We start from the raw sequence: 72,089 nt of genomic DNA, 5'->3' as shown, positions 1-72,089 counted from the left end.
CAGATAATATTTCATTCTCAGTCACTTCACTAAGAAACATTGACTGCATAACCCTATTTTCCCTTTTCCAGACATCCCCTGATTGATCATTAGCTCTAGGTATTTTGTTTGCTAAGCTAGGTCCTACATTTACAAAGAATTGATTCAATTCATTGACAATTTCATCTTTGTTTTCAATTAACATATTATCTTTTTTAAAACATCTAGGTAGTTCTGTTCGCCTTGTCCTATTCCCTATTGCTTTATTTAAAATATTCCATGTAGCCTTTATGTTATTTTTATTTTCATGCAACATTCTTTTGTAATATTCCCTTTTTGCTTGTCTCAATATATTGGTCAACTTGTTTTTGTAGTTTTTATATCGTTTTTCAGCATTCTCTGTTCTTGATTTGATAAACTCCTTATAAAGTCTATTTTTCTTTTTACATGCATTTTTCAAACTGTTTGTCATCCAAGGTGCATTATTTTGCCTTTGTTTAGATCTGCATGGAACCTCAGGACAATGCTTGTTATACAGAGTAATATAATGTTTAAGAAAAGAATCATAGGCAGTATTTATATCGTCTGTGTACACCTCTTTCCACTCTTGTTTTAATAGGTCATCCCTAAAGTTGTTAATATGGTTGACACTTCTTTTCCTCTTAAGTATTTGATAGTATGTTCTTTTAGGGAATTGATAGTCAAATATTGCAAATATAGGCAGATGATCACTTATGTCATTTATCACTAACCCAGTAGTGATGTGAATCCCTAAAACATTTGTAAAGATATTGTCTATTAAGGTTGCACTAGTTGTGGTTATTCTGCTAGGCTTTGTAATTAATGGGTACAGCCCTTTTTCATATAATATCTCAAAAAAATCTGATGTTTGTTTATGTGAATCCTCCTTTAGAAGATCAATATTATAATCTCCACAAATTACAATAGTTTTATTTTTATTTAAACCATTAATCATTTCCTCTAATTTATCCATGAAGGTTTCCACTTTTGATCCTGGTTTTCTATATACACATGCAACAACAATGTTTCTGTTTTGTTGTAATTCTATCTCAACAGCTACACACTCCAGTAAATCATTTATGGCCATTGTCATACATTTAACTGGTCTGCATTTAAGTTCATTATATATATAGAGGGCCACCCCTCCTCCAGTCCTATTGTCTCTGTTAGTGACATACAGATCATAGTCCTTTAATTTCAGATCAACCTCCTTGTCTTTCTTTATCCATGTTTCAGATAAAGCAATGACTTTAAATCTACCTTTAAGGGACTCTAAAACATCTTTGATTTTAGCAAAGTGTTTTGGTAGACTTCTACAATTAAAATGAATCAAAGAAAATGTATTTTCTATGCTTGCGTCATCAAGTTGTTCCTCAGTATAATACTGGCAAGAATCCTTAACATGCTTAAATAAATGAGTCTCTGGATCCACTTCATTCTGAAAATCAAATGTGCCACGTTCTGTGTAATCAACACTTGATAGGGCTTTAGTCTTGAAAGAAAGAGTCATGAGTTCCTTACAGGAGATCCAATTATCAAGCAAAAAAAGAAAAAAAAGAAAATGAAAAATGCACTCACTATGTTCATTTGTACTGATCCAGGTCTTTCATTGTTCTCATCACAATCACTTTGGCTTGTTCTGGTGGTCCGTTTGTCCGGATGAAAACTTTTCCATTCCTGGTCCAGGTCGATTGGATTTTATTTTGCTTTTTGAGGATCCGGCCTGTCCAAGCAATTTCCGCATTTTTCTTTGTCAGGTGCTCATTTAGATAAACTCCAGTGCCTTTAAGTTTTTTAGCTGCCTTCAAAATGTCCACTTTGTGCTTTCTATTTGCAAACGTGATGATGACTTTAGGCTTGTTTTTTTTGTCCTTACTTGGAATAATGTGACATGCTGATATGTGCTGACTCTCCAGAGGAATATGTTTACTCTTCATGTAGCGTACCACTTGTTGCTCCAAGGTGTCAAGCTCCTCAGATGGTGCATCCTCACCATGCTTGTCATCAGGTGGGCCAGCAACCCGGGCATAACTCCGATGCCTGGTCTCCAAGCCGGTGACCACAAGGTCATCAGCTCTGGAATACTGTTCCAAATCATCCACTCTTTGTTCTAAGAGCTCAATCCGTTCATTCTTGTGTTGGATGATAGCCTTTAGCTGCCTGATCTCCTCCATGAGGCCTGTCAGTTTCCTCTGTTGTTCCACCACTTCACTGAGTTCCCTTGACATAAAGTTTAGGGAATCTTTAATTCCCACCATTTCAGCTGCTAACTTTGCATTGGTAGTCATTGTTTTTCGAGCAGTCTGGACTTTTGTTGGATGTCAGTGCAGTTTGATGATTTTAGTGGATGGAACTGAGAATAGAAACAGGTCGGTAGTTACCAGGTTCGGTAGTTACCAGGTTCTAATTTGCTTCCTTTTTTTTTATAAAGGGGGGTTACTCTTGCTATCTTGAAATCCTTGGGTACTTGGCCTTGTTTGATTGAGAGGTGTTTTACATGTGTGATTATTGGGGCAATGGTGGTGGCAGAGTTCATTAGGAATCTGGAGGGGATATTGTCAAGGCCAGTGGCCTTGTTTGGATGGAGCGCGCTCAATTTATTAAGCAACTCGTCAACTGAAACCATTTCTAAGTTGAAATTGTTATTGATTACTCCTAGCTTTCTGTAGAAGGCTATAATGTGTTCTCACAAATGCGACTGCTCATCTCGGCGTCCGTGATCTAAAATGCCATAATTCAATGATCTTTAAAATTGGATGTTTTCTTATCTGCATTGGTATATGGCCAATACTGCCTTCGTCACCCAAAAGTAATGTAAAGTATCTAAAAAACACAGGAATAAGTGCTTAGTACCTTTTAAGAATAAGTGTATATATAACTGTTACAACAGAAAATAACCAGACCTGAACAGTAAATTAGCAAGTAGATTAATAATATATATTAAAAAAAATAACAACTTGAAATACGTTATCGCATAGGCCAGCAGTCAAATTAGGAGCCTTTTGGACATTGTTAATATCGCACATACTGACACATATAATGTAACAACTCCCATATATTACCCTCTTAATTGTTGGGATGTCGCATGGCTGCAGTTGTGTGTCCCCGAGTATGCAAGAATCCAGGAGAGTTGCGTGGAGGTAAGATGAATTTAATACACAAAAGAAAATAACAAAAGCAAACATAAAGCAGTCGTGCAGATAGACGTTCTCAACATAATATTATCATCGAGCACTGAGGAGTGCTCGAGTGAGACCTAAATAGACACTGGTGTGATTGACAGCAGGTGTGAACCGCTGCCAATCAACGAAAAGAGAAAAATAGTGCTCCGTGAATAAAAACAGGAAATACAACAAAATAAGAGCACTGAACCGGAAGTAAATACAAAAACACAAAAAACTAACAGAAATGAAGTGACACATCGTTACAGGACCTCCCCCTCAAGGAACAGATACCAGATGTTCCCTGGGAAAGAAAAAAAAATGGAAAAAAGTCCAAAATGTAAGGGAGGGTGGAGGGAGGATTTGGTGGAGGGTTGCCAAACCTCGTGTCCCCGCAGCCAGCGAGGGAAAGTCAGGTGGCGGCGCCGCGTAGAGCGCCGCTGGAACTGGCGAGGCGGGCGGCCAGGGAACGGCCAAATCACTGGCCGAAAAAGAGGAGAGTGCGCAGGGCACGGCCACATCCACGGCCGACGTAGAAGCGGGCGCGCTGAAGCAGGCCGGGAAGCAGAAGACGTAACCGGCGGCGTGGAAACCGCAGGCGTCATCAACGGCGTGGAAGTGGCAGATGTCATCGGCGGCGTGAAAGCGGCGGACGTCATCGGCGGCGTGAAAGCGGCGGACGTCATCGGCGGCGTGAAAGCGGCGGACGTCATCGGCGGCGTGAAAGCGGCGGACGTCATCGGCGGCGTGAAAGCGGCGGACGTCATCGGCGGCGTGAAAGCGGCAGACGTCATCGGCGGCGTGAAAGCGGCAGACGTCATCGGCGGCGTGAAAGCGGCAGACGTCATCGGCGGCGTGAAAGCGGCAGACGTCATCGGCGGCGTGAAAGCGGCAGACGTCATCGGCGGCGTGAAAGCGGCAGACGTCATCGGCGGCGTGAAAGCGGCAGACGTCATCGGCGGCGTTGAAGCGGCAGGCGTCATCGGAGGCGTGATTGTTGCAGATGTCATCGGCGGCGTGAAAGCGGCAGATGACGCCGGGCGAGGAGCAGCAAATGCTGGCCGAGGAATAGCGGATGCCGGCGGTGACGAAGCCCGGCGTGGTGCTGCTCTTGGCGGCGTTGGGGCTCGGCGTGGAGCCGGCGTTGGGGCTCGGCGTGGAGCCGGCGTTGGGGCTCGGCGTGGAGCCGGCGTTGGGGCTCGGCGTGGAGCCGGCGTTGGGGCTCGGCGTGGAGCCGGCGTTGGGGCTCGGCGTGGAGCCGGCGTTGGGGCTCGGCGTGGAGCCGGCGTTGGGGCTCGGCGTGGAGCCGGCGTTGGGGCTAGGCGAAAGCCCGCCAGGGACGTAGATGTCTCCGTGGAAGGAGACGCTGGCGGGGATGACAGCGGTGTGTGCCTGGCTGCACCGCAGTGTATAGTGGGCCCCCCTCCACTAGGTGGCTGCCAGACACCGTTCACACATGCGTGAAAACGTGCCTGCTCGTCGGAGTCCCCCGGTGCGAAAACCAGGGACGGGCGGGAGGGGACCAGGAGGAGGGACGAAGACACGTCCCGTGCCAAGTCCCAGCAGGAGGACAAAAGCGACCTCACTGTGGGCTCCACTGGAGCTCTCGGCGAACCAAAAAAGAGAGCGGGAGCTGGCAAAAAGAGCAGCCGGGGAGCAGCCGCTGGAAGCTGCGTAGGAGCAGGGAGAAGCAGCTCAGCAGACGACGGGAAGGATGGCGGCGGCGGACGTGCCGGTCGGAGAGCCGCAGTCAGCGACGGAGCCGCAGGAGCCGCGAGACGTGAAGGAGGAGGCGGGCGCGCCGGTCGGTGAGCCGTAGCCGGCAGCGTTGCCGAGAGGAAGGATGGCGGCGGAGGACGCGCCGGTCGGAGAGCCGTAGCCGGTAGCGTTGCCGCGGGAGCCGCGAGGCATGCAGGAAGTGGCGGACGTGCTGGTCGGAGAGCCGTAGCCAGCCGTTGAGCCGAGAGGAAAGATGGCGGCGGGGGACGCGCCGGTCGGAGAGCCGAAGCCGGTGGCGTTGCCGCGGGGAGAGGGTCCGCGTCTGTAGGCTGGGACCGCACAAACCTGGCCTTCAAGTCCTCCAGGAATTGTGCGGTCCAGAACGTCGGCTGAGGATTGCCGACAGGGATTCTCGCGAGGACACTTTCTTCTGGCTCGATGATACTGTTGGGATGTCGCATGGCTGCAGTTGTGTGTCCCCGAGTATGCAAGAATCCAGGAGAGTTGCGTGGAGGTAAGATGAATTTAATACACAAAAGAAAATAACAAAAGCAAACATAAAGCAGTCGTGCAGATAGACGTTCTCAACATAATATTATCATCGAGCACTGAGGAGTGCTCGAGTGAGACCTAAATAGACACTGGTGTGATTGACAGCAGGTGTGAACCGCTGCCAATCAACGAAAAGAGAAAAATAGTGCTCCGTGAATAAAAACAGGAAATACAACAAAATAAGAGCACTGAACCGGAAGTAAATACAAAAACACAAAAAACTAACAGAAATGAAGTGACACATCGTTACACTTAATGATGCTTTGGATCAGGGGTGCCCACACTTTTTCTGCAGGCAAGCTACTTTTCAATTGACCAAATCGAGAGGATCTACCTCATTCATATATATCATTTATATGTATTTATTTATGAAAGAGATGTTTTTGTTAACAAGTTAAATGTGTTTAATGATAATACAAGCATGTGTAACACATATAGATGTCTTTCTTTAATGAAGACAAGAATATAAGTTGGTGTATTATTACCTGATTCTGATGACTTGCATTGATTGGAATCAGACAAATATGATAACACCCACATTTTTTGAATGGAGCAGAAAAAAAGTCCACCTTTCTGTACAATACCACATGAAAGTGGTTGGTTTTTGGCATCTTATTTATCCAGCTTCCATACACTTTACAAGAAAAACATTGGCGGCAAATTCCGTAGCTTGCTTGATTGACATTCACGGCACCCGAGGGTCTTGTGAGATGACGCTGGCTGCTGCCAGTTCATTATTATGAAAAAATGACAGAGAGGAAGGCGAGAAACACTTTTTATTTCAACAGACTTTCGCGCCGTCCCTTCCGTCAAAACTCTAAAGGCCGACTGCACATTTCCTATCTTCACAATAAAAGCCCTGCTTCATGCTGCCTGCACTAACAAAATAAGAGTCTCGGAAAGCTGGCGTGCACAAGTGATGTGCACGCCAGCTTTCTGAGGGATCGCTTGTGCACGCCAGTTTTCCGAGACTCTGTATTTAGTTAGCGCAGGCAGCATGAAGCAGGGCTTTTATTGTGAAGATAGGAAATGTGCAGTCGGCCTTTAGAGTTTTGACGGAAGGTACGGCGCGAGAGTCTGTTGAAATAAAAAGTGTTTCTCGCCTTCCTCTCGGTCATATTTTCATAATAATGATTTTGCAGCAGCCAGCGTCATCTCACAAGACCCTCCGGTACCGTAAATGTCATTTAAGTGACGTCTTGGTGAAGATTGATGATCACTAATTTTTAGGTCTATTTTTTTTAAAAGCCTGGCTGGAGATCGACTGACACACACCCCGCGGTCGACTGGTAGCTCGCGGTCGACGTAATGGGCACCCCTGCTTTGGATGATACATTCATATCTAAATTGTATCTACATTGTCAATGGTCCTCAATGTAGTTCCAAACATCAGTCAAAGATGATTTGAAATAACCATCTATCAGGATCTCCTCAAAGATGAAAAATCTGATTTTGTGTATTGTACTGAAAGAGCACCCTGTAACCCTCCCACAAGTGGTCTGGCAGATGTGACGATAAGAAGGGCGTCATCAAATAACGTGAGGATTCAGGAGAGCAAAATGTGGGATGACAAGGCTCTCGCTAATCCTGTGGGAAGTCTTGTCCTGCCACCTTTCCAGGGGTGATAAAATACACACAGACACATAAAACCTGTTTACTTCTAAGAGCATAGCCCCTATCCGTGGGCCTGAGGACCAGGCTCGCCTCCATTTCTCATGCTTCTGTCTCAGTCCGCTGCTTACACAGATATACAGTCGAGATAACAGCATAGGTGTAAGCATGTTGAAGTAGCCCTCAAGGCGAGTTGTTCTAAAAACAAAAGGACTGAAGGCATAACTGACACGCTATCTGCCACACTTTTCTTAGTTAATCTCATGTTTATTTGCCATGTAAACTGTTTTGGAATGTTTGTGTGGAAAACTCAAGTTAGCTCAATTGCAACAAATCTGGAATGAAGTAGACTTTATTTTATTACTATAAATACATTCTGTTGCTGAGGAACTTTAGTTCTGACAGATCTATCGGGTGATCGGAGCTTGATTATGCTCCAGAGAAACTGCTCCAATTTCAAAGTCTATGCTGTGTGGGAAAACCCAAGTCTTGTGCTTTCCATTGGGCTCCCTCCACCAAAGCTCACAAACACCTAAGCTGCCGACAACGTACCCTCACAGTTTAACCGCACTAACGCCAACAACGATGACAATGATAATTCTTTGCCATCTCCTCCTTAAAATAAAAAGATCACATCTTCTAAGCGATCAATAAAACCTATTCCAAAAGGGCAGCATGATTGACACAGTCTAATAATGTGCAAGCTACCATTTTACGGAAAACAGAAGACAGCAAATATTCCATTTTACATTTAAGCAATAGATGTCATAATCAAGTGTCTTAAAATAATTATTGCCATTAGGTCATATTGGATGCTGAAAATGTTGCGTGGAAACAGGGTCCACACATGAGTCAAGGCTCTGTTCCTTCTAGGTTTTAAATATAGCCCACTCGCCATTACTGCTGTCACTTACACACTTGCACTGGCCTTTTGACCTCTCATGTACAAAACAGACTTGAAGTTGACACTCTTACAGCAAATGTTTTTCACCACTGCAGGCAAACTGGGGCAGGCGCACAAGCACATGTTGTTACCCCCACTCGTATGAATTATTAACTTTATATGTCGTTTTATTGGAAAAGAACTTACGACTTATTCCCACAACACCTTTTGGAAGGGTGTGTTAAGAGCCAAATAAATTTAAGTATTTTGACTAAGTAATAACTAAATAATCTTCTCTTCCTATAGTTTTTCTTTTGTCTGATTTGTTTAAGGTAAGGGTCACCAACCTTATTGAAACCAAGAGCTACTTCTTGGGTACTGATTAATGCGAAGGGCTACCAGTTTGATACAAACTTAAATAAATTGCCAGAAATAGCCAATTCGCTCAATTTACCTTTGATAAATATATATATATATATGTATATATATATATATATATATATATATATATAAAAGGGAATAAGCGGTAGAAAATGGATGGATGGATATATATACATGTATGGGTATTTCTGTCTGTCATTCCGTCGTACATTTTTTTTCCTTTTACGGAAGGTTTTTTTGTAGAGAATAAATGATGAAAAAAACTCTTAATTGAACGGTTTAAAAAAGGAGAAAACAGGAAAAAAATGAAAATTGCATTTTGAAACATAGTTTTTCTTCAATTTCGACTCTTTAAAATTAAAAATTCAACCGGAAAAAAGAAGAAGAAAACTAGGTAATTTGAATCTTTTTGAACATTTTTTAAAAATAATTTATGGAACATCGTTAGTATTTTTTCCTGATTAAGATTCATTTTTTTTTTTTTTTTTTTCTCCTCTCTGAGCTGCAACCTTATCGTGGTAGAGGAGTTTGCGTGTCCCAATGATCATAGGAGCTATGTTGTCCGGGGGCATAAAGCCCCCTGGTAGGGTCTCCCAAGGCAAACAGGTTCTAGGTGAGGGATCAGACAAAGAGCAGCTCAAAGACCTTTATGAAGAAGAAACATCATGGACCTAGATTTCCCTCGCCCGGACGCGGGTCACCGGGGCCCCCCTCTGGAGCCAGGCCCGGAGGTGGGGCACGATGGCGAGCGCCTGGTGGCCGGGCCTGTTCCCATGGGGCCCGGCCGGGCACAGCCCGAAGAGGCAACGTGGGTCACCCCTCCAATGGGCTCACCACCCATAGCAGGGGCCATAGAGGTCGGGTGCATTGTGAGCTGGGCGACAGCCGAAGACAGGGCACTTGGCGGTCCGATCCTCGGCTACAGAAGCTAGCTCTTGGGACGTGGAACGTCACGTCACTGGGGGGGAAAGAGCCTGAGCTAGTGCGCGAAGTCGAGAAATTCCGGCTGGATATAGTCGGACTCACTTCGACGCACAGCAAGGGCTCTGGAACCACTTCTCTCGAGAGGGATTGGACCCTCTTCCACTCTGGCGTTGCCGGCAGTGAGAGGCGACGGGCTGGGGTGGCAATTCTTGTTTCCCCCCGGCTCAAAGCCTGTACGTTGGAGTTCAACCCGGTGGACGAAAGGGTAGCCTCCCTCCGCCTTCGGGTGGGGGGACGTGTCCTGACTGTTGTTTGTGCTTATGCACCAAACAGCAGTTCAGAGTACCCACCCTTTTTGGGAATGCTCGAGGGAGTACTGGAAAGTGCTCCCCCGGGTGATTCCCTTGTCCTACTGGGAGACTTCAACGCTCACGTTGGCAACGACAGTGAAACCTGGAGAGGCGTGATTGGGAAAAATGGCCGCCCGGATCTGAACCCGAGTGGTGTTTTGTTATTGGACTTTTGTGCTCGTCACAGTTTGTCCATAACAAACACCATGTTCAAACATAAGGGTGTCCATATGTGCACTTGGCACCAGGACACCCTAGGCCGCAGTTCCATGATCGACTTTGTAGTTGTGTCATCGGATTTGCGGCCTCATGTTATGGACACTCGGGTGAAGAGAGGGGCGGAGCTTTCCACCGATCACCACCTGGTGGTGAGTTGGCTGCGATGGTGGGGGAGGATGCCGGACAGACCTGGGAGGCCCAAACGCATTGTGAGGGTCTGCTGGGAATGTCTGGCAGAGTCTCCTGTCAGACAAAGTTTCAATTCCCACCTCCGGAAGAACTTTGAACATGTCACGAGGGAGGTGCTGGACATTGAGTCCGAGTGGACCATGTTCCGCACCTCTATTGTCGAGGCGGAAGATCGGAGCTGTGGCCGCAAGGTAGTTGGTGCCTGTCGGGGCGGCAATCCTAAAACCCCTTGGTGGACACCAGCGGTGAGGGATGCCGTCAAGCTGAAGAAGGAGTCCTATCGGGTCCTTTTGGCTCATAGGACTCCGGAGGCAGTGGACAGGTACCGACAGGCCAAGCGGTGTGCAGCTTCAGCGGTCGCGGAGGCAAAAACTCGGACATGGGAAGAGTTCGGGGAAGCCATGGAAAACGACTTCCGGACGGCTTCGAAGCGATTCTGGACCACCGTCCGCCGCCTCAGGAAGGGGAAGCAGTGCACTATCAACACCGTGTATGGTGCGGATGGTGTTCTGCTGACCTCGACTGCGGATGTTGTGGATAGGTGGAAGGAATACTTCGAAGACCTCCTCAATCCCACCAACACGTCTTCCTATGAGGAAGCAGTGCCTGGGGAATCTGAGGTGGACTCTCCTATTTCTGGGGCTGAGGTCGCTGAGGTAGTTAAAAAGCTCCTCGGTGGCAAGGCCCCAGGGGTGGACGAGATCCGCCCGGAGTTCCTTAAGGCTCTGGATGCTGTGGGGCTGTCTTGGTTGACAAGACTTTGCAGCATCGCGTGGACATCGGGGGCGGTACCTCTGGATTGGCAGACCGGGGTGGTGGTTCCTCTCTTAAAGAAGGGGAACCGGAGGGTGTGTTCCAACTATCGTGGGATCACACTCCTCAGCCTTCCCGGTAAGGTTTATTCAGGTGTACTGGAGAGGAGGCTACGTCGGATAGTCGAACCTCGGATTCAGGAGGAACAGTGTGGTTTTCGTCCTGGTCGTGGAACTGTGGACCAGCTCTATACTCTCGGCAGGGTTCTTGAGGGTGCATGGGAGTTTGCCCAACCAGTCTACATGTGCTTTGTGGACTTGGAGAAGGCATTCGACCGTGTCCCTCGGGAAGTCCTGTGGGGAGTGCTCAGAGAGTATGGGGTATCGGACTGTCTTATTGTGGCGGTCCGTTCCCTGTACGATCAGTGCCAGAGCTTGGTCCGCATTGCCGACAGTAAGTCGAACACATTTCCAGTGAGGGTTGGACTCCGCCAAGGCTGTCCTTTGTCACCCATTCTGTTCATAACTTTTATGGACAGAATTTCTAGGCGCAGTCAAGGCGTTGAGGGGTTCCGGTTTGGTAACCGCAGGATTAGGTCTCTGCTTTTTGCAGATGATGTGGTCCTGATGGCTTCATCTGACCGGGATCTTCAGCTCTCGCTGGATCGGTTCGCAGCCGAGTGTGAAGCGACCGGAATGAGAATCAGCACCTCCAAGTCCGAGTCCATGGTTCTCGCCCGGAAAAGGGTGGAGTAAAAAAATAAATGAATTTATTTAAACAGGTGAAAACCAAGTCTTTAGAATATTTTCTTGGATTTTCAAATTCTGTTTGAGTTTTGTCTCTCTTAGAATTAAAAATGTTGAGCAAACCGAGACCAGCTTGCTAGTAAAAAAATAAAACAAAAAAAAAATAGAGGCAGCTCACTGGTAAGTGCTGCTATTTGAGCTATTTATCCGCTGCTATATCATAAGTATTTGCACTACTGATGAAACACTCATTGCTTACAGCCATATCCTATTTAAAAATAACAGGAACTGTATATTTTTGTCACTTTAGTAGGTAGACATACTGTATTTATGTTGCACTTTACTGTTTGTGTTTTCTTTGTGTCTATGCAAGGGAGAGTGCGAAACAAAATTTCGATTCCTTTGTATGTCTTTACATGTAAAGAAATTGACAAATAAAGCTGACTTGACTTGACTTGACTATTTTTAGAACAGGCCAGCGGGCGACTCATCTGGTCCTTACGGGCTATCTGGTGCCCGCGGGCACCGCGTTGGTGACCCTTGGTGTAAGGCGTCTTCTCAGAAAAGTAGTGCAAACACGAGAAGCAGTTATATAGGTTGCCAGATAGCAGATCAAGTGCAAGCAGGGGTTTTCAGTCCAAACTTACCAACTTATGTTATTGAGCACCCTGGACATGTTAGTGACCACGTGTGGGCAGTGTGTCTCTTTAGATACTTCACTGTGACTCCCAGCTGCTGCTGTATCTCTGCTAAGGCTGAGTCAATCATCTGGACTTTCGGGAAGAATATCCAAAGAATTTGAATGATTAACTAGTAATGTTGTTCAAGTATTCAAACTATGTATGTTACATCATGTCGTGTTACAGAATGATCAACATCCGTTGAGGCTGTAAATTAGGGGTTAGAAGATTGTCCTTTCTTTAGAATAGGTATTTTAGTTCAAATACTGTATAGAGTACGGATTCGGAACTGTTCACTTTGACTGACCTCTTGTTTTCCCCTCCAGGCCCAGATAAACTATAGTGCACTTGCAAGGGTAATTATCAGAATATTTTGGAATCCTCAGTACATACTGCATATGCTGTCTCGACCTAATTGTAAGACAGTATTTTTTTTACTTGAAAAGCATTTTCTTTTATACTATGTATTTAAAACTTCAGCATGTTCTTTGCTGTAATTGTAATGCTGGTCTGTGTCTTTGGTATGTGTAGTGTTCACGACTGAGTGATTCGCACACATGTGTACCGGTAGAGGGGCCTGAATGCAACAGTGCACTTGGAAAGTATCTTTTTGAAGCTTTTTCAGCAGAAAGCATTTTGTATTGAAAAAATTGAGTTCTGTCTCATATTAGGTTGTCCAGAAAAACCAGTGGGTGATCAATTCGGACCTGGCTTCCTGCATCCCAATCACTGCGGTTGTGTTCACCTTCCCCACAGTACATGGATTGTTTGGTGGTGGTTGAAACGTCAGTTGACATGATTCGGTAGCAATGTTTCTGCCAGTAGGCTATACTCCAGGGCAGGGGTCGGGAACTTTTTTGGGTGAGAGAGCCATGAAAGCCAAATATTTCAAAATGTATTTCCGTGAGAGCCATATAATATTTTTTAACACAGAATACAACTAAATGTGTGCATTTTTAAGACCAACATTTTCAGAGTACCGTATTTGTCGGAGTATAAGTCGCTCCGGAGTATAAATCGCACCAGCCGAAAATGCATAATAAAGAAGGAAAAAAACATATATAAGTTGCACTGGAGTATAAGTTGCATTTTTGGGGGCATTTATTTGATAAAACCTAACACCAAGAATAGACATTTGAAAGGCAATTTAAAATAAATAAAGAATAGTCAACAACAGGCTGAATAATTGTACGTTATATGACGCATAAATAACCAACTGAGAAGGTGCCTGGTATGTTAACGTAACATATTATGGTAAGAGTCATTAAAATATCTATAACATATAGAACGTGCTATAAGTTTACCAAAAAATCTGTCACTCCTAATCAATAAATCCCATGAAATCTTATACATCTAGTCTCTTACGTGAATGAGCTAAATAATATTATTAGATATTTTACGGTAATGTGTTAATAATTTCACACATAAGTCGCTCACGAGTATAAGTCGCACCCCTGGCCAATATATGAAAAAAACTGACTTATAGTCCGAAAAATACGGTATAATAAGTATCTTATTCTTTTTAATAACATTGTTATTAAAGCTAACCAATAATAAATATATGTCACTTACCAATAATGCGACTTCTTGAACAGGTGCGAAAGAAAATAGATGGTTGGATTAAAATGCATGAGAATGTTTTGTAATTTGAATGTTATTTTTAACACTGTGATTACCAGCGGAATTATTTATCACTTATCGTGTTAAGCAATGTCAGCTAAGATTAATCTGAGAGCCAGATGCAGTCATCAAAAGAGCCGGATCTGGCTCTAGAGCCATAGGTTCCCTACCCCTGCCCCAGGGCATCTGTGACTACAAATATAGATTACCACGACCAAAGTAAAGTGAATAATTGCTTCTCAGGCAATGTCCAAAGGAAAAAGTATATTTTAAAAACCCATATTTTTCTATGCATTTTGGCCTCTTGTCTACATGCAAACCTAGTTTTTTGTCCTAAAAAACTGAGCTTTTAGAAAACTTAAGATAGAGTGAAGTGTTTAAAAAAACTCCACTTTTAGTGTTTATGATCGGACAGTTTTGTATTAATTTCATAAACAAAATGCATCATTATTTCATGTTTTCAAACCTGTTTTAACAACAGAACATAGTTATTGACTTGTGAGTGTTGGTTTAATTTTGTTCAGCCACAGAAACGATTGCGTCTTTTAACACACATGCAAGATAAAAAAAAAAACATTCATCCTATCCCAGCTGACTTTTGGGCAAGATGCGGAGATAACCCCTAAATGGTGACTGGGCAATCACTGTGCACACAGAAAAAAAACATACACACAGTCACCTATGGACCATTTAGTCTCCAATTAACCCACAGTTCATATTTATAGACTGCAAGAGAAGTCAAAAACTAACTAAAAACTCAAAACAAATATTTTTGCATGTATATGACCCACACCCCAATTGTTGGGATTTGTTGCTGAGAGATTAATTGATAAAATGTGTTTCTGTTTCAAATGATCACAGTGAGCTTCCAATCTTTGGTCGATGATCGTTGCGGGCACATCAGACCGAATTACAAAAACAAAGAGACCAAACTACTTTGTGAGTCCAACTTTTTTAGTGCATGTAAACATACTGACTTAATTTAAGCTGAAAATGGAAAAATGAACCCATAAAGATGGGTCTGTAAAAGATAGAAATTTCCACCAAATGGTCTGGCTACACGGAATGGCCTAAAGTTTCACAGCCACCTTTGGATAACCATGAAGGACAAGTTATGACACCACAGAGATGTTAACATGACACATTAGTGGGAGAGTGACACACCCAGTTTCGAGCAGGCCTGTTACACTCCTCTAGAACATTTCTCACCACTGCTGGGGTCTCATGTCTGCATTGTTAAGGTCCTAAACATAGATCAATACATCAGGGTTAGAGTAAAACAGTCAAAAACCAAGAAACAACTAAATCTGGTTGTACTGTACGCTGCAGATGGCGTTGTATAGTCAAGATAGAGTGTTCACTGGGGGTTGGCCCTTCTGACATAGTTTGCACATGCTTGTGCAGAAGCTGACCCTTAAATCAGTGGAGCTCTGCTTAACGGCAATCAAGAGACACAATGATCAGCCCTGAAGATAGGTAGGCTATATACTAGGGTCGGGAACTGTAGGAAAGGGAAGAGGCTGTGGGGGGAGAGGGGTATGGGGGGATAAGGTGGCCGAGTTAACCTCTACAGCTCGTGTTTCTACTGTGCACTAATGGATGTCTGTCATTCTTATGGACAGAAACAGGAGGGCGCCTGCCAGCTGCATGACCCCCATAAAACAGAACAGGAAATCCTAACAGGGAAAGAAAGGGAAAGAGGTCGGCTCTCTTGGATAATTCCCCCTGTGTTGACTGGCTTTGTTTATCCTGTAAAGCTGCAGTGTCATACTAATGTAGTTGAAAAAAAGAAACATCCTTCAGTATATATGCAACGTCTTCTTTTTTAATGCTTCCCAGTGTTGTTTTCTCATGACGAGAGAAATGTGTGTAATTATTATATATGGTAGTTCACCCTTTGCTCTATGACCAAAGTCCAGGCTCTGTAATGAAACAAGACTTTGTCAAAGCTGTCTCTGTGGTGTCCAGTGAAACGTGACAAGCGCTTTATCAGCGCTTCATCCTATCAGATCCCAAGAAGTTCATGCACAAACACACTGAACACCAAGTCCCCAGGAAGTCTTATTACAGCCAATACGATAAGCTCACAACCTTTATTGTAGTTCAAGAGCTACATATTAATCCGCTCGGTTGTATTCTGCCATGCATGTCATGTGACAACATTAGTCACTAGTGGTAGTATATTCATAATTACTGAAGAATCTGTGAGGATGAGGGAGGTATAACCATAAAGGGAAACCTTTTTAAAGACATATACAGTACATTAAAAAATCTAGTTTGGATAAAGTTATCTTAACTTGTAGTGATTTTGCATTTGTGTTTGCAATATCCATGGAGACGCTTGAGTGTGCGTGTGTATTCAGTGCATGATTCACAGTGTCACAACTGCCCAGAAACAACTGGACATCCTGAACGGAAACCACAACCATCCAAGCTGTGTTTTCCTGCGACATACAAGCTTAACGCTCTCACAAAGAGTCACTTGACTGGGTCCTCATTTAGGAAGTGAAAGAGGAAGCTCAGTGTCCATCCTGTCCTCCATCTAAATCAGTGCTTCACGTTAAGCCGTGCTATCATACATTCATTAGTATGGGCTTTTGCAGTTGCAAAACAACCATGAAAAAATGCACTTGGAACTGGTGCTCATTTGGTTTTCGGGCTCAAATATCCAACTTGTTGCCAACTTAGAAGATTAGCTAAAATTATCATTGTGAGCAAATAATTATCTCCTTGATCAGCAGTGTTTGTTTGAAACAAACACGTTTACTCTGCTGATGAACTAAGTAAGGCTTGTTTGTATCTAATCTCTGACAGTCACTCAGGAACCCGTCTCCAACAAATTCTTAAACGTGTTCATGGAGCATTGGTATTGTATCACAGGTCCAAACGCTAAGTGAGGTTGGACGCTGTTGGCCCAGGCCTTCTCTTGAGGCTCTAGGCCTCTGGCTGTGTTCATTGGTGTCCGTGTGTGCCTGCATTCCTATGACTTTTGCCACACAATGGTAACTCTCTGCTGCATTCTTCTGTCTGTGTCCACTGTCTCTGACGCGGCTGGTCATTGGCAAAGCTCCACTGGAAAGCATCTATGAGCATAAAATGTTCTGTTTTAATAGTGTATCACATTGTTGTATTGGTCATGTCGATTAGTGAAGGCCACTGTGGTCTAGGGATTTTGAAACCATTCAAGACGCGATGATGCTTCCTCTTTAACCTGCTTCATCATCGTGTTCTTTTTTGCGCAATCCTTCCCTTTCTCCATTCTGATGCCACAGACGTGCAGACACCTTTCCCTCCTGCTGACTCAGTAGCCTGCCTCAGGCGTTGTGGGCTTGGGGTGTTTGTGGCGGGGTGTAGGGGGTGGGGAAAATGTGTGCCTCTCACATCAGCCGCTCTGGCCTATCACATTCGAGAGAAAAGAGCTGGCTAATCGTTTTTCTGTACATTGTCGTCACACAGCACCACAAAGCCCCTCTTCCCTGCCAACGCGGGCACTGAATTATCTGGCTGATGCTTATAAATCCACAGGCGATGATTGAAAGCAGTCAAAGTCAGTAACGCATGAGAAAGGCACTTCTTAAAAAGACTAAAACGTGTCAGAGCATGCTGAATAAATAAACAAAGACTGTATGCGCCAACGATAGCGCTAAAATCACCTATGATTATGTAATACATGCACATGTGAGATCATATCATGTAAGAAAGTTAATCATTAAGAATGATTTGCTGTAAATATTGATTAGCAAGTGCCTTCTCCCATAGTAGCCATTTACACAGGAATTACCATAATCCAGGGCTGCCAGGTTGCCCAGGGAACCGGAATGACACCATACCTCCCCCCAAGTTGAGTAAAAAATTTTGGAGATAAACATTTTTGCAGCAAATTTCTAAAAACCTTAGAGTGCTCCTGTTGTATAGGAACTTGGACCACTGTAAATACATTGGCAGCTCCCACAGAACTCTGCAGTTCAAACTTGTAATTTGAATAACTGAGGTGTTCCTCAAGGCACCCCTTTAAGTGCTCTCCTTTTTGGCAGTTACAATTTTTTTCCGGAATGTGATTTATTTAACTAAGGTATTACTGTTTTCTTAAGATGCAGCCATTTGTCATTTATTCAACTTATTTACAAACCCTGTTTCCATATGAGTTGGGACATTGTGTTGGATGTAAATAGAAACGGAATACAATGATTTGCAAATCATTGTATTCCGTTTCTATTTACATCCAACACAATGTCCCAACTCATATGGAAACGGGGTTTGTATATAGTACAGTATTCCTCAAGGTTCATTTTTATTTCCTGTCTTTTTCATCATTTTGGCTATTCATCTGGTGAGCCACGAGTTCCATTCAAAAAAATTGTGTGAGACTCACATTTTTGCAGCAGATTATTAAAAACACTGTGCTGAGCTATATAGATTATTTTCGACCAGCTTTTTTGCAGAAGGTCCCTAACAATAAGCAGAGCACTCATGTAACTCTAACAAAATAAATAGACCAAAATCAAATGTCTACTGTAGAGGATGGTGGTTCTCCGGACTATACCAAGTATTACTAATACTAAAAGGATAAGTTTGGCCATCCAGTCCTTAGCTTTTTGGAAATGTGGTCCTGAATATCCTTGACATAATGATTTGTATTTTGAATAAAAGAAGCTGTAACATATTAATCAATTAAAACCTCTTTGACAATGTCAGTGCCACTATATTTTCTGTTTTAAGAAGTCCAATATCAGGAGGAATTTTTCAGGGGGAAAAGTGCTTTTGCACCTGTTCTGTGAGGGTTGAGCAGAGAACTCTCAGGGGTCACACATGAAAAGAAAGGAGAAGAGATTGTGCAATTACTGCCGGTCAGCCACCTGTTTAGAACAACTAATGGGAAGGAACTGTCAGAAAGTCTCCTCTGACAGTGGAAGGCTCACTGTTGTATGCTAAAAACTCAATTCTCAAAAACGCCGCTTATATCACATTTGCCTCAAAAGCACGTCGGTCATCCAAACATTATTGCACTCGTGAACGGAGAAGTTTCTGTTTGCAGGAACTTATGAATTACAAAATAGCAAATAGGGCAGAAAAGGAGAATACAACAAAAGCTATCAGGCACAAAAATTCCCTTGGAAGTGTTCGAAGCAGCCTGGAGTCAGCTGCCGCGCTTTTCCCGCTCCTCTCTTCCTCTGTCGCTACATACAGATGTGATTTGTTTGACTGAGGAAGAGAGTAGAGGGGAAGCTTGGTTTCCACTCTGTTTTATCTGTCCCCCACAGCCTCTGCCAGCTTGCCTCCTGTGCTTTCACATGTCGTGATCCCACAGGAAGCCATGCTCCTTGAAGAGGAAAGGTCAGAGGAGAGAAAGTCACTTGTCCCTTCATTCACCACAAAAATGAAGACACAGCACTCTACAACTGTCTAACATGTTATATATTGTGAATATATTTATATACTCTATATAGTATATACTGTGAATATTCACACATTGCAGGCATTAAAATGTCCAATACATAAAAAGGCATGGATTTAATAAATCATCATAGAAATATGTTTACTATTATACTTTTTAGCTAAAAAATCGTTTTGCATATCTTCGATTTTTAGGACACTATTTACACATTATAAACTAAATTCCCTTTCCATGCGCCACACTTTTAATGTTAGATGCATCCTCTTTTTTTGCTTGTGTGAATGACTAAAATGTTGATGTGGCTAAGAGTGTGACAAAAGACGTGCAAGCGGCATGTCTGAAATACAAACCCCATGAAGAGATGAGACATTGTTTAAAAAGTCACATAGGGTTTATTGATCCACAATTGATGTAAAACACAAAAACAACAATTTGCATCATTGTTTGTTTTCTTAAAAAAGACAGACTAGTATAAGACATCTGTCCAGCAGACTCTCAGCTCAGCCCAATATTGATAATAAAATTGGCATCATCATTATAGTCAATGTTTTAAGAAAGCAGGAACACAAACCGCTAACAAAAAAAAATAAACGCAAAATCAGCAAAATGAATTCAAATGAAAAAAGAGAAGTAAGAATGATTTGCAGAGGGATGATTTTGAGTATGTGATTTAAGATAGAAGTGTCTCTAGAAGTCTCTCACACATGTCCTGCATGCATGCTTTATAGGCTTTTTCTTAATTCAGGGCCTGCAGAGTATTTCTTCTCTTAGTTTATTTAAGATATTTGAGTTTCACATGACTTAAATGTGGATAATCCATCCATGGGACTGATTGTTTAAGAGCGAAATTGACTGCTGGTTATTGATAAAAATCAGTTCTCTCAGAAAATTAGCATATCTCACATTAAATACTCTGGCGAGGAAGGGTTGTCACTGGTTGACCCAGTTTCATGGTAACAGTTTGCACCAGACAGTTTCTCACATTTAAGTTTGTATGCATCCCTTTCCCGGGCAAGTCTGTTCAGTTCATGTTTAAGCTGCTCGACCTGGGACACCAGGCTGGTCTTTTCGTGCTCAAGGATGTGCTTCTGCTGGACACGCTTGTAGCGGCACGACTGCGCGTAGCCTCGGTTTTTTAGGGTCCGACGCTTTTGCTTGAGACGCATCACTTCGTCTTTGCCAAGGCCCCTGAGGAGCCGATTGAGCTCCCTGACCGACATGGACACCAGCTGGTCATCTGAAAAGTTCATGTCGGCATTGGATCGCCTGTGCTGCCCTTGGAGGTGGTGGTGGTGATGATGGTGGTTTGCACCACTGCCCTCATGCTGCTCGTCCAGGGACTCAGGAGATGCACACCCCATGTCATTCTTGAGATAGGGGTCTTGGCAGTGGGTACTCGGGAGCATTTCTGGGGCAGCAGAGAGCTCTGAGTAGTGATGCGAAGTCTCGCTGAGCTGATTGTAGCCTTCATAATCAACTTGGAAAGGTGGCTGGTGGTGGCTATGAGGCGCCGGGGGATGACCCTGCTGCGCTGTCGCCCCGATGAGGGCCTCCACTGCATCCTCAGGTGTCAGCCCAAAAGCTTGGGGGTACATCGGGTGAGGGAAAGCCCCGTTATTGGGTATCCAAAACTGGTCACCCTCTGGGTTATTTCGTAGCTCGTTTGGTGGGAGGTTTGGTGACGAGGGCACAGAGTTGCTCGGTGTGCTGCCAGGGGTGGAGGACACAGAGTCCGGTCTGTGGAGCTGGCTGCATGGCCCGATTAGGGATCGTTCGATTGCCTGCATCGTCTCCTTTTTTACGCCAAACTTCATCAAGTCGAAGTCGCTGACAAAATTCATAGGTGGTTTCTGCAGTCCCAAATGTAATTGTGCCTCGGTGCTCATCCTAATGGCTTCCTTTTCTTGGCAAAAAGCTCCAAACTGTCCACAATTTCATTCAGTCAGTGAAACTGCACGCGCTCCAAAAACTCCAAAACATAGATGTCCGCCTAGAAGAGAAAATGACTCCTGCAGCATCAAACTATGCAACAGTCAGCCTTATTAGAAAATAAGAACCAAGTGAAACTCCACCAGTGAGGACTCAGACGCACACGTCTGACTGTGCAAGCGGGGCACCGTTTACTTCATAAAGCTGCACTGCTCGATTTCACCGCCCTCCTGACTACACCTCCACGCTCCTGTCCAATGGGAATGCCCCAGAGCATATTTGCATACGAGCTGCTTCTTTTCTCCTTCCCCAAGCTGCTCGTGACCATCACTTGACTAACACGCAAGCTAACGTCATTCACTTTAATGCATCAAGTTTGCAATTTGTTTTGCATCGCTTGTCACGTATCATATCCATTAAATGCGTACATATTGGTATTACAAATATGCAACACGATCCAAATGTTTCCAGCAAGACTGGAAACATTAGTGCAATCAATCATTTTTTTAAAACATTACCTGATGCACTTTTACACCAATAAAAAGGGACAAGCGGTTGTAAATGGATGGATGAATAACAATTAATGTAGCAGCCTCGATGAGTTTACAGAACAAAACATATTTTACACTGCACATGGCAGCTGTTATTTTCTGATTGGACTGACAAATACTGACATCTAGCGGCCGTTTGTCTATATTACACGTGCCCCAATTTTAATAATGTATTCTCTTGCGTGTGTGCTATAGTGCAGGAGTCTCTAACCTGACATTGAATAAATGTCGTCAAAAATCATGTTGTTTCAACGTTGTATTTGTATTGTAAAATATTGGTTGGGAAATGACCAAAATCCAAAACCCTTATGTCAGAACCCAACATTGATTAAGCATTGTCAAAAAGCATGTTGTCTCAACGTTAGGTTTGAGTTGCTCAACGTCAGGACCAATTTCAAAAAGTTCTCAACGTTCTTTTAATGTCTTGTGCATGCTGGGTGGCATTTTTTCCTTTGCAAAAAATCCCTCCAAAGACTTCTGTGAGTTTATTTTAGGCTAACATGGGATGCGATATACATGATTGCCAGACTTAAACAAGTTGAAAAAATTATTTGGGTGTTACCATTTGGTAGTCAATTGTACGGAATATGTACGGTACTGTGCAATCTACTAATAAAAGTTTCAATCAATCAATCAATCAATCAATCAGATGTGTCATTGTCGAAGATAAGAGCATAGCTGCCATTACAGTATATGGCTTTCTAAGGATTTATATTTTCTATAGATTTCTATTTTTATAGTTAAAGTTGTGCAATGGTTCATTCATAGATACACTTGTGAAGGCTTTTTTTGGTTGAATTGTCCATGTGAATACATCTGTTGATGCTAACTACTTGTGCAATAGGGCTAAGTGCAACAATACCAGCACTTTTACTTACTCGACCAGGGTAGATGTGCATTTTCTTCCTTCAGCACACTTACTACATTCAAAAATTTAGAACAGTTGCACTTTAGTACTATAGCACTTCTCCATTTGCCAACTATGGTGACTTTATTCTTGATCTGTCCTGAGCTGAGGTCATGCAGCAACCTACTGTTTTGTATGGGTCTCTATTGTATTTAATGTGTATTATTATATCTGAGTGTGTGTATTTTATTGTACTGTACTACTTATTGTGCTGTCTAACTTAACTTTTTCTGGACCTTGTTGTATACCATCAACCTGATGGTAACTGCGGATGGAAATTAGCCTTTGGCTACAATCTGGCACATTTACATTTTATATGTTAATGTGTATTGTCCCATGTATAAAAGATATCACAAACATAACAAATGGCAACTTCCTATCAGAAGTTTTTCAGACAACTATGAACAAGCTTATTGGTGTGTTAAAGTGAGACTGGCGAAAGTTACGTCAGAGAAAATGCAACGTGTCATGAACTATAATGCAGTGAGATTCAAACTAAATCATTGCTCAAGACATCATTTGAATTAAGATCACAAGTAGATTATTACCACAACTTTGAATGTCAGAGCACACACCTACAAACTGTAGATATACAAGTATATCTACAAAAAGTATTATATCAACTATTTTCTTCTGTGGCATCCTTTAATGCATTTGTTCCTCTGTGTGTATATACATAACATCTTTCCCGCATGGCATTTGTCTGCAGTGTATTTCAATGTGTATTTTGTAAACACATAAGGGCCACAAGTGAACGTTTGCTTTACTTACTCTCTGGTCAATAGACAAACATGGAGTGGGCAAGTAGCATTAGGAGAAAAGCCATGGCGAGGCAACACAAGGCTGAAGTTATGATTGCTGGAGAACAACTCAGGTATGAGGGAAAAGATGGTTATATTTCAAATCCTGTCAAAATGAGATAGCTGGTGTCAACTTTGCTTCAAGGCTGAAGCTTCATGATGGAAAACTGATCAAAGACAGACGGTACCATCTCAGGACGTATCCAAATTGCTTCGTAGCGCAGGAGCTCATAGATTGGCTTGTGAGCCATAAGGAGGCGCCGGATCGTGTGACAGCTGTTTGTCTGATGCAACACCTCATGGACCAGGATATTGTCCACCATGGTAGGAACAAAGCGCCTCAACAAAATGATAGGAATAAAAGAAAAATTGCATTCATTTTTTTGGAATATTTCTGTTTTTTTGTAGTTTGTGATAAGAGGTCGGAGTTCAAGGATGCCAAACTGCTTTACCGTTTCCGCAAAGATGATGGCACATTCCCCTTCAATACAGAAGTAAAAATATTCATGCGAGGACAACGACTGTATGAGCAGTAAGAATTTTGACGATAAGGAACATGCAAAACAAATTAACTACTGTATCAATGATTTATATCCAGTCGGCATTTCTTTACAAATGCCAATCTACTGATATTTAGTACAGATGCTGCACAAATCTGAGTACAGTGTGTTAAGTATTTTATACGTAAGTAGTAAAACGTTAAAGTCACATCTTAAGTGCACAGGAAGCCAGTGCAGGTGAGCCAGTACAGGCGTAATGTGATCAAACTTTCTTGTTCTTGTCAAAACTCTAGCAGCCGCATTTTGTACCAACTGTAATCTTTTAATGCTAGACATGGGGAGACCCGAAAATAATACTTTACAGTAGTCGAGGCGAGACGTAACAAACGCATGGATAATGATCTCAGCGTCTTTAGTGGACAGAATGGAGCGAATTTTAGCGATATTACGGAGATGAAAGAAGGCCGTTTTAGTAACGCTTTTAATGTGTGCCTCAAAGGAGAGAGTAGGGTCAAAGATGATACCCAGATTCTTTACTGAGTCGCCTTGTTTAATTGTTTGGTTGTCAAATGTTAGAGTTGTATTATTAAATAGAGGTCGGTGTCTAGCAGGACCGATAATCAGCATTTCCGTTTTTTTGGCGTTGAGTTGCAAAAAGTTAGCGGACATCCATTGTTTGATTTCATTAAGACACGCCTCCAGCTGACTACAGTCCCACTGGGTGTGAGTTTTCCTTGCCCTTATGTAGGCCTACCGAGGATGTCGTAGTGGTTTGTGCAGCCCTTTGAGACACTAGTGATTTAGGGCTATATAAGTAAACATTGATTGATTGATTGATTGTTTGGATTGACACGCTCAGAGAAGTAGTAATTCAACAATATGACTATTGATATTGACTTGGATGTTGATATTTCTCTGAAAGGTGGTTCTATTTTTTCCTTATAATCAAGGACATTAAAAGACACCCCTTCATCAAACCATGCCCCCAACAGTATCTGAAGATTCTTTAAAAATAAAATAAATTATTTCAAGTCTTTTTTAAGCAAATTTGGAGTATGATACCCCACAGATGGACATTTGTTCTATTTTGTCCTTATAATGAAGGACATTAAAAGACACCCCTTCATCAAATCATGCCCCCAACAGTAAATGAAGATTCCTTAAAAATAAAATAAATGATTTCAAGTATTTTTTAAGCAAATTTGGACTATGACACCCCACAGATTGACATTAAAACTTGTGTCAACCTCCTGTTCTGCTATACTATTTAGGGAAATTGTATGCTCTACTTGCAGTTGCTTTTTCACTGTACTGAGGTTCACTAGTACGGTTTTCATGACATCTGTTTGCAATCATGTTTCGAAATCCTAAAGGCTTGAAAAAAAAAAACCCTAAGCTTTATGATGTCTAAAAAGCAGCTATTGTATTGGATATTAACAGTCTAAAGGTGTCTATCACCTGGGGAATGAATGTTCCGCCATCCTAGTCACTGACGTTGTTTCCTTGTGCTAAAAATTTCACCCTCCTTGCTCCCAGTTCCCCCCAAAATGGTGTATGAATGTATAAGAATGTTTGATGGTGGTCAAAGAAGCCCGTGCTGCAAACTGGCAGCCACATTACCGTCTATACCTCAGGGCAGTTGTGGCTACAGGTGTATCTTACCACCACCACAATGAAAAAAGCACTGTATAAATCTAATCCATTATTGCTATTTTACATATGATTTATTTACTCCATACGTTTGCATAATTATATACTCTTAATGTAGTCTCATAGGGGACAAGCACTCAATTCTGCAGCTGAGAGAGGAACTAGGTGTTGCCTATCAACGCTCCTTTCCTGGCTGTCAGTTAATCGATTGGTTGCTTCAAAATGGAGAAGCAGAGAGCCGGCGCCGGGGACTTGAGTTGTGCCGTGCTTTACAAGAGCATGGAATCATCCAGCATGGTGAGGGAACACAATTTTCTCTATATATTAGATTTTGTGCTACCTGTTTGTCCTCAACACCTTATAATGGGACTGTCTGTGGATGTAGCTTGTTTGTACAACTGCTTACAAAAGCTGACGGTACTGTGCATCATAAAACCCATCATACTCACCTGGCCTATCAGAGAATAAGAAGACGTAGCAGGAGGGATCCGTTTTGCCAACTTAGGGACTTTAGCACTTTATTTAATGAGTATTCAGACCCTTCCATGTAGCAAAAAGCCGCTAGCAAAAAAATCTTGAGATCCATCCATCCATCCATTTTCTACCGCTTATTCCCTTTCGGGGTCGCGGGGGGCGCTGGCGCCTATCTCAGCTACAATCGGGCGGAAGGCAGGGTACACCCTGGACAAGTCGCCACCTCATCGCAGAAAATCTTGAGATGTTTTGTATTATTAGAAACTCTGGTATGAAAGCAAGTATTGCTCTTCTCCTGAATTTAAAAGCACTCAGCCCCATATTGTTTGTGACATGACAAAAAAGAAGCAATTTCTAAACACATTTACCTTTTGTGTTTCATACTCATTTTCTGTCTCCCCCTCAACTAGGGATGTAACGATAAACGGTATAATGATAAACCACAGTAATACGCCTGACGGTTAGTATTAGTGAAATGATCATAAAACCATGATTGAGAACCAAAATGTGATACACTCAAGGACTGCTGACACTGCTCATGTACTTGAGAAGCAAACTAACACTAGCTTGCTAGCAATCTTAAAAGCTAACATGTATACAGGAGAAATGTACATATTCCCCCATTAAGAAACTACATAACCCAAATTTAAACTTGTATAAACACATACATTTTTTGAGCAACTGAGCTACATGTGCACATTGAACTACAGGCTATTTTCTTCACCGATACATACAGTACTTGAAAGAATAATAACAACAGAAAGTGAACTCGCGTGACGTCACATAAACAGGAAGTGAAATGCTCCAACACCTGTTTTTTTCTTCATCCTTAAAAAAAACACTAAAACCTTTACGAATTAAAACAGAAGAAGTTAAATATTTAAAATCTCAAACAAAAATATTATGGCTCTTAAGAAGCCAGAACAATATTTAATGTTTATTCTGCCAAGAAAGTATATTACATCCATCCATCCATTTCTACCGCTTTTACCTTTCGGGGTTGCGGGAGTATATTACATGTGTCTATTTATTATTATTCATAGTATCTTAAATACAACTTTGTTCAAATAATTTCAGTTTGTGTATAAGTACTTTTTGAGCACATTCAGCAATACTGCAATAATAAAGATAACTGTAATCTTTTTGGTCACAATGACATCATTACCCACAACATTTTTCCTCTCTCCTACAACGTCTATTATACAAACCCCATTTCCATATGAGTAGGGAAATTGTGTTAGATGTAAATATGAACGGAATACAATGATTTGCAAATCATTTTCAACCCATATTCAGTTGAACATGCTACAAAGACAACATATTTGATGTTCAAACAGATAAACATTTTTTTTTTTGCAAATAATAATTAACTTTAGAATTTGATGCCAGCAACTCGTGACAAAGAAGTTGGGAAAGGTGGCAATAAATACTGATAAAGTTGAGGAGTGCTCATCAAACACTTATATGGAACATCCACAGGTGTGCAGGCTAATCGGGAACAGTTGGGTGCCATGATTGGGTATAAAAGCAGCTTCCATGAAATGCTAAGTAATTCACAAACAATGATGGGGTGAGGGTCACCACTTTGTAAGCAAATTGTCGAACAGTTTTAGAACAACATTTCTCAACGAGCTATTGCAAGGAATTTAGAAATTTTACCGTCTACGATCCGTAAAATCATCAAAAAGGTCAGAGAATCTGGAGAAATCACTGCACGTAAGCGATGATATTACGGACTTTTGAGCCCTCAGGCGGTACTGCATCAAAAACCGACATCAGTGTGTAAAGGATATCATCACATGGGCTCAGGAACGCTTCAGAAAACCACTGTCAGTAACTACAGTTGGTCGCTACATCTGTAAGTGCAAGTTAAAACTCTACTATGCAAAGCCAAAGCCATTTATCAACAATATCCTGAAACGCCGCCGGCTTGGCTGGGCCCAAGCTCACCTAAGATAGATTCAAAGTGGAAAGGTGTTTTTTGGTCTGACGAGTCCACATTTCAAATTATATTTGGAAACAGGACTCGGTGTCCTCCAGAACAAAGAGGAAAATAACCATTTGGATTGTTATAGGCGCAAAGTTCAAAAGCCAGCATCTGTGATGGTATGGGGGTATATTAGTGCCCAAGGCATGGGTAAGTTACACATCTGTGAAGGCAACATTAATGCTGAAAGGTCCATACAGGTTTTGGAGCAACATATGTTGTCATCCAAGCAACGTTATCATGGACGCCCCTGCTTATTTCAGTAAGACAAGTGTTACAACAGCGTGGCTTCATAAAAAAAGAGTGTGGGTGCTTTCCTGGCCCCCCTGCAGTCCAGACCTGTCTCCCATCAAAAATGTGTGGCGCATTATGAAGCATAAAATATGACAGCGGAGACCCCGGATTGTTAAACGACTGAAGCTCTACATAAAACAAAAATGGGAAAGAATTCCACTTTCAAAGCTTCAACAATTAGTTTCCTCAGTTCCCAAATGTTTATTGAGTGTTGTTAAAAGAAAAGGTGATGTAACACAGTGATGAACATGTCCTTTCCCAACTACTTTGGCACGTGTTGCAGCCATGAAATTCCAAGTTAATTATTTTTTGCAAAAAAAATAAAGTTTATGAGTTTGAACATCAAGTATCTCGTCTTTGAAGTGATTTCAATTGAATATGGGTTGAAAAGGATTTGCAAATCATTGTATTCCGTTTATATTTACATCTAACACAATTTCCCAACTCATATGGAAACAGGGTTTGTAATTTCATGCATGACGCATATATGCGTAATGACAAAGTATGACAATTAGACCCCTCTTCTCTCACCACCACAACCCCAAATAGATTGCTGTCATGTAAGAAACACTGGAACAGCACAAATATAATGTAGTCTCAAACTCATTAACTTATTGTTAAAGTATTTTGTTTTATTTTTGTTCTTTCTCTCTTCCACCAACAGTTGCCAAAAAACATGATTTCTTTGACAGTGGACTGCTTTACCAGTTTTGCATCAATTTTCGCCGCAGACGACGACTGTCTGAGCTGCTGAATGATAGCGAACAAGACAATGATGAGGGCACAGCGGCCTCAACACATGAAGACAACCACCCTGAAAGTCCTTTTCTTCTGCCCAAAAAACAACCACTGGAGGCTGACGGTGCTTTCCAGTTAGGTCAGAAAAATATGCATTATTTTCCCTCATGCTTGCATTTTCTCCTTCTCTACTTTTGAATGACAGTGGGGGCCAGAAAGGACCTGAAACAGGTGATCAGTGGCCGTCGAAGCAGCATGAGCTCCCTTCAGCTTCACTCTGCTGGATTTCCCCCTATGGTCCCACTTTCCTTAACCCCAATCATAAGATGCAACCCTAAATCTGGCAAGTGCCCAATTAAAATGAATGTCTTTTGGTTGAGCTACTGTATATGGAGAAATGACCCTCATGTTGTTGCAGTTCTCAAAATATATTATACTTGTGAAGAGTTACTGGCACCAGGAGCCCCCTTCACCAAGAGAGTTTTGACGGTGAGTTGCTGTATTGAAACTATCATCAGTCAATATTATTTCATTATCATCAATATACATATTTGTTCAGGGTTCTAATTAAGCTCTGACTTTTCCGCATAGTTTGCATGCTTAGGTTGTAAGACTCTAAATCAGGGGTGTCAAAGTCATTTTAACTCAGGGGCCGCGTGGAGGAAAATCTGTTCACTCGCTGGCCAGACCATTAAAACTAAAAAATAAAGACAACTTCAGATTGTTTTCTTTGTCTTACTTTGGCCAAAATTGAAAAAAAACACATTCTGAATATATATATATATATATATATATATATATATATATATATATATATATATATATATAAAATACTGGCAACGGTGAAGTTTGGATCCATAAAGGAAAGAAGAAAGTGAATGAATGTTTATAACTGAATACATTTACATCCATCCATCCATCATCTTCCGCTTATCCGAGGTCGGGTCGCGGGGGCAACAGCCTAAGCAGGGAAACCCAGACTTCCCTCTCCCCAGCCACTTCGTCTTGCTCTTCCCGGGGGATCCCGAGGCGTTCCCAGGCCAGCCGGGAGACATAGTCTTCCCAACGTGTCCTGGGTCTTCCCCGTGGCCTCCTACCGGTTGGACGTGCCCTAAACACCTCCCTAGGGAGGCGTTCGGGTGGCATCCTGACCAGATGCCCGAACCACCTCATCTGGCTCCTCTCGATGTGAAGGAGCAGCGGCTTTACTTTGAGTCCCTCCCGGATGGCAGAGCTTCTCACCCTATCTCTAAGGGAGAGCCCCGCCACACGGCGGAGGAAACTCATTTTGGCCGCTTGTACCCGTGATCTTATCCTTTCGGTCATGACCCAAAGCTCATGACCATAGGTGAGGATGGGAACGCAGATCGACCGGTAAATTGAGAGCTTTGCCTTCCGTCTCAGCTCCTTCTTCACCACAACGTCCGCATTACTGAAGACGCCGCACCGATCCACCTGTCGATCTCACGATCCACTCTTCCCTCACTCGTGAACAAGACTCCTAGGTATTTGAACTCCTCCACTTGGGGCAGGGTCTCCTCCCCAACCCGGAGATGGCATTTCACCCTTTTCCGGGCGAGAACCATGGACTCGGACTTGGAGGTGCTGATTCTCATTCCGGTCGCTTCACACTCGGCTGCGAACCGATCCAGCGAAAGCTGAAGATCCTCAGTCAGATGAAGCCAACAGGACCAAATCATCTGCAAAAAGCAGAGACCTAATCCCGTGGCCACCAAACCGGAACCCCTCAACGCCTTGACTGCGCCTAGAAATTCTGTCCATAAAAGTTATGAACAGAATCGGTGACAAAGGACAGCCTTGGCGGAGTCCAACCCTCACTGGAAATGTGTTCGACTTACTCCCGGCAATGCGGACCAAGCTCTGGCACTGATCGTACAGGGAACGGACCGCCACAATAAGACAGTCCGATACCCCATACTCTCTGAGCACTCCCCACAGGACTTCCCGAGGGACACGGTCGAATGCCTTCTCCAAGTCCACAAAGCACATGTAGACTGGTTGGGCAAACTCCCATGCACCCTCAAGAACCCTGCGGAGAGTATAGAGCTGGTCCACAGTTCCACGACCAGGACGAAAACCACACTGTTCCTCCTGAATCCGAGGTTCGACTATCCGACGTAGCCTCCTCTCCAGTACACCTGAATAAACCTTACCGGGAAGGTTACATATGCATAAAAATGTGTTTTCTTCTGTATTATTTTTTTTTAAAGAATTGAGTAACATTCATGACAACCTTTTTCCAAAACACAATATAGAATGTGAGACATATCAGGATAATGCATACATTTATTTGTTTTCAAAACGGTTACAAAAAAGTGGGTCCCCAAAAATATACTATGGGACCCAATTTTTATGACTTGATGGTCAATCGACAATTTTGAAAATTTGAAAATTACTGGCACCAACACTGATGGAGTATCGGTGCGTGCAAAACAGGAGCATGCGGCTGTGGCCTGCGGGCCGGATCTAATACTAATCAAATATCATCCCGGGGGGCCAGGGTACATAGATAATTCATTCCTTCAGGCCTTGACTTTGATACCCCTGCTCTAAATTGTCCATCGGTGTAAATGTGTGTCTAAATGGTGATTGGCTGGAATCAGTCAAGGTATATATATACCTTTTCTTCCACTGAAAGTCAGTTGAGTAAGGCTCCAGCTCACTTGTGACCCCCAAACAGGATAAGTGCAAGAATAAAATAAATATACCAACTCATTCAGCTAGCACAGCAGATAGAGGAAAGTGCTGCTTCCAATTGAAAGTGATGAAAACTTTTATCGTTGCCATAATGTTGCCAAAGTTCTGTCTAGGAATTTTGCTGTACAATCCTTTTTTTTAACAAGTAGAATTTGTATTTCCAACATAGAAACCAAACCCATTTTTATCATAGTTTCCTAGTACATTTATTGTAAAATGTCTACTCACCATTACCCCAGGTGACCGGCGATGCACTAGGCTGGGGCTTTGTTGTTCGGGGAGTAGCTCCTTGTTATGTGCAAGCTGTTGACCCTGGAAGCCCTGCAGCAGCTGCCGGAGTAAAGGTCATACACATTAAAATTGGAAAAAAAACATATACTAGTGACAAAAAAGTATAACAACCAAATATTTCCCTTTGTTCTAGGTGCAGCAATTCTTGTGTCAGGTGAATGGACAGTGTGTACTCTATCTGGACTACAGGACAGTGACCACACTGGTGATGACAGGACCTCGCATTGTTGTCCTTGAGGTGATGGAACCACAGGAATATTGACTAAAATAAGGACTGTTCAGTATTAAAATTATTTATCAACAGTCATTTTCCTGTGCTGATCAAAGGGCATACTGAAGGGATGTTTTTAGACACTTCACTGAATTGCATCATAACAGAAGGTATTTGTAATATTTTGCCCTTCTATTGGGGATAATTTTACTGCACTGACCTAAATAAAAAAAATTGCATTTCCCTGCCATAGGTCTCAAAAGATGATTCACCTTATTTTCGGGGCTGAGAGGTGTATATAAGGGAAAATGTGTGAAGCGCTGTCTCCATGCTCTTGTCTATTTTAAAAGATTTTTATGAAATCCGAGCAAGTAGAAAAATCTGAATTTAACAATAACTTATGTAGTCCACTCAGCCGACTGCATTTTGTTTTGGAATATTGTAATTATGTCATGAAATAAGTCAGGAAAGCTGATTGATAATTATGCTTATTTATGCCCTACTATGTTTTTACTGAAAAGTATTTGGTTCAATCACAAAACACCAATGTTTACATTGTTTACATTTACTTTTTTTCAAGAATTCATGCATCCTGTGCTTACCATTTTCAAAAAGAATAGGGAAGGTGCATCAATACATACACAGTATAAGCAGGAAAAAAGAACAGAAAAGTGTTAAAAAAAAAAAGTCAAAAAGTCGAAAAATTTCAAGTAAATTAAAATATAGATACTCGGAAGTGCCATCTTCAAGTTGGGGAGGAGATCTTGCCCGAAGTGGAGGAGTTCAAGTACATCTGAGTCTTGTACACGAGTGATGAAAGAGTGGATCGTGAGATCGACAGGGATCGGTGCGGCGTATTCAGTAATGCGGACGTTGTATCGATCCGTTGTGGTGAAGAAGGACCTGAGACGGAAGGCAAAGCTCTCAATTCACCAGTCGCTCTACGTTCACATCCTCACCTATGGTCATGAGCTTTGGATTATGACCGAAAGTACAAGATCACGGGTACAAGCAGCAGAAATTAGTTTCCTCTGCCGGGTGGCGGGATTCTCCTTTAGAGATAGAGCGAGAATCTCTGTCATTCGGGAGGAACACAAAGTAAAGCCGCTGCTCCTTCACATCGAGAGGAGCCAGATGAGGTGGTTCGGGCATCTGGTCATGATGCCACCCGAACGCCTCCCCAGGGAGATGTTTAGGGCACGCCCGACCGACAGGAGGCCACAGGGAAGACCCAGGAGATGTTGGGAAGACTATGTTTCCCGGCTGGCCTGGGAACACCTCGGGATTCCCGGGAAGAGCTGGACAAAGTGGCTAGGGAGGGAGAAGTCTGGGCTTCTCTGCTTAAGCTGCTGTCCCCGCGACCCGATCTCGAATAAGCGAAAGAAAATGGATGGATGTATACTTGAAAGGTGATAAAGAGATTATAATCAAATAAAATAGGAGATTTAATATAAGTGAAAAAATAAATAAATACAGCAGTAGTATATGATGCAAAATTAAGATTATGTAACTATAACAACAGGGTGATTAATTTTCATACACTCTATAACAAACAATAACATAATGTGTTTATGATAAAAAATAATGAAATATCATAGCCTGGACATTCTTTCATCTGTTTAATTTAACATGTTCAATATGTTTAATTGATTCGTTAGTGTCAGATTCAATGATATTGTTGTGTAATTTATTCTGAGTAAAACATAGTATGACATCAATTATTTGGGGTCAATCATTACTGAGAACTAAAAAAAAAAGGATTGAAATGTTAATTTGCTCTGTACTAGGGGTTATGTGCCATTTCTTTCTGAGTGTTTATTCCAATATTTTAAAAAATAATTATTTATTTTACAAATGATGTACATATTACATATAAAAATCACTAGCAGAATAGCGCTGACTGCCTCTTGATTTCGTTAGTGTCAAATTCAATGTTATTGTTGTGTAATTTATTCCGAGTAAAACATAGTATGACATCAATTATTTGGGGTCAATCCATACTTACCAACCTTGAGACCTCAGATTTCGGGGCGGGGCGTGGTTAAGAGGGGAGGAGTATATTTACAGCTACAATTCACCAAGTCAAGTATTTCATATATATATATATATATATATATATATATATATATATATATATATATATATATATATATATATATATATATAAGAAATACTTGACTTTCAGTGAATTCTAGCTAACACTCATCTACTCATTGTTGAGTTAAGGGTTGAATTTTCCATCCTTGTTCTTTTCTCTGTCACTATTTTTCTAACCATATGCATGTACAGTAGATAGCAGTATTGTCCTGTTTAAGAGTGTCACAATTTTGCTGTTTACGGCAGACAAACTGCTTCACGGTAGACGAAAACGTGACTGCTGTTGTTGTGTGTTGTTACCGCGCTGAGAGGATGTTAATGAAACTGCCTAACAATAAACCCATATAAGAAACCAAGAACTCGCCCTCGATCATTCTACAGTTATAACATCATTGGGCAGACACACTGTTTGTGTGGCCTCCAGCTCCGCCTGAATTTCGGGAGATTTTCGGGAAAAAATTTGTCTTGGTAGTGGCGCTGAATTTCGGGAGTCTCCTGGAAAATCCGTGAGGGTTGGCAAGTATGGGTCAATCATTACTGAAAACTAAAAAAAAAAGTATTGAAATGTTAATTTGCTCTGTACAAGAGGTTATGTGCCATTTCTTTCAGAGTGTCTATTCCAAGATTTTAAAAAATAAGTATTTATTTTACGAATGAAGTACAAATTAAATATAAAAATCGCTAACAGAATAGCGCTGCCTGCCTCTTAAAAAAATAATGAAATATCATAGCCTGGACATTCTTTCATCTGTTTAATTTAACATGTTCAATATGTTTAGTTAATTCGTTAGTGTCAAATTCAATGTTATTGTTGTGTAATTTATTCCGAGTAAAACATAGTATGACATCAATTATTTGGGGCCAATCATTACTGCAGTCGTTCTCAACCTTTTTTCAGTGATGTACCCCCTGTGAACATTTTTTAAATCAAGTACCCCCTAATCAGAGCAAAGCATTTTTGGTTAAAAAAAAAGAGATAAAGAAGTAAAATACAGCACTCCGTCATCGGTTTCTGATTTATTAAATTGTATAACAGTGCAAAATATTGCTCATTTGTAGTGGTCTTTCTTGAACTATTTGGAAAAAAAGATATAAAAAATAACTAAATACTTGTTGAAAAATAAAGAAGTTATAACGGTGGAAGTGGGGTTAGTGCGTCTGCCTCACAATACGAAGGTCCTGATGTCGTGGTGTGGAGTTTGCATGTTCTCCCCGTGAATGCGTGGGTTCCCTCCGGGTACTCCGGCTTCCTCCCACTTCCAAAGACATGCACCTGGGGATAGGTTGATTTGCAACACTAAATCGGCCCTAGTGTGTGAATGTGAGTGTGAATGTTGTCTGTCCATCTATGTTGGCCCTGCGATGAGGTGGCGACTTGTCCAGGGTGTACCCCGCCTTACGCCCGATTGTAGCTGAGATAGGCGCCAGCGCCCCCCCCGCGACCCCAAAAGGGAGTAAGCGGTAAAAAATGGATGGATTAAATTATAAATAAAGATTTCTACCCATAAAAGCAATCATCAACTTAAAGTGCCCTCTTTGGGGATTGAAATAGAGATCCATCTGGATTCTTGAACTTAATTCTAAACATTTCTTCTCAAAAAAAAATAAAAAATCTTTAACATCAATATTTATGGAACATGTCCACAAAAAACATAGCTGTCAACACTGAATATTGCATTGTTTTTTTTTCACAGTTTATGAACTTACATTCATACTTTGTTGAAATATCATTCAATAAATATATTTATGGAGGATTTTTGAATTGTTGCTATTTTTAGAAAACTAAAAAAAAATCTCACGTACCCCTTGGCATACCTTCAAGTACCCCCAGGGGTACGCGTACCACCATTTGAGAACCGCTGCTTTACTGAGAACTAAAAAAAATATATATTGCAATGTTTGCTCTGTACGAGGGGTTATGTGCCATTTCTTTCTGAGTGTTTATTCCAAGATTTAAATAAAACAAGTGTTTATTTTACGAATGATGTACAAATTAAATATACAAATCGCTAGCAGAATAGCGCTGCCTGCCTCTTACGACTTCCGCCCCCCCTCACACACGCCATTTTGGATTTCGAGTAGGCTTACTTTGGTTTGACACCACGAGCTAGCAGGTTTCAATTGTCCACCGGTGCAACATTTTACACAGAACACTGGGTGGTGCTGAGATTTTTTTTTGAGGAGGACGTTGTTTTCCCCACTGATATCCATGACTTACATCCCGGTCGGCTTGCTGGTGTCGTGCGAGCGGCTGTGAAGCTAGCTGGCTGCTAGCTGGCTGCTCGCGGAGAAGCAAGAGCATCCCCACCGGCTTTTTTTTTCCGCCGAAGAAATATCACCAGGCCGCAAAATAATCTTTTAGCCTTTTGTGTAGTGAGGTTACCGGGCCACTTGGTTTTTTTGTGAGGTGAGTAGAAATGACTCAGACCGGGTGAAGTCACAACGGTTAAAAAAACAAGAAAGGATGCGATGACGTTCAAAAGGCTAACCCAGCCTAGTGAAGCTAACAATGAGCAAACGCTGGCGGGAAAAAGGTGGCTACTAAAAGCTACATTGATTGTACTCTGTACTTGCTCCGATAATAGTGGGCATTGGCAGCTTATAGCTATATGACATATTCCTCATCGCAATTACTGGAAGATTCATCCTCGATCATTAAAAAAAAAGCGCTTTTATCGAGGCTTACCCGTCGAAACATCAGGCCTTATTGTCGATCATCACATGGTGCGAAGTCGGTCAGTTATGTCTTCCATTAGCAGTTTTTAGTATGATAAAAGCATGATTATCGAACGATCCCGCTTATCATTGTTGTAGGCACAATACCAATGTGAGCAAATTTGTATAATGCGCAATCTTTTTGCAAATTGCTTCTAGCTATATATTTGAATAGTGTGTGGTGCACATTTTGCAAATCAATTGGCGCAAATACATGTTTTTGGTGGCAAAATTATTTATTAAATACTTATGTAAATCAATTAATTTGTAGTCGGGACAATATAACTGAGTATTGCCCTCAAATCAGTCCAACCCTAACAACTATACAGTGTACATCCACGACTAAACTACTACCACAATTTGGTTTACTATTTATAAAATATTATAATGTAGGGTTACTGACTAAACCATCCACTAAATCTCGTCTTAAATCTCGTCTTGCGATATGCAAATTGCTTGCGCACAATGGAAATGACGTATAATTTGCAAAGTGCGCGAGATTGGTGAAATGCTTACAACATCATGACTGCATGTTATTGTTGTTTGCTAGGAGAGATGTATCAAAATCCAGTGAACGACCTGACGACACTCAGGAAAGCCAGGACAAAAGTTAAAGTTGCCCTCGAAGATATTGGTTTGGAGTATTGCAAGGAGGTAATAAAGGTGAGTCTAAGTTTGATTTGTTCAATAAGCTGTTTTTTGTATTTATGTAATTCTAATTCATTTGTTTCTTTGTTTGTGGTTTGTTTCCTACCACAGGATTTTAAGGACTTTAGTCCGGATGATGAAACGTTCAACGAGACTGAATGTACTGATGTCTGTGTATGGAATCCTGCTCACTCTAAACCCCAGGTAAACATATTTTTGTTTAAAGGCCTACTGAAATTAGATTTTCTTATTCAAACGGGGATAGCAGGTCCATTCTATGTGTCATACTTGATCATTTCGCGATATTGCCATATTTTTGCTGAAAGGATTTAGTAGAGAACATCGACGATGAAGTTCGCAACTTTTGGTCGCTAATAAAAAAGCCTTGCCTGTACCGGAAGTAGCAGACGATGTGCGCGTGATGTCACCGGTGTGAGGGCTCCTCACATCCTCACATTGGTTATAATGTGAGCCACCAGCAGTAAGAGCAATTCGGACCGAGAAAGTGACAATTTCCCTATTATTTTAGCAAGGATGAAATATTTGTTGATAAGGAAAGTTGGATGGAGCGCACAAAAAAAAAAGGCGGCGGCAGTGGGAGAGTTTCAGATGTAATTAGACACATTTACTAGGATAATTCTGGAAAATCCCTTATCTGCTTATTGTGTTAATGGTATTTTAGTGAGATAATAAAGTCATACCTGAAAGTTGGATGGCTGCGGTGAACGCCAGTGTCTCTGAGAGAAGCCGAGGAGCCAAGATCACTGCTGCCTTTTTGAGCTGCAGGATGAGGTCGCGTAATCCACTCAAGTCTCCGATAAGAGCCGACTTAATATCACAATTTTCCCATCCAAAAACTTGCTGGTTGACGTAGAGAAACATGTTCGCTTGACCGCTCTGTGTTAAAGCTTCACAACAAACAAAGAAACACCGGCTGTGTTTCGGTGCTAAAAGCAGCTGCAATCCACCGCTTTCCACCAACAGCATTCTTATTTGACGTCTCCATTATTAATTGGTCAAATTGCAAAACATTCACCAACACAGATGTCCAAAATACTGTGTAATTGCGCGATGAAAACAGACGACTTTTGGCCTTAAATGGTGCTGGGCTGATATGTCCCCTCCAACCAATAACGTCACAAACACGTGTCGTCATACGCGTCATCATTCCACTACGTTTTCAACAGGAAACTCCGCGGGAAATTTAAAATTGTAATTTAGTAAACTAAACCGGCCGTGTTGGCATGTTTTCCAATGTTAATATTTCATCATTGATATATAAACTATCAGACTGCGTGGTCGGTAGTAGTGGGTTTCAGTAGGCCTTTAATGTGTGTGCATTGTTTAGATTAAATTATAATATGTTGTATCCCCTGTTGCCATTCAGGAATATCGGTCGAGGCCTTTTTGCTGCGGAGTGTGTCGATTTTCCTCCGCAAACTACGAGAGCTACCAGAATCACTTCCGCAATGCGCACAAAAGAACGGTGCGGAATAGACTTCTTCTTAATTGCTCTTTTTGCGCATTTGTTGCAAACAAGACCACATTGGAGATTCATGTAAGAATATTTCACAAGGAGAGATTATTTGCACAGCAGTTTAATAGGAGCGATGTAGTCAGACAGAGACAGATGCAGGCAAGGAAGCCTCTCGCCAGTGGTGCAAGGCCTATGTACTATTGCAAAAAATGCCTGTACCGTGACACACTCTACAATGGCGTGAAGAGACACATTTATCGGGACCATTTTAAGCATGTTGCCACACCATATCTGGGTACGGTTTCCAAAGCATCTGTCCAAAATGGGGCTCCTTTCAACGGCGATAACATACTATGTAAACGCTGCAGGTTTACCACCAAAAGCTACGAGTCCCTTGTGCAGCATGTCATCGAATACCATGAGCGCATTGGTGCTCAAGTAACTGCCATGATTGGGCATTCTAATGTTTTGGTGTCCAGTTTGCCAAGCATGTCTCAGAAATCCTCAATGATTGTCAACGGGGGTTCCTCACTTGGCGTTAATGCAAAGGCACAACAAGCCATTGGTTACTTGAAGCCAGCGGCCCCTGTTTATAAAGCTCAGTCTTTGGGTGTGGCTAAAAAGGCCATGTTCAAGCCCCCCATGAGCACCCCTCCTGCTGAAAGTAATGGTCCTGGTTTCAATACAGCCCAAACACAGAAGTGGAAGATATGCACTGTATGCAATGAGCTGTTTCCGGAGAACCTCTACAGTGCTCATTTTGAAAGTGCGCACAAGGCAAGGATAGTGTGGGCTCTGGCCAAGTATATCATGAAAATCCACAATTTCACTAGCAAGTGTTTGCTTTGTAACCGCTACCTGCCGAGTGATACCCTTCTCAACCACATGCTAATACATGGCATCACTTGTCCGCAGTGTCTTTCTGCTTTCCACAATGTTGAAAAACTCCTTGAACATGAACGCCGGGTTCACCCGGAAGGTTACGTCGGACCACCGGGAGCATCGCCCTTAACTTTTGATCTCACCATCAAAGAAAACATACAGCTTCATGTTCTCACCTTTAATATGAAAGAGTCCGATAGCAGCGACCAGCCTTTAGCTCCTTTGAACATGATCACTCCTCTTGGCAAAGCAACCCCTTCCACATTTTCAGAGATAAACACTCAAACGCTGGATAATTTTTATTGTACAGTCATGGGTGCCAACCAGCCAGACAGGAGTATGTGTCCCCTATGTTGCGCCACTTTAAAAGATCCCGTCCCTGATGCTTTGGCAATTCATCTGAGGCACCGACATCAAGTACTCCAAACAATGCATCCCGTTGAAAAAAGATTGTCATACAAGTGCGTTCATTGCTTGGGAGTGTACACTAGTAACATGGTGGCTTCCACAATTACACTGCATCTTGTCCAGTGCAGAGGAGTAGGAAGGAACCTGGCAACACAAGGTCCTAAGTCAGCGTTGCCCCTTCAAATGTCAGGAGTAGGCAACATTAAGAGACAGACACCAACACATCTGACAGCTAACCCCAAGAAGATCAAACTGAGTAAGCTGAGTAAAGCTGGTCAGGGAGACCTTGCTCTAGATCCTAAAACCAATGAGCATAAGACTTACGAAGCTCGTAAAAACTTCCTAAAAGCCTACTTCAATCAAAAACCTTACATTTCCCCTAAAGAGGAGAAGAAACTTTCTGCTAGTCTGTGGATATGGAAAGCGGACATTTGTAAGCACTTTGAAACCATGCAAAATGCATGCAAAAAACAATGCGAGACATCAGAAGTGTCTGTGCTGCTGGGTTTTGACATGCAGGCACTCAAGAAGTTGAAACATGACATGGTCTTTGAGAACACTCCGCGTGATGGCTCGGCAGAAGGGAAGTCTGGTGGACTCAAATCTGGTACTCCAAACATGACCCAAACTGATCAACTTGAGACACAGAACTGTAAAAAACGATTACCTCAACGCATCTCCTCTACCAGGCCGAGCCCATGCACTGAGCCCATCCTAATTGACTCTGACAGTGAACCAGAAATTGAACCGATTCTTGTTGCAGACAAAAATGGTGACTCAAACCTACAGATCGAATCCCAACAGGTTACACGATCCACAGACAAGTCGGAACATGTAAACACGATTGATGGTGAACCAGGAAAGGAATTGCTGCCCGTTGATAACACCGGTGACAGCTCAACCCTGCAGAAGATTCAACCCCTGTATCCAGCAGACTCAAACGAGAAATCGGATCATGTTGACACAGAGGACAGTGAATCAGAAGCAGAACCGATACTCATTGCTAAGACAAGTGGTGATTCTGACCTGCAGAATATTGAAACACTTCATCCAGCAGAATCAACCGAGGAATCAGAACAGGTTGACAAAGAGGACATTGAATTAGAAGTAGAACCGATACTCATTGCTAACAAAAGTTGTGACTCTGACTTGCAGAAGATTGAACCCCTTCATCCAGCAGAATCAACCGAGGAATCAGAACAGTTTGACAAAGATAGTGAATCAGAAATAGAACGGATGCTCATTGCTAACACAAGTGGTGACTCAGGCCTGCAGAAGATTGACAGTGATTCAGAAATGGAACCGATGCCAACTGTTAACACAAGTGGTGACTTGGACCTGCAGAAGATAGTTAGTGATTCAGAAATGGAACCGATGCCAACTGTTAACACAAGTGGTGACTCGACCATGCAGAAGATTGACAGTGATTCAGAAATGGAACCGATGCCAACTGTTAACACAAGTGGTGACTCGGACCTGCAGAAGATTGACAGTGATTCAGAGATAGAACCGATGCCTATTGCTAACACAAGCCGTGACTCAGACCTGCAGGTTGAATCCCAGCAGCCAGCAGAATCTACAGAAAAATCGGGACAGGTAAACACAGTTGACAGTGAACCAGAAATGGAATCGATGCCCATTTTTGACACTAGTGGTATTTCGGACCTTCAAACTGAGTGCCAGCAGCCAGCGGAATTATCAGAAAACTCAGAACAGGTAAACAAAGTTGATCCTTTGAGCACCAATACAGAGGCTTAAAACTTCTTGGCAAGTGTGCCTTGAATCAATTTTGTCTGAGCAAGGAGTCTCATTCCCTTTTTGTCTTGTCAAATGAAAAGTGTGTGTCTCTTTTTGCATTAAAGGGGCCAGAGGGAGTTGATTTATATATACATGTATACAGTATATATATTAAAACAACTTGTGAAGATGCATGCGTTTTGTTTGGCAACAATGTCAAATGACCTCACATTCACATTGTTCCAAAGGTTATTGTTGAATATACTTTATGTATCACTTTTAAAAAAAAAACATGTGGTCTCATTTCTGAGATATATATTTTTTGATGAGCGGACTTATATTTGAACTGTATTGCCAGTGTTCATTTGGAAACTTGCTAATGTACAAAATTTAATAAACAGTTATTTAATAAAATCAAAAGTACTTTTTCCGTATCATTTTTTCTGTCATCTTGAAGGTCAATTAGTAAATGTATCACTATTACTATGATTAAAGAGATCAACTGATATGGGACACTGTTGATCTGAGAAAAACTAAACTAATTGGTATTTAGCAACAATATTAATATATTGTTCTCTCAGTCCTGTTTTTACTTATTGGTTTAGATAGCGCATGTAACTAACAGGCATGACTACGTAAAGTCAAAATTGATATTGTACATAACCAGATAATTCCACAAAAATGTTGATCGCAGCAAAGTGGTTGTACTTGCAGTACTCAAGTCTAACAACATGGGGCAGTCATGTCTAGACAACTTTCTTGTGTGTGTATAATGCACACTAAACAAGTCGTCCAGTGAAGTGAGTGGAAAATTCACTGAGGGGTGTATGCTTACAATGCAATAAACTAATATTTTAAAACAAGTGACAGTGTCAATACAAACTGATTAGTATTTGCTTTGTAGGGTAATGTTTTATGATACAACTTTCATATTAAATCTCATGATCATACAGTATCAATGTGTTAAGAAGTGAAATGTTTGAAAAATTGCTTCCCCAACGGGACTAGTATCAGGTTATTCACAGGGGCGTCAACGTAAATTAGAACGTTATTTTAGTGGTTAAATTAGATTACATTTTTTAATGTAATATTTGCGGCGCTTATTGCTCAGAGTATTTAAAAAAAAATCAGTTTTTCAAAAATGTTTTGAGAGATTCCTTAAAACTTTCTCCATGGGTCTAGTATCAGGTCATCTACAGGTGGGTCTTGGTAAATAGCATGTATTTAAGGGGTCAACTCAAAAAGTCCAAATCTTACATTCAAATGTTTTAAACGTGTCTTAATTGTGAGGCTTACTGCTCACATGTAATTAAAAAAACAAACTCTTAAAATGTAAAAAAAAAAATGTCAGGTTAATACTGGAAACTTCTGGTTTGGGCACTAACCAGTGAATGAACGGCAAAAACACGTTGAGCCTTTAATTGGTGACTTAATTATTCAAATACTTGTTATCACATAACTTTTGCACAACATTCTATCTAAAATGAACCTGTATGCTCAAACTACCTCACATGAACAACAGCTTTTTTACGGTAAGTTTCCGTCTATTCAGAATCACCATTTAAAATTAATTACAGATTTAATCTATCTTTATTTTACATTTTGCTTGCCTTTTCATTATAGGCATTACATCCAGTACATATCAATTAACTTCAATTTTCAGACCTATCATAAGAAAATGCATTCTTTATTTAGGTCAGGAATATTAAAACATATATTTTATTCAGGGCCACATCGCAGTTAAAACTGCCTTTGGCGGGTGGGCCTTGTGTATTGGTGAATATGTAGGAATATAAATGTACAATTTCAAGATATTAAACAATTGCCATTCCATCGTTATATTTTTACTCATGTCCAGATTGGTGGATAACTTGGTTTGAAATCAGGAATCAAGATGACAAGCGGAAACAGTATGTAATATTTTATTTTAATAAAGGGACGGCGTGGTGCAACGGAAGAGTGGCCGTGCGCAACCCGAAGGTCCCTGGTTCAATTCCCACCTAGTACCAACCTCGTCACGTCCGTTGTGTCCTGAGCAAGACACTTCACCCTTGCTCCTGATGGGTGCTGGTTGGCGCCTTGCATGGCAGCTCCCTCCATCAGTGTGTGAATGTGTGTGTGAATGGGTAAATGTGGAAGTAGTGTCAAAGCGCTTTGAGTACCTTGAAGGTAGAAAAGCGCCATACAAGTACAACCCATTTATTTATTCATTTATCATTTAAAAAATGTTACGGAGAATATATGATATTTGTAGCATGATCAGTTAATACAGTTTAGAAGATATACAATTGCTTGCAGTACATGCAATTATTCTTTAAAAAATACAATAAATTGCTTTATTGATGCACATTTCAAGGCCACATTAAATGAGGCAGGCCACATTAGATGATGTGGGCCATATCTTGCATTGAGTTTGACGCCTGCGCTCTCAAATTTTTTCTACAGAGGGTCAACTATTGAAAAATCAAAGGATGTGCCGGGACGACTTACATACTTACAATATATTTATATTTGAAAAAATGTTGTTAAAAGGCTTAAAGTTCCATAACTTATTAATAATTCAGATTTCTGCAGTGAAATTTTTCAGAAAAAGTGCTACTCTGAAAAAAGACAGAACAAAAAACCCATGTGCACTGCAGAGGACACTGGTTCTCAGGAGGGCATATATTCAAATTAGGTATGTTATTATCACCTATTAGTATCAATATAAATGATAAATAAATGATAAATGGGTTGTACTTGTATAGCGCTTTTCTACCTTCAAGGTACTCAAAGCGCTTTGACACTACTTCCACATTTACCCACTCACACACACATTCACACACTGATGGAGGGAGCTGCCATGCAAGGCGCCAACCAGCACCCATCAGGAGCAAGGGTGAAGTGTCTTGCTCAGGACACAACGGACGTGACGAGGTTGGTTCTAGGTGGGATTTGAACCAGTGACCCTCGGGTTGCGCACGGCCACTCTCCCACTGCGCCACGCCGTCCCTATATCAGCCTTATCTATTTTACATGGTATTTTTCTGCGGATTTTTGCTCAGTTTGTTTAATTTTAGCTCTACAATGTGCCATGGGTCACACTGCCCTAAATTTAGAAACAAGATGATAGAAAATCTAATTGGATTTCTGACTGTGAGCATGTTACTTATCCTAATGAAGCGCAAGTGTAAATAACGTAGTAATAGTAGTGCCAAATACATGACAGTGAAGTACACACACAATATACCGTACTCTAAGTCAGTGGTTCTCAACCTTTTTTCAGTGATGTACCCCCTGTGAACATTTTTTTAATTCAGAGCAAAGCATTTTTGGTTGAAAAAAAGACAAAGAAGTAAAATACATTATCATGTCATCAGTTTCTAATTTATTAAATTGTGTAACACTGCAAAAATATTGCTCATTTTTAGTGGTCTTTCTTGAACTATTTGGAAAAAAAGACATAAAAATAACTGAAAACTTGTTGAAAAATAAACAAGTGATTCAATTATAAATAAAGATTTCTCCACATAAAAGTAATCCTCAACTTAAAGTGCCCTCTTTGGGAATTGTAATAGAGATCCATCTGGATTCATGAACTTAATTCTAAACATTTCTTCACAAAAAGAGAAATATTTACCATCAATATTTATGGAACATGTCCTCAAAAAATCTAGCTGTCAACTCTGAATATTGCATTGTTGCATTTCTTTTCACAGTTTATGAAGTTCATATTTTGTTGAAGTATTATTCCATAAATATATGTATAAAGGATTTTTGAATTGTTGCTGTTTTTAGAATATTTTTTAAAAAATTCACGTACCCCTTGGCTTACCTTCAAGTACCCCCAGGGGTATGCATACCCCCATTTGAGAACCACTGCTCTAAGTGTTATCTTTCTAAAGCTGCTTTACATCCTGTCTTGTCAGTTGGAGAGTGAAAATTTCACTGCCTCTTGACTTCCTTGGTGCGACACCTGTGTACTAACTTAGTATGTAACACAACAAACATACTGAGTGATAGAGTGCTGATCAATGAGCTTCAAGAGGTCATCACCGGAAATGGTTTTGACTTCACGGGTGTGCTTGAAGCTCATCGAGAGAATGCCAAGAGTGTGCAAAGCAGTAATCAGAGCAAAGGGTGGCTGTTTTGAAGAAACTAGAAATATAAAACATGTTTTCAGTTATTTCACCTTTTACATAGTACATAACTCCACATGTGTTCATTCATAGTGTTGATGCCTTCAATGACTATCTACAATGTAAATAGTCATGAAAATAAAGAAAACACATTGAATTAGGTGTGTCCAAACTTTTTGCCTGTACTGTATATATTAGTTTTTTTACACTTAGACAAACTTTCTTGATCCACAAGAGAAAATGTTCCACACAGTAGCTTAGTTTCAAAGGATGGAAAGGATAATGCAGGTATTAGATAGATAAATAGTACTTTATTGATTCCTTCAGGAGAGTTCCTTCAGGAAAATTAAAATTCCAGCAGCAGTGTACAGAGTTGAGATCAATTTAAAGAAAAAAGTAAAAAGTAAATAATGGGGGTTTAAAAGGAAACAAAATAGAGAAATATTACAAAAAGAATAAAAACAATGGGAATAACAATATAACAGTAAAATAAGTAATAATAAATAAATAAAATAAGTATTAAGTAGACTAAACATGTACCATAGTGTTTCTTAAAGCCAGAAAGTGAAATGACAATAGTTCTTTGTCATGTCTGTTCTTTAAATTTAAATAACTGAACAACCACCCCGAGTCTGGTGATTTAATCATTCTTGCCGGCATTTGTATAGTTTGTCATTGCCTGCACATTATTGTGTGTGTATGTGCGATCTCTTGAGTTATGAATAGAACACAATATGTATGGAAACTCAGTTGGGATTTTAAATTAGTCAAACCAAAGTGATCTTGCTCACACTTAGATGTGATCATCAGTTCAAACCCAGGGAGGGCCGCTAACGTATCCATGTGTTTGCATTTCAGAAGGCCTGTGGTTGCTAATCTCTCCTGTCGTTTGTTCCTCCGAGAGGAGTTGCTTGCTGCAGATAAACAGCAGATGAGCAGTTAGAGGAGGAAAAAATATGAATCGTGCTTGTCAATGAATTTATGAAATATGTCCTAGTCCGCCAACTTGTTAATAAGATTTTTGTCTTTACATAGTTGAAGACTTGTACTCTTGCTGTTACACTTGCAACAAAATCCCCAAAGGAAAGATCGCTTCTTCTACCAAAGTGCAGGGAGTTTAAACATTGGCGATGCCAGCAGCAGGTGACTGGTCTGAGGTCTGCAATGTCACTGATAACTTATCAGCCAAGCCGCGTTTATGTGTGCAACCAGCCCTGCTTCTCAGCATCAAATATGTCCTCGTGAAGGGTCGAGCCTTGTTTTGAAAGGACATGCTTGCAGGCTGGAGAGAGGCTGGCATGACAAACATCAAACATATTGCCTCATTTTTGGTTGTATTATTTTGTCAAAACTATTTCTAATTTACATGCAAATTTACTGTTAATATATGGTTACTTTGTGCTGTAACACGGTTCTATCTACACTTCTGGTAAAATATGATAGGCCCTTATTTTTTCTGTTGTTTGGATATTTTAAATTAGTTTTAAAAATACTGAAAATATTTGGTTATACAGTACAGGTCAAAAGTTTGGACACACCTCCTCATTCAATGCTTTTTCTTAATTTTCATGACTATTTACTTTGTAGATTGTCACTGAAGGCATTAAAACTATGAATGAACACATGTGGAGTTATGTACTTAACAAAAAAAGGTGAAATCACTGAAAACATGTTTTATATTCTAGTTTCTTCAAAATAGCCACCCTTTGCTCTGATTACTTTTTCGCACGCTCTTGGCATTTTCTTGAAGCTCTTCGAAATAAATAAAATATTTAATCAAATTGAAATTATTTTAATCCACATTTTGTGTTACAACTGCTAGTAACGATTTTCTTTGGAAAAAAAAATCAATTATAATGTGTCAGGCTTTTTAAAAAATGTCATACGTTTTTATCAATCAATCAATGATTATTCATATAGCCCTTAATCACTAGTGTCTCAAAGGGCTGCACAAACCACAACGACATCCTCAGTAGAGCCCACATAAGGGCCAGGAAAACTCACACCCAGTGGGACGTCGGTGACAGTGATGACTATGACAAACCTTGGAGAGGACCCAGGGGCCCGAAAGCAATGGATGTCGAGCGTGTCAAACATGATACTGTGTAAGTTCTATGAAAGTTTGTAGAAAATAGTATGAAAGTTCAATCCAAAGTGGATCCAACACAGTAGTGAGAGTCCAATCCGTAGTGGAACCAACAGGAAACCATCCCAAGCGGAGGCGGTTCAGCAGCGTAGAGATGTCCCCAGCGGATACACAGGCGAGCGGTCCATCCTGGGTCCCGACTCTGGACGAGCGGCCCATCCTAGGTCCCGACTCTGGACAGCCAGTACTTCATCCATGGACCCCCTCCACAAGGGATAGTGGGACAGAGGAGAAAAAGAAAAGAAACGGCAGATCAACTGGTCTAAAATGGGGGTCTATTTAAAGGCTAGAGTATACAAATGAGTTTTAAGGTGAGACTTAAAAGCTTCTACTGAGGTGGCAGCTCGAACTGTTATATCTGTTATATCACGGATATAATTCCTGGTAGCAGTAAAAAGATAAGATGTGTTTAGGAATAATACTTAATGGGGCGGTATAGCTCGGTTGGTAGAGTGGCCGTACCAGCAACTTGAGGGTTGCAGGTTCGATTCCTGCTTCTGCCATCCTAGTCACTGCCGTTGTGTCCTTGGGCAAGACACTTTACCCACCTGCTCCCAGTGCCACCCACACTGGTTTAACCATAACTTAGATATTGGGTTTCACTATGTAAAGCGCTTTGAGTCACTAGAGAAAAGCGCTATATATAATTCAATTAAATTAATATACTTAATATCGTTATTAATAATAATATAATTGTATACCAATTTATATTCTATTTGTGGAAAATATTCAAAAATATCTATTATGACACAATAATCATAAGTTTTACCTTAACCCCATGCTCTGAAAGTGAAATCATTATTTGTAATTTTATGTCACCTGAGAAGCTTTGTGGCAGAATAAAAACTACTGAAGTTACAATCAACCTTCTTGCCGGTCAACTTGAACAAAAAAGTTGATAGCAAAAATGTTGGCCTACAAATTTAATATTTCCATCCAAAAATGAGCACACTATATAAATGTAATTGCAAAATTGTACTTCCCTACCTGGTGTGTGTACACCTGAACTAGGCTACTTTTGACAAATCCATTGCAAAACAGTGACACAGAAAAGTGCCTCCAAACGTTCCTCTGTTTCCTTTGACTCTTGGTGATGTAGTGGGGTCTGGAGTCCATGTGACTCGAGTCCTGTCAGGTGGCACGGATGTGAAGGCAACCTGGGCAATTTGCATTTGAAAACGGCCCGCAACTGTAAACCGGTTCTGGTCGTTCACTTCATAGAGTTGTTCAGAGGACTTAACTTGTTCACGTATGCGACATCTCAAGCTTGTTGGCGTAAACAGCGATTAGCAGAGAGGGGACTCTGAGGAGACACACGGATGCCACCTTTCTACTTTGCAACAAGTTCTCTCTTGAATCCAATATTGTTTCTTACCTTGTCTATTAACTGGCTGGCACTCACAACTTTCTCTGGCCCCATAGCGGCTTATTTTGCAGTCGTAAATGCACATGCAGGTTTGTTTGTTTGGACAAGGGCAAAGAGACTTGTTAGTCACATGCAATTTTTAACAAGATGGTATATGCAAAATTTTGACGAAAAAATGTCAAAAACGGAATCATATAAAAAGGTAAACACTGAGGTAACACTGTGCTGCTTTACAAACTGTTAAGTACAGTATATGCTGGTTTTCTGTATATTATATTGAAGATTTTCTATCACAAAATGGTCACTAACGTATGAGCCGTTCTCACTTTCAATTTCGTAGTCTTCAAAACAGGACATAAAAGTCCTTAAGTTTTTGAAGGGTGTTTTTTTTTTCCATCCATCTATCCATTTTCTACCGCTTGTCCCTTTTGGGGTGGCAGGGGGTCGCTGGAGCCTACCTCAGCTGCATTTGAGCGGTAGGCGGGGTACACTCTACCACCCGAATGTAGCTGAGATTTTTTTTTTTTTTTTTTACAATTTTTGCAATAAAAAAAATCAATAAAATTCAATCTTAAAAAAAGTATTATAATATTAATAGTAATAATAAATGGGTTGTACTTGTATAGCGCTTTTCTACCTTCAAGGTACTCAAAGCGCTTTGACACTATTTCCACATTTACCCATTCACACACACATTCACACACTGATGGAGGGAGCTGCCATGCAAGGCGCCAACCAGCACCCATCAGGAGCAAGGGTGAAGTGTCTTGCTCAGGACACAACGGACGTGACAAGGTTGGTACTAGGTGGGATTTGAACCAGGGACCCTCGGGTTGCGCACGGCCACTCTCCCACTGCGCCACGCCATCCCTAATAATAATAATATGAACATTTTCTTATATTTTATGTTGACCATTTTAAAAGCCTTTTGATCAGATAATGTCACAGGTATATCATTTGATCAAAATACCTTCAAAGAGTTTATAATAAAAAATAAAATAAAACATTATTAAATGTTTAGCATTTTTTTTGTTTATGGCTAAAGTTGATTAAGCAAACAAAAGTGAAAAATAATATGCCTCCAAAATGTTTTTTTATGCCCTTCGAAGAATAAAGGACTTATATGTCCTGTTTGGTTTTGGGGGTATTGTTGAATAACTGCCAGTATAAAGAATTGGGCATTGAAATACACATAAATAATATTGAGAAAAATCATGTATTGTGGAGTAACACAACAAAAATTATGACCAACAATTTACTGAAAGGGCAAAAAAAATTACCCTTTTACATTATAAATTTTTTTCCCAGCATACAGTGGGGCAAAAAAGTATTTAGTCAGCCACCGATTGTGCAAGTTCTCCCACTTAAAATGATGACAGAGGTCTGTAATTTTCATCATAGGTACACTTCAACTGGGAGAGACAGAATGTGGAAAAAAAGTCGAAAATCCAGGAATTCACATTGTTGGAATTTTAAAGAATTTAATTGTAAATTATGGTGGAAAATAAGTATTTGGTCAACCATTCAAAGCTCTCACTGATGGAAGGAGGTTTTGGCTCAAAATCTCACGATACATGCCCCCATTCATTCTTTCCTTAACACGGATCAATCGTCCTGTCCCCCTGGCAGAAAAACAGTCCCAAAGCATGATGTTTCCACCCCCATGCTTCACAGTAGGTATGGTGTTCTTGGGATGCAACTCAGTATTCTTCTTCGTCCAAACACGACGAGTTGGGTTTATACCAAAAAGTTCTGTTTTGGTTTCATCTGACCACATGACATTCTCCCATGTGCTCTCTGGCAAACTTCAGACGGGCCTGCACATGCACTGGCTTAAGCAGGGGGACACGTCTGGCACTGCAGGATTTGATTCCCTGTCGGCGTAGTGTGTTACTGATGGTAACCTTTGTTACTTTGGTCCCAGCTCTCTGCAGGTCATTCACCAGGTCCCCCCGTGTGGTTCTGGGTTTTTTGCTTACCATTCTCATGATCATTTTGACCCCACGGGATGAGATCTTGCATGGAGCCCCAGATCGAGGGAGATTATCAGTGGTCTTATATGTCTTCCATTTTCTGATAATTGCACCCACAGTTGATTTTTTCACACCAAGCTGCTTGCCTTTTGTAGATTCACTCTTCCCAGTCTGGTGCAGGTCTACAATTCTTTTCCTGGTGTCCTTCGACAGCTCTTTGGTCTTGGCCATAGTGGAGTTTGGAGACTGACTGTTTGAGGCTGTGGACAGGTGTCTTTTATACAGATAATGAGTTTAAACAAGTGCCATTAATACAGGTAACGAGTGGAGGACAGAAGAGCTTCTTAAATACAGGTATGTGAGAGCCAGAGATCTTCCTTGTTTGAAGTGACCAAATACTTATTTTCCACCATAATTCACAAATAAATGCTTTAAAATTCCTACAATGTGAATTCCTGGATTTTTTTTTTACATTCTGTCTCTCCCAGTTGAAGTGTACCTATGATGAAAATTACAGACCTCTGTCATCATTTTAAGTGGGAGAACTTGCACAATTGGAGGCTGGCTAAATACTTTTTTGCCCCACTGTAATTTAGATGTAATTTAGCTTGATTGAATGTGCTTTTGGTGGATTTGCATAAACCACTATGGTGCAATGAAGTTTATCAAACCCAAACAAACATTCAAGACAGTTTACGCAACTAATCATTCAAATGATTCCGCAGCCCTCCTCATTTCAATTCACACATTTTATTCATTTGCTTGTTATTTACATGTGCCGACACGCTGAACAAACAGGCCTTGACCACAAATACGAATAGCTTCACGCCGTGAATAATAGAAAAAGACAGTTAAATCAAGTTTGCTTGAGTATTTACATAACAACTGGGTCTCGTTTACACTAAAGTTGGCACCATGCCCATGTTGCGGTGGTGTGTGTACGGTAAAGGAGCGGCGGTGTGCAGGTGCGACTGGGTCGGCATGAGGTGCGAGGCGTGGCTGTAGGACAGAAGAGCAGCGGGGTTCAGGCCAAAGGGCCCGCCGTTGTCCTCCATGGAGGACGGCTGGGGGATCTCTCCGAACGTCTCCAACATCGCTGCTTTCTTACTCTTCTTGTTCTTATTGGACACTTTCCTATTGCGTGTTTGGATGCCATCTTTCTTCATAGTGAGAGGACGGTTGATCTGTGAAAGGGTTTTTTTCTGTGTTTAATTTGCGATGTCGGAATTTAACATACGGGCGATTGGTACTCACGTTGTGTAGTTTAAAGTACAGTCCGCAAGCGTTACACACGGGCTCGCCGCTGGCGTTGCGTCTCCACAGCGTTGTCGTGCTCGTGTGACAGTTGGCGCATTGCGTGCCAGCCCGCTTGCTCACGATCTGAAACACAAATACATTTTTTCTTTCTTTTCTTTCTCCCCCCCCCTGCTTTTTATAAAGCGTCCCTCCCAGGTTGTCCTACCAGCCTCTTCTTGGGTCGTATCAGAGGTCGGTTCTGGCCGTTCATCTTATGGTACAGTCCACAGGCGTTACAGAGATAGTGGCCTGTTCCGTCACGGCGCCAGAGGGGGGTCGCTGTGGCTCCGCAGTTTACACACTCTCGGGCCTCTGTGTTAAAAAAAAAAGTGCTATTAATTTTTAATACTTTATTTCAGAACCAGTGAAAATATGATAATAATCCAACTAGTGTTGTGCCAATACCCAAAAAAACTGATTCATTAGTATCGGGGTACTTTTCGATGCTTTTCTAAATAAAGGAGATCACAGAAAATGTAATTATTGGCTTTATTTTAACTGAAAAATCTTAGGGTATACCATAGGGCGCCTCAAAAACAAACAAAAAAACTGATTCATTAGTATCGGGGTACTTTTCGATGCTTTTCTAAATAAAGGAGACCACAGAAAATGTAATCATTGGCTTTATTTTAACTGAAAAATCTTAGGGCGCATTAAACATATGTTTCTTATTGCAAGTTTGTCCTTAAATAAAATAGTGAACATACAAGATAACTTATCTTTTATTAGTATCGGGGTACTTTTCGATGCTTTTCTAAATAAAGGAGACCACAGAAAATGTAATTATTGGCTCTATTTTAACTGAAAAATCTTAGGGTATACCATAGGGCGCCTCAAAAACAAACAATAAAACTGATTCATTAGTATCGGGGTACTTTTCGATGCTTTTCTAAATAAAGGAGACCACAGAAAATGTAATTATTGGCTTTATTTTAAATGAAAAATCTGAGGGTATATCATAGGGCGCCTCAAAAACAAACAAAAAAACTGATTCATTAGTATCGGGGTACTTTTCGATGCTTTTCTAAATAAAGGAGACCACAGAAAATGTAATCATTGGCTTTATTTTAACTGAAAAATCTTAGGGCGCATTAAACATATGTTTCTTATTGCAAGTTTGTCCTTAAACAAAATAGTGAACATACAAGATAACTTATCTTTTATTAGTATTGGGGTACTTTTCGATGCTTTTCTAAATAAGGGAGACCACAGAAAATGTAATCATTGGCTTTATTTTAACTGAAAAATCTTAGGGCGCATTAAACATATGTTTCTTTTTGCAAGTTTGTCCTTAAATAAAATAGTGAACATACAAGATAACTTATCTTTTATTAGTATCGAGGTACTTTTCGATGCTTTTCTAAATAAAGGAGACCACAGAAAATGTAATTATTGGCTTTATTTTAACTGAAAAATCTTAGGGTATACCATAGGGCGCCTCAAAAACAAACAAAAAAACTGATTCATTAGTATCGGGGTACTTTTCGATGCTTTTCTAAATAAAGGAGACCACAGAAAATGTAATCATTGGCTTTATTTTAACTGAAAAATCTTAGGGCGCATTAAACATATGTTTCTTTTTGCAAGTTTGTCCTTAAATAAAATAGTGAACATACAAGATAACTTATCTTTTATTAGTATCGGGGTACTTTTCGATGCTTTTCTAAATAAAGGAGACCACAGAAAATGTAATTATTGGCTTTATTTTAACTGAAAAATCTTAGGGTATACCATAGGGCGCCTCAAAAACAAACAAAAAAACTGATTCATTAGTATCGAGGTACTTTTCGATGCTTTTCTAAATAAGGGAGACCACAGAAAATGTAATCATTGGCTTTATTTTAACTGAAAAATCTTAGGGTGCATTAAACATATGTTTCTTTTTGCAAGTTTGTCCTTAAATAAAATAGTGAACATACAAGATAACTTATCTTTTATTAGTATCGGGGTACTTTTCGATGCTTTTCTAAATAAAGGAGACCACAGAAAATGTAATTATTGGCTTTATTTTAAATGAAAAATCTGAGGGTATACCATAGGGCGCCTCAAAAACAAACAAAAAAACTGATTGATTAGTATCGGGGTACTTTTCGATGCTTTTCTAAATAAAGGAGACCACAGAAAATGTAATCATTGGCTTTATTTTAACTGAAAAATCTTAGGGTGCATTAAACATATGTTTCTTATTGCAAGTTTGTCCTTAAATAAAATAGTGAACATACAAGATAACTTATCTTTTATTAGTATCGGGGTACTTTTCGATGCTTTTCTAAATAAAGGAGATCACAGAAAATGTAATTATTGGCTTTATTTTAACTGAAAAATCTTAGGGTATACCATAGGGCGCCTCAAAAACAAACAAAAAAACTGATTCATTAGTATCGGGGTACTTTTCGATGCTTTTCTAAATAAAGGAGACCACAGAAAATGTAATCATTGGCTTTATTTTAACTGAAAAATCTTAGGGTGCATTAAACATATGTTTCTTTTTGCAAGTTTGTCCTTAAATAAAATAGTGAACATACAAGATAACTTATCTTTTATCCGTAACTAAGCAGACAAAGGCTCCTAGTTTAGTCTGCTGACATATGCACAAATATATTGTGTCATTTTCCATTCTATTAGTCCGTCAAAATGATTAAGGACAAGTGGTAGAAAATTATTTATTCATCTATTTGTTCATTTACTGTTAATATCTGCTTACTTTCTCTTTTTACATGTTGTATCTACAATTCTGGTCAAATGTAATAATCACTTATTCTTCTGTTGTTTGGATGCTTTACATTAGTTTTGGATGAGACCACAAATGTGGGTATCAATTTGACACCAAATCATCCAGGGACATACAGTGGGGCTAATAAGTATTTAGTCAGCCACCGATTGTGCAAGTTCTCCCACTTAAAATGATGACATAGGTCTGTAATTTTCATCATAGGTACACTTCAACTGTGAGAGACGGAATGTGAAAAAAAAATCCAGGAATTCACATAGCAAGAATTTTAAAGGATTTATTTGTAAATTATGGTGGAAAATAAGTATTTGGTCAACCATTCAAAGCTCTCACTGATGGAAGGAGGTTTTGGCTCAAAATCTTACGATACATGGCCCCATTCATTCTTTCCTTAACACGGATCAATCGTCCTGTCCCCTTAGCAGAAAAACAGCCCCAAAGCATGATGTTTCCACCCACATGCTTCACAGTAGGTGTGGTGTTCTTGGGATGCAACTCAGTATTCTTCTTCCTCCAAACACGACGAGTTGAGTTCATACCAAAATGGATACATGGATGATACAGCAGAGGATTGGGAGAATGTTATGTGGTCAGATGAAACCAAAATAGGACTTTTTGGAATAAACTCAACTCGTCGTGTTTGGAGGAAGAAGAATACTGAGTTGCATCCCAAGAACACCACACCTACTGTGAAGCATGGGGGTGGAAACATCATGCTTAGGGGCTGTTTTTCTGCTAAGGGGACAGGACGATTGATCCGTGTTAAGGAAAGAATGAATGGGGCCATGTATCGTGAGATTTTGAGCCAAAACCTCCTTCCATCAGTGAGAGCAGTGAATGGTTGACCAAATACTTATTTTCCACCATAATTTACAAATAAATTCTTTAAAATTCCTACAATGTGAATTCCTGGATTTTTTTTTCACATTCTGTCTCTCACAGTGGAAGTGTACCTATGATGAAAATTACAGACCTCTGTCATCATTTAAAGTGGGAGAACTTGCACAATCGGTGGCTGACTAAATACTTTTTTGGCCCACTGTATATATCCTGAGTTTATAAACATAATACATTTTTAAAAAACGAAAGAAGATGTTGTGATGCCAAAAAATATCGACATAATCATCGTAGTATTGACTTTATACGCGCCTGTACTTGGTATCATTACAGTGGCTGTTAGGTGTGGATCCACCAATGGCGTTTGCTTACATTTTGATGCTAGTGATGCATGTTTAGCTATTCCTCGTCCTGCAGGGATGACTCTTGTAAGAAACGTACTTTATTTGTCGCCATGGAGTCGAGGATTAGTGATTTAGAAGAAGCTAAAACACTGCCGACTGGGGCTGGATGTTAGCCGTTAGCTCGCTAGCCATGTCTTGAAGCACCTCTTCCGGTGGGCATTTCACTGTTAGAGCTTCTCCTTTATCTTTAGTTTGTAAGCCAAAATGCTGTCTACTCACATTGTCTGCTTGTAAGTACTCTGGGATTGTGCGCTGCCAAACATGCTCCTCTGCACGTAAACCAGCAATGATGATGACGGGGGCGCGGGAGGATGGGGGACCAGTACTTTTTAGAGGCATTATAGTACCTAATATGTTTCATTAGTATCGCGGTACTATACTAACACTGGTATACCCTACAACCCTAAAAAAAACTATACTATTTATTGTGGTGTAGAACTGCACTGCGAAACCTTAACAATGAACATAATGCTGGCTTTATACTAAAAACACAACATTTTCATGTTTTTCTAGGCAGAATGTTGGATGTTTATTGTCGGACTTGTGGTCCTGTCACAGCAAAAATGCCTCAATCATCTAATCAATCACCTTGAACCCCAGTTGCCCTGTTTGAGAGTCAAGTGTGCTAGCCAATTAGTGAAATGTGCAAGTTGTCGGCTCATCGTGCAGTGCGACTCTTGAGGCATCAGAGAATGTGGTTCACCATTCTGCCACCCATTACACCAGTGTTTGTCAAATAGACGCAAACACAGTGGTTCGTAACCTTTTTGTTCCATTCACCTGTTGATTAGACTGAGCACGACTGCCACCTAGCTGCGGGATTGTCTATCGTTCTAACATAAATACTAGATCAGTGTTTCTTACACATAGGGCCCATTGTTGGGCCTCGAGTGCCACCTACAGGGCCGCCAAAATATATCTTTCTCAGCTGTGGTCTGTTTGGGCTGCAGCGTTACTCAGTTGTAATACACTTTTTCCACCACTTGTGGCAGTAATGACAATATCAAACAAAAAGAAGAAATCTGGAGCTAAAGCCAGAGATGTTTGTCCGGCGCAAAAATTATGACTAATGTAGTGAAGCTATATTTTCATTTGCGCTTTAATTTATTAACAGTTTTTGTAAGAACCACATTCATTACTCATTTAGTTTATTTTAATCTAGCACAACATAATTGTGTGAAAACAAATGTTTGTCATTCCTTTTTGAGTTATTTTCTTTGCAGTAAAATGGTTAGTACATATTTTTTTAATCAGCCTGACCTAACCTAAGATTAATGTGTTATATCAATCATCTCTGTGATTAACTCATAGTTTTATATAATTTTGACAAAATTGTAAACTATTAGTAGGCTAAATATATTTATCTACCATGAATTGATTAACGTGGACCCCGACTTAAACAAGTTGAAAACTTATTCGGGTGTTACCATTTAGTGGACAATTGTACAGAAGTTGTACTGTACTGTGCAATCTAATAATAAAAGTTTCAATCAATCAATCAATTAAAACTATTATAATCAAGCGTAAGATTATTAACTCAGTGTTAATATTTGGGTTGGTCCCGAGCCCCGCTATAGTGGAAAGGGAAGTGAAGTATATTTATATAGCGCTTTTCTCAAAGTTACTCAGCGCTTTACATTGTGTAACCCAATATCTAAGTTACATTTTTAAACCAGTGTGGGTGCCACTGGGAGCAGATGGGTAAAGTGTCTTGCCCAAGGACACAACGGCAGTGACTAGGATGGCAGAAGCAGGGATCGAACCTGCAACCCTCAAGTTGCTGACACGACACGGCCGCTCTACCAACCGAGCTATACCGTCCCAAAGGTAGGGCCTCGAGGCCAACTCAAATCTTACCACTGAGTTAGTAATCTTACGCTTGATTTTAATCATTTTTAATAACTATATTTAACCTATTTATAGTTTACAACTTCGTCAAATTATATAAAACCATGTGTTAATCACAAATATTGTTGATTTAACACATAAATCTTAGGCTTAGGTCAGGCTGAATAGAAAAATACGTACTAACCATTTTACTGCAAAGGAAGTAACTCAAAAATAAATGACAAAAATATATTTGAATGCATTTATGTTGTGTTGAATTAAAAAATACTAAATGACTAATGAATGTGGTTCTTAACTAACTGCCAATAAACTAAAGCGCAAATGAAGATATAGCTTCACCACTTTAGTCATAATTTTTGCGCTTGAAAAACATCCCTGGCTTTAGCTCAAGACTTCTTCTGTTTGTTTGATATTGTCATTACTGCCAACACATGGTGGAAAAAGTGTATTACAACTGAGTAACGATGCGGCCCAAACAGACCACGGTTGAGAAAGATATTTTCGGCGGCCCTGTAGGTGGGGCTCGAGGCCCAACAATGGGCCCTATGGTTAAGTTACACTGATCTAGTATTTATGTTAGAACGATAGGCAAGCCTGCAGCGAGGTGGCAGCCGTGCTCAATCCAATCAACGGGTGAATGTAACTCACACAGTGCCTTTTATAGATAAATACTACCAAGTTGGCAATTCAATCCACGGGTGTTGCGGAACATTTCTGTCCTCCAGGGGACTATGACAGAAAAAAATAATAGAATAGAATAGAATAATAACACAATCTTCCTCCATTGAATGGAATATTTTTTTTTAAATGGAAATTTGAGGCATTGATGAATAGATAGATAGATAGATAGATAGATAGATAGATAGATAGATAGATAGATAGATAGATAGATAGATAGATAGTACTTTATTAATTCCTTCAGGAGAGTTCCCTTAGGAAAATTAAAATTCCAGCAGCAGTGGACAGAATTGAGATCGAATTTCAAAAGTTATTTATTCCTACGAAGGTAACTCTCCGGATATCATAAAACGGATTCAACCCCATGGTTCATGCCAGTGTTAGTCTGATTATAATTGGGCTATGTAAACATGAGAATTGGAAAAATGCACCTGACTGGAATATTAGGTTGCCTTGAAGGAACTGACTCAGTTCCTGACTCCGTTTTTACTGTTTGGGAGGTTACTTCGCTTTTGCTATCTTCTTGTTCTCCATGGACTTGACATTACCGATCCTAACAATAGGTGAACAACTTCTGGGATTTTAGTTAGCCTTTTAGTAGCCTGTCATGTTCAACTTTTTCTAAGAATGTCTATGTTGCGCCTCAAAAACAAACAAAAAAACTGATTGTGAATATTTTATTTTGTATTTATTTTTTGTGGAAGAGGGACGCCTTTAGGTCCCAAGAAGTGGATGTGACAGAAAATAAGAATAGAATAGATTAAAATAACAACACAATTTTCCTCTATTGAACTGAATACTTTTTTTAAATATGTAAATTTGAAGCATTTTTATCCCTACTCTACACATATCAAAACCCCGAATTCAGACCCATGGTGTATACCATTATTATTCTGATTACAATTGTGGTATGTGAACATAAACATTGGAAAAATGCACGTGACTGAAATATTAGGTTGTTATTGCGAATGCTCACTGCTTTGAAGGAACTGTGGCATCTGTTTGGGTTTGTCGTTTTGCATTTCTGGTGTACGAACAAAACAAAATATTTGATCAATAGTTTAACGACTTGAATCCGAGGTGTGTAAGAACGGGATGGATTTCAAATCGCAAGTTTTGACCATTAGAAGTAATCCCCTGACAAATTTTTGGTTTTATCATCAATAAATACATGTACTATTTGTTACCCAAGTTTAGTTTTTAGTTTTTCTTTGTATTTTGTTACTTTTTACTTTGTTACCCCGCACCCAAATCACAACATTTCCCCATTGAGGGATAAGTAAAGTCGGTCCTATCTTATCCTATGGCCTCAAGTATGGTCACACTAATATTTTGTACGATTATTTACGTTTCGAAAAAATGTGTCATTTGTAAAAATGTAACATGAAAGCAAGCGTTTTAACTTTGGGGTCTCAAAAATGTTGGCTTTGCTTTATTGTTATTTGTTTGGCACCATTTCCAACAATAATGTGAATAATTGACACTTAAATGAGATTATTCCAATTGCTTGCGAATGTTTTTTGAAGTTTGTGTTTTAAAGCAGTGGTCCCCAACCTTTTTGTATCCGCGGACCGGTCAACGCTTAATAATTTGTCCCCCGGCCCAGGGGTGGAGGGTCCTTTTTTTTTTCTTTTTTTTTTTTTTTCCTTGTCATGAAAAAGGGACGTTTTTGTCATGAAAAAGGGAGGTTTTTGTGGTTGGTGCACTAATTGTAGGTGTATATTGTGTTTTTTATGTTGATTTAATAAAAAAAATAAAAATAAATAAAAACATTTTTTTATTTATTTATTTTTTTTTTTTTATAAAAATGAATACAAAATTCTTATGCGGCCTGGTGGTTGGGGACCACTGTTTTAAAGAATACAGTGTGTGCATGTAGACACACTCTTGCATTCTTGAATTGGGTGACATCATGAAAGATTTGACCAGGGGTGTCAAACTGATTTTTAGATGGGGGAGGGGCGAAACATGGAGAAAAATCAACTCCCAAGTGGGCCGGACTGGTAAAATCAGGGCACGATAACTTAAAAATAAAGTCAACTTCAAATTTGTTTTCTACCCCGCCTTCCACCCGATTGTAGCTTAAATAGGCACCAAAGGGAATAAGCGGTAGAAATTGATGGATGGAAGGAAATTTGTTTTCTTTCTTTAAAAACAGAACAAGTACATTCTAAAATTTTTAAAATCTTAATGTTGCGGGGGATTTTTTTACACTTACATTTTGCGGTTAATAGTATTCCATCTTTATTTTGTTGTTAATTATACTTTCTGAATAAATGATGTGATAATGTTCATCAGTCAACTCATTGGTGTTCATTTTCAATCTATCAAGATAAAAAAATATGCTAATCAAATTAAAGGATGTTGTTTATGTAGTTTAATCATTTTCCTCGACTGGTGCAATAACATTGTGTGGTTTATATTTTTTTTTACATATGTAGAATAATCTTCTTACTATTACGACATCTAGTGGACACATTTAGAACAGCGGTTTCTTTTATTCCAAAATGTTTGCTTATTTTTATACTTAACAAGCTCATCCCGCGGGTTGGATAAAACCTGTTCGTGGGCCGTACGTTTGACACCCCTGTATTAGATGGTTTTTAAACTCTTACACATCATCAGGGTTCTTACCCGGCGTGGATATTCTCATCTTGTTGCAAAGTTTCGGGGAGTACTGCGGGCTCATCCAGGCCCCGGGGTTGCTGTAGTAGCTGGCCACGCCGTACTCCTGCGAGGCCGTCATGTACGAGCTGTAAGGGCTCAACATGTGCGGATGGGAGAGGGGAGACGGCGTGTACAGACTCCCGGCGGCGGGGGTCAGGTTGAGAAAACTGCCGCAGGACGTCGACCCTTCCAACGGGCTCAAACGCTCTGCCTTGAGACCCTCCTGAGGCTGGGGGCTATCCCTGTTCTCCCTGCTTGGAGACGAGTATCCATCCCTGGTGGGGTTGACACAGGAAGAGACCCCCGTGTACAAAGAGGTCGGAAGTGTGGTTTTAGTCAGAGGACTGCTGCTCCAGGTGCTGGCTGTGGAGTCGTAGGGTAAGCCCAAGGAGTGACCGGTCGACCCATCCAGTAACTGGAAGTTACTGAAGAGACTCGGTGAGGAAAACACCTGGCGGACTTTAGATAGAACAGAAGTCATGTAAATCCTTGATCAAACCCTAGAATGATTCCAAGGATGTCTTTGGATGTGTTCATTCATACAGGTCATGTTGTTTTTTTTCCACGGTATTTAACCGATCACAACTGGACTGTTCAGTTTGTCTCAGAAATTGTTTCGTCTAAGGCTTCATCAATGCATGGTTATAGACTTTAAGTCGTCACTCGGACTAGATCTGACCCAACATCCGAACAAGGACTAGATCTGACCAAAAGTTCAAACAAGGATTCGATGTGCCCAAATCTAAGTCAATGAGCATGAACTGATGAAGCCTGCTTGGAGGAGAGGTGAAACATCTTCTAAGACAAACTGAACAGTCTCGTGATCAACTGAATGCCCTGAGGGTGCAAAGGGTGAGGATGTTTTCATTCATCCAGGTTGTTGCAATTTCAGGGCGTTCAATCGATCCCAACTGGACTGTTTAGACGTTTCGCCTCTCATCAGAGCAGGCTTCATCAGTTCATGCTGATAGATTCAGAATTATTTAGAACTATGCTACTACTACCTAGCAGGTTTCATCAGTTTATGCTCTTAGACTTAGATTGGTCAGATCTAGTCCTCCTTTGGACAAGACCAATAGTCCGAAAAAGTAACTGGTTTGACCTAAAGTCCAAATGAGGATTCCATCTGATCAATCAGTCTCCTATGACAAACTGAACAGTCCAGTTGCGATCGATTGAATGCTTTGATAGGTAAGCGGTGAGCACTGACCCGAGCTGTGTCTGGAGGTGGACTGTGCTCGGCTCTGACTGGGACTGGACAAGAAGGAGGACAGGCTGGTGTAATCTGTGTCCTGACAGGAGAAGAAGGTGTCGCCGTTTTCTCCTGGAGGCAGCAGACCAGACTCAGAGGAGAAGGCCGCCAGAGGATCCGAGCCCAGCAGTGATGAAGACACCCAGTGTGATGGCTCTGAACAATCCTCCATGTTACACCTAGTGGAACATGTCTCACTCATCACTTGAGGGAAACCGGTGGTGTGTTTTGAGGATTAAAATCAAAATGTGTATTAAATCAAATAAAGTATTTGACGCAGTCCAGAGAAGGTGTGGTTAAGTGAAAAGGAAAAGTAATAATCTGTCCATAGGTTGAGTGTCCATCCTGTGGTTGACTGGTGATCGGTCCAGTGCAACAACAACCAAGTAAAGACAGGATTGTTTTGTCTTTTAGCACTTGGTAAATTAAAGTATACTTGCACACAGATTTACTTAAACTGATGGTTGAAACCAATACTTTGATAGGCTCTTTGGCACTTGGAAACATTGTGTAGGCCAACATATCTCCTGAGAACCACCGTCTTCTGCAGTGGACATTTGTGTTTTGCATAAACAGGCTATTTTCTTTGAAATCTGTAAATCTGATAATAGAGCAAAAGTACAAATGCAAGTCGTCTTTCTGAACAACTAACCAGCAATGGTCTCAAACGAATAGCTTTCTTTAAAAAGTTGCTAAAATAAGCATGCTGGACAGTCATCATACCATGAATTGATTAGCGTGGACCTAGACTTAAACAAATTGAAAAACCTATTCGGGAGTTACCATTTAGTGGTCAATTGTACGGAATATGTACTATACTGTGCAATCTACTAATAAAAGTTTTAATCAAACATTCAATCATCCAAAATGAAAATACAATATTAAAGCTGTTAAAAATAACAAGTTAACACATGTAATTAATCACAGAAATAAGTATTGCATTAATCATGTAAATAAGCAGATTAATCATGCAATTTATTTTGACCAAACATGTTCCTTTACCTTAACTGCAGATTTTTACCTGAAAGGAGATGTTTTTTTTACGGCCAGTGATCATTTCAGGTTCAATTTCAATGCAAAGAACACTTCGACTAGATTTTAGATACAATTGTTAGCGGGTTTAGAGAAAATAAACGTTCAAGTAATATTAGAATATGATACAAAAAAATGGATTAATATATTAGTATTAAATACTAAATATAACATGTATTAAAATTGTTTCCTGAATGACCTTCTGATAATACAATAGCATTTGTGTCCAAATATTGGGGTCTTATTAGGTCAATTTACATTTTGCAAGAAAATCATCACCTGGGATTAATCGCAGTTAATCTAAATTAAAAAGTGAAATTAATCTGATTATAAAAAATGATCATTTGACAGCACTTTTTAGTACTTGTTTATATATTTCATTCAGTTTTATCTGCTTTTATCAGTTATTTAATTGTTTGATATCTAAACTTTTGGATTGTTCTAATTAATTAATTAATTTATTTATTTTGTCTTTTATCAATTTGTTGTTTTTCTTCTTTGTCATTTTTACCATACAGCAATTGTGCATCTTGAACTTTTGTTTTAAAATGTGCTTTTCATACCATCTTTGACCCTGACCACTGTTAATTGTTTTATTATAAGGATGATATCATTTTCACTGGTATTATTTTATTTTGTTGTTTTTTTCTTTAATGACTGGGAAAAAATACGTGCGCTTTCCCCACCATCATACAGGAAATAGGTTAATTTTCAAACAATTCTCAACCTTTATTCTATTTAAAACAAACAAAAAAAAAACATAAAAGCCATGCAAAATATTATGAATATTCTTATTATTACAGTGAAAATCATAATATTTAAAAAGTATTATTTTTATTATCAATTATGTATTTTATTTTCGAATTGTATTAGTATTTATTATACTTGATATTATCTATTATATCATCATTCATTATGCCTTTTATTATTTAATAATGCTATTATTCTAATACTATACATCATTTGCATTGTTTAAATGCACAAAATCCCCAAAATATATACTTTTTAATGTATTCCAAAAACAACTGAACGTTTGAATGTTGTATTTTCACAATAAAGTGCAGACCTTATTTTAGTCCCTGCAACGAAATATATTAACAAAGACTAAACACGTTTTAAAACGACAAAATATCCTCAACAGTCACCATCAACCTTTACAAACAAATATAAAACAAGACGAAATGGTCAATTTTATCCAAAAACTCAAATTAAATTGAAACCGGTATACAACCTCGAGCTAAAAGTCAACAAATGCTCCAATATTAGGAGAAATTAAAGATATGAATGTCTTGAATCAGCTTGAAATGCACACACACACGCACACACACACACACTTAGGGGGTCACCTACCTTATTGACAAGTCACCCTTGAGGGAGAGTTGGACTGGGCTTAAATGTTTAGGGTGAAATGTGTTCTGTCAGGTGGAGGGTGGCACAACTTCCATGGCCTTCTCATTGACTCAAAAAAAACAAAAAAAAAAACAGCTTCTCCAACCATCAGCAAAGTTTCAAGCCAACAGCGTGTGGGAGGGATTGGGGACAGCATTGAGAGAGACACGCCTCCATCCAGACTGAAAAAGTCCTGCAATGTGTGTAACAGGAGTACATTTAACACCCAAAATCAGAGATATTCAACCAAATTATTTCAGGCCCCCATTATTCTTATTTTGTATGTATTGTATACTAACTCCCTCTATGGTAGACATTATCTTTTTGCCGTCTTTAAGGACCTTCTGCAAAAATGGGAGTCTTTCAAAAGTTGTTTGAATTGAACTTGCCAGTTAAGTCGCTTAAATCAGGGGTGTCAAACGTATGGCCCGAGGGCCGGATCAGGCCCGCAAACAGATGAGTTTGCTAAGTATAAAAATGAACCTGAAATTTTTGAATAAAAGAAACAGCTGTTCTGAATGTGTCCTCTAGATGTCGCAATAGCAATTATTTGTATCTTTGTAGATGATGCAACATACGTACAAAATAAACCACATGATGTAAGTACATTGGTTGAGGAAAATGTTCAAACTACATAAATAATAGGGGTGTGGGAAAAAAATTATTCGAATACGAATCGAATTGTTTCCGTTGTGCGATTCAGAATCGATTCTCATTTTTTAAAAATCAATTTTTTTTTTTTTTTAATTGTTTTTATTTTTTTTTATCAATCCAACAAAACAATACACAGCAATACCATAACAATGCAATCCAATTCCAAAACCAAACCTGACCCAGCAACACTCAGAACTGCAATAAACAGAGCAATTGAGAGGAGACACAAACACGACACAGAACAAACCAAAAGTAGTGAAACAAAAATGAATATTATCAACAACAGTATTAATATTAATTATAATTTCAGCATAGCTAAATCCCTCACTAACATTATCATTAGACATTTATAAAGATAATAAAAAATAACAATAGTGTCACAGTGGCTGACACTTGCATCGCATCTCATAAGCTTGACAACACACTGTGTCCAATGTTTTCACAAAGATAAAATGAGTCATATTTTTGGTTCGTTTAATAGTTAAAACAAATTTACATTATTACAATCAGTTGATAAAACATTGTCCTTTACAATTATAAAAGCTTTTTTTTTTTTAATCTACTACTATGCTAGCATGTCAGCAGACTGGGGTAGATCCTGCTGAAAACTTATGTATTGAACGAATACAGAATCGTTTTGAATCGGAAAAGTATTGTTTTTGAATCGAGAATCGAATCGAATCGAAAAAAATCGATATATTATCGAATCGTGACCCCAGGAATCGATATGGAATCGAATCGTGGGACACCCAAAGATTCACAGCCCTAATAAATAACATCCTGTAATTTTATTTTGATATACTTTTTTTTATCTTGATAGACACCAATGAGTTTACTGATGAACATTATCACATATTTTATTGAGAAAATATAAATAACAACAAAGAAACGATTAACCGCAACTTTACCATGAATTGATTTACGTGGACCCCGACTTAAACAAGTTGAAAAACTTATTCGGGTGTTACCATTTAGTGGTCAATTGTACGGAATATCTACTGTACTGTACAATGTACTAATAAAAGTTTCAATCAATCAAACAAGTAAGTGTAAGTGTAAAAAAAACAACATTATGATTTGTACATTTGTGCTCGTTCTATTTTTAAACAAAGATTCAAAATTCAAGATTGTTTATTGTCATATGCACAGTTAAACAGACAGTTTGTCGTACAATGAATATCTTACTTTGCTAGTCCACCCTTCAACAAGTCACACGGTACTTAGCTAAAAATAAAAATAAAAATGTATATACAAGGCACAGCAAGTTACATAACATTATTGCACATTCTGATTGACAGTCAACAGTATAAATATGGAGGTGACCTTGGGTCACAGCAGCAGTTAAAGTGTCTTTAGTGATCAAAGGTGAAAAGTTTCTACAGTGATGGTTCATAGTTTGGGGACTAGCATTCACAAATTGTCTTTATTTTTAAGTTATCGTGCCGTGATTTTACCAGTCTAAAATGATCTAAATTGAGTTTGGCACTCCTGGCTTAAATGATGAAAAGGAGAGGACCTAAAACGGAACTTTGAGGAACACCACTACCAGAACTGAAGAAGTCAACAACGGACTGACTGAAATAAACAAACTACAGCAACACTTTAGTTGAATAAACAACATTGCGAAAAATATTGGTAACTGGCAAAAAGGAGAGGACTTAAAGAGATGCCTTGAAGAACGCCTTAGTTTTTTAAGTTTGAAGCCCAGTATTCTGTGTTTGCTATCAAGGTCGAACGTCGATGCAAGGATCTGCCAATGTCTTTACAGTGGTCCAAGGTCTTCTACGTCAGTGATTTTCAACCTTTTTTGAGCCAAGGCACATTTTTTGCGTTTAAAAAAATCCAGAGGCACACCACCAGCAGAAATCCTTAAAAACGAAACTCAGTTGACAGTAGAAAGTTGTTGTCGCAGTTGTTGAATATGACTTTAAACCATAACCAAGAATGCATCAATATAGCTCTTGTCTCAAAGTAGGTGTACTGTCACCACCTGTCACATCACGACCTGACTTATTTGGAGTTTTTTGCTGTTTTCCTGTGTGTAGTGTTTTACTTCTTGTCTTGCGCTCCTATTTTGGGGGCTTTTTCTCTTTATATGGTGTTTTCCTGTAGCGATTTCATGTCTTCCTTTGAGCGATATTTCCCGCATCTACTTTGTTTTAGCATTTAAGAATATTTAAGTTGTTTTCATCCTTCTTTGTGGGGACATTGTTGATTGTCATGTCATTTTCGGATGTACATTGTGGACGCCGTCTTTGCTCCACAGCAAGTCTTTGCTGTCGTCCAGCATTCTGTTTTTGTTTACTTTGTAGCCAGTTCAGTTTTAGTTTTGTTCTGCATAACCTTCCCTAAGCTTCAATGCCTTTTCTTAGGGGCACTCACCTTTTGTTTATTTTTGGTTTAAAGGGAAACATTATCACAATTTCTGAAGGGTTAAAACCAATAAAAATCAGTTCCCAGTGGCTTATTTTATTTTTTGAAGTTTTTCTCAAAATTTTACCCGTCACGCAATATCCCGAAAAAGGGCTTCAAAGTGCCTGATTTTAAGCGTTGTTATATCCACTCGTCCATTATCCTGTGACGTCACAGCGTGAAGCCACCAGAAACAAGCACGGCGGATAGCACAGAAAGGTAATATAGTAGCTCGGATTCGGACTCGGATTTCAGCGGCGTAAGCGATTCAACAGATTAAGCATGTATTGAAACGGATGGTTGGAGTGTGGAGGCAGGTAGCCAAAACAAAATTGAAGAAGAAACTGAAACTAATGAGTGGCACGGGAGGAAGCGCGGACGAATTCGGCGATCGCCTTTTAACCAACGATTGGTATGTGTTTGTTTGGCATTAAATGTGTGTCGAGGGAAAGGCTGGATGCAAATATAGCTACAAATGAGGCATAATGATGCAATATGTACATATAGCTAGCCTAAATAGCATGTTAGCATCGATTAGCTTGCTGTCATTCTGTGACCAAGTATGTCTGATTAGCACACTCCACATAAGTCAATAACATCAACAAAACTCACCTTTGTGATTTCGTTGACTTTATCGTTGGAAATGCATCTGCTTTGAGTGTCGCAGGATATCCACACATTCTTGCCATCTCTGTCGTAGCATAGCTGTCGTCGGTACAGTGTGCGGAACAAACGAGAGACTTTCGCATCTTTTGGCCAGTGGTGCAACTTGAATCCGTCTCTGTTGGTGTTGTTACACCCTTCGACAACACACCGACGAGGCATGATGTCTCCAAGGTACGGGGAAAACAGTCGAAAAACGGAAAATAACAGAGCTGATTTGACTTGGTGCGTGTAATAAGATTGAGAAAATGGCGGATCGCTTCATGTTGTGACGTCACGGGTGAAAGGTCATCACTCGACAGGCTATCAATTGAAAGGCGTTTAAATCGCCAAATTCACCCTTTTAGAGTTCAGAAATCAGTTAAAAAAACATATGGTCTTTTTTCTGCAACATCAAGATATATATTGACGCTTACATAGGTCTGGTGATAATGTTCCCCTTTAAGCATTAGACGCCTTTTTACCTGCACACTGCCTCCCGCTGTTTCCGACATCTACAAAGCAATTAACCATCGGCTGCCACCTATTGATATGGAAGAGTATTACACGGTTACACTGTCGAGCTCTAGACAGCACCGACACTCAACAACAACACATAATTTACAGACTATAATTACTGGTTTGCAAAATTAATTTTGAACCCAAATAGGTGGAATTAGATCATCTCCCCTGGCACACCAGACTGTATCTCACGGCACACTAGTGGGTTAAAAACACTGTTCTACACAACAGGAGCACTTTGGTTTGGGGTGGTGGTGTTTTGGCTCCCAGGTCTTGAACTGAACTCGTGGGGCTGGATCCTCAATTTAAGGCTGTAAATCGTTGATTTTCTGACTGGTGTCACAGCAAAACTATCGCTGTCACTATAGACAGCGATTTTAAACTAGACAAACAAGTCAATGGCGTTGTAAAATCGTGTTTTTATCACCTTCGTCTTTTAGTAAAGGTTAAACCGTTTTTATCTTTTAACCTTTTTGAACAAGTCGTGCATGCTTTTATTTCAAGTGGCCTGGACTACTGCAATGCACTTTATGCTGGCATTAGCCAAAAAGCTCTCTCCCGGTTGCAGTTAGTCCAGAACGTGGCAGCACGACTTTTAACAGGGGCCAGGAAACGCCAGCATATAACCCCAATCCTTCAGAGTTTGCACTGGCTCCCTGTTCATTTTAGAATCGATTTTAAAACATTGCTGTTTGTTTTTAAATCTTTACATGGACTGGCACCTCAATATATCTCGGACCTCATCCAAATTTACATCCCTGCGCGCGCTCTGAGGTCCGAAAGCCAGTTCCAGCTCGTGGTGCCCAAGACCAGAGTTAAGACCAGGGGAGACAGGGCCTTCTCTGTGGTCGGTCCTAAGCTCTGGAACATTCTGCCGCTCCATGTTCAAATTGCTCCCACAGTGGAGTGTTTTAAGTCTCGTCTTAAGACCCACTTTTATTCTTTGGCTTTTAACACTACGCGAGTTGTGTGGTCCTCTGTCCTCTGTTGTCCTCTGTGTTTTTTATACACTTTGATTTCTATTTTACTGTCCATCCATCCATCCATCATCTTCCGCTTATCCGAGGTCGGGTCGCGGGGGCAGCAGCCTAAGCAGGGAAGCCCAGACTTCCCTATCTCCAGCCACTTCGTCTAGCTCTTCCCGGGGGATCCCGAGGCGTTCCCAGGCCAGCCGGGAGACATAGTCTTTCCAACGTGTCCTGGGTCTTCCCCGTGGCCTCCTACCAGCTGGACGTGCCCTAAACACATCCCTAGGGAGGCGTTCGGGTGGCATCCTGACCAGATGCCCGAACCACCTCATCTGGCTCCTCTCGATGTGGAGGAGCAGCGGCTTTACTTTGAGTTCCTCCCGGATGGCAGAGCTTCTCACCCTATCTCTAAGGGAGAGCCCCGCCACCCGGCAGAGGAAACTCATTTCGGCCGCTTGTACCCGTGATCTTATCCTTTCGGTCATGACCCAAAGCTCATGACCATAGGTGAGGATGGGAACGTAGATCGACCGGTAAATTGAGAGCTTTGCCTTCCGGCTCAGCTCCTTCTTCACCACAACGGATCGATACAACGTCCGCATTACTGAAGACGCCGCACCGATCCGCCTGTCGATCTCACGATCCACTCTTCCCCCACTCGTGAACAAGACTCCTAGGTACTTGAACTCCTCCACTTGGGGCAGGGTCTCCTCCCCAACCCGGAGATGGCACTCCACCCTTTTCCGGGCGAGAACCTGTTTTAATTGATTTTACCCTTTAAAATAGTTTTTAATCATATTTGTTTTTATATTGTTTTTATTGGTTTTATTTTTATTCATTTTTTGTTTTGTTCAGTCATTGGTGGAGCATAATATTGTTTTTAACATGGCTGTGCAGCACTTTGGAAACGTTATTGTTGTTTAAATGTGATATATAAATAAAGCGGATTGGATTGGA

General features: G+C 40.4%; 4 protein-coding genes across 5 annotated transcripts; 2 read left to right on the top strand and 2 right to left on the bottom strand.

Moving 5' to 3' along the window:
- Positions 1-19,552: 19,552 nt before the first annotated feature.
- On the bottom strand, positions 19,553-21,304 carry mafbb (v-maf avian musculoaponeurotic fibrosarcoma oncogene homolog Bb). The gene has a single exon (XM_061874848.1). It carries the CDS (start codon positions 21,067-21,069, stop codon positions 20,083-20,085), a length of 987 nt encoding a protein of 328 aa, XP_061730832.1. The 5' UTR covers positions 21,070-21,304; the 3' UTR covers positions 19,553-20,082.
- A 1,998-nt stretch (positions 21,305-23,302) lies between these two features.
- On the top strand, positions 23,303-32,483 carry si:dkeyp-97e7.9 (DEP domain-containing mTOR-interacting protein). Of its 2 annotated transcripts, none has more exons than XM_061874847.1 (9): positions 23,303-23,444; positions 23,516-23,694; positions 23,779-23,902; positions 25,639-25,817; positions 28,940-29,137; positions 29,219-29,356; positions 29,432-29,502; positions 31,971-32,075; positions 32,156-32,483. In XM_061874847.1, exons 1-9 carry the CDS (start codon positions 23,362-23,364, stop codon positions 32,282-32,284), a joined length of 1,206 nt encoding a protein of 401 aa, XP_061730831.1. In that variant the 5' UTR covers positions 23,303-23,361; the 3' UTR covers positions 32,285-32,483. The 2 variants fall into 2 exon arrangements, with proteins under 2 accessions (XP_061730831.1, XP_061730830.1); XM_061874846.1 differs by having other exon boundaries at positions 28,940-29,152.
- A 3,880-nt stretch (positions 32,484-36,363) lies between these two features.
- Positions 36,364-42,617, top strand: adnpa (activity-dependent neuroprotector homeobox a). The gene is made up of 4 exons (XM_061874845.1): positions 36,364-36,737; positions 37,596-37,708; positions 37,805-37,897; positions 39,081-42,617. Exons 2-4 carry the CDS (start codon positions 37,601-37,603, stop codon positions 42,216-42,218), a joined length of 3,339 nt encoding a protein of 1,112 aa, XP_061730829.1. The 5' UTR covers positions 36,364-36,737; positions 37,596-37,600; the 3' UTR covers positions 42,219-42,617.
- Positions 42,618-52,534: 9,917 nt separating this feature from the next.
- Positions 52,535-66,055, bottom strand: gata1a (GATA binding protein 1a). The gene is made up of 6 exons (XM_061874844.1): positions 65,896-66,055; positions 63,472-63,692; positions 62,229-62,720; positions 53,263-53,408; positions 53,055-53,180; positions 52,535-52,984 (listed from the first exon to the last, which is right to left on the bottom strand). The coding sequence occupies exons 2-6, from the start codon at positions 63,683-63,685 to the stop codon at positions 52,697-52,699; spliced, it is 1,266 nt and encodes a 421-aa protein (XP_061730828.1). The 5' UTR covers positions 63,686-63,692; positions 65,896-66,055; the 3' UTR covers positions 52,535-52,696.
- Positions 66,056-72,089: the final 6,034 nt, after the last annotated feature.

Source organism: Nerophis ophidion, linkage group LG16 (assembly GCF_033978795.1).
Source record: "Nerophis ophidion isolate RoL-2023_Sa linkage group LG16, RoL_Noph_v1.0, whole genome shotgun sequence".
NCBI lineage: Eukaryota > Metazoa > Chordata > Actinopteri > Syngnathiformes > Syngnathidae > Nerophis > Nerophis ophidion.
This window is presented reverse-complemented; position numbering and strand designations above follow the sequence as displayed.

Bases quoted from the DNA above. Each gene is read 5' to 3' on its own strand.
- gata1a (XM_061874844.1), bottom strand. From the start codon at position 63,685: ATGGAGGATTGTTCAGAGCCATCACACTGGGTGTCTTCATCACTGCTG. The intron at 62,721-63,471 runs GTCAGTGCTCAC...TTCTATCTAAAG, and splicing joins CACCTCCAGACACAGCTCGG to TCCGCCAGGTGTTTTCCTCA. The intron at 52,985-53,054 runs GTGAGTACCAAT...ACCCTTTCACAG, and splicing joins TGTACTTTAAACTACACAAC to ATCAACCGTCCTCTCACTAT.
- mafbb (XM_061874848.1), bottom strand. From the start codon at position 21,069: ATGAGCACCGAGGCACAATTACATTTGGGACTGCAGAAACCACCTATG.
- si:dkeyp-97e7.9 (XM_061874846.1), top strand. From the start codon at position 23,362: ATGGAGTGGGCAAGTAGCATTAGGAGAAAAGCCATGGCGAGGCAACAC. The intron at 25,818-28,939 runs GTGAGGGAACAC...TTCCACCAACAG, and splicing joins GCATGGAATCATCCAGCATG to TTGCCAAAAAACATGATTTC. The intron at 29,503-31,970 runs GTGAGTTGCTGT...CCATTACCCCAG, and splicing joins TCACCAAGAGAGTTTTGACG to GTGACCGGCGATGCACTAGG.
- adnpa (XM_061874845.1), top strand. From the start codon at position 37,601: ATGTATCAAAATCCAGTGAACGACCTGACGACACTCAGGAAAGCCAGG. The intron at 37,709-37,804 runs GTGAGTCTAAGT...TTCCTACCACAG, and splicing joins ATTGCAAGGAGGTAATAAAG to GATTTTAAGGACTTTAGTCC. The intron at 37,898-39,080 runs GTAAACATATTT...GTTGCCATTCAG, and splicing joins CTGCTCACTCTAAACCCCAG to GAATATCGGTCGAGGCCTTT.